Source organism: Halichoeres trimaculatus, unplaced genomic scaffold, assembly GCF_033239565.1.
Source record: "Halichoeres trimaculatus isolate MK-OKI-2021-1 unplaced genomic scaffold, fHalTri1.1 fHalTri1_scaffold_20, whole genome shotgun sequence".
In the NCBI taxonomy this organism is placed as follows: Eukaryota; Metazoa; Chordata; class Actinopteri; order Labriformes; family Labridae; genus Halichoeres; species Halichoeres trimaculatus.
In genome coordinates, this window is record NW_027437198.1 from 26875852 (window position 1) to 26933685 (window position 57834).

Below are 57834 nucleotides of genomic sequence, written 5' to 3' on the forward strand. Positions count from 1 at the left end.
ATGAGGTTTGAATTGCTTGTCAAAACTAAAAAAAATCTGCCAAAGAACAACAAAAATGTGCGTCAAGTTTCCTGAAACTGGAATCTGTCACTAAGACAGAGAGGTTGTAGAAAAAGTAAGAAGAAGTCTCAAAGTCAGGAACAAATCACAGGTTTTCACAAAGCTTTGCTTTCTTCAACAGTTTTTGGGGTTTTATATACAGTGGGGGAAATAAGTATTGAGCGCGTCAACTTTTTTTCTCATTACATTTATTTCCAAAGATACAATTCAAACTAAATTTCTCCCAGACATTGGTATTAACTCAAATAAACCACACATGAAAAGAAATCACAACGTTCAGCTCCATAAATACTGATTATGGTGAATTCAGTACGATAACACAGGAAAAAAGTATTAAACACACCATGGAAAGGCTGAATACTTTGGACAGGAAATGCACCATACCACCTGAAATCTGTCAGTAATTATTACTTGAACTTCCAATTAGTGCAAACCAACATCAGCTGGGCTAGAGCAAATTGATGGTCCTATAAAAAAGGTGTTTTTTCACCAAGCAGTTAAATAGCACACACCTCATGATGGGTAAAGGAAAAGAGCTCTCTGAAGACATTCACAACCTGATTGTTGCTCAGCATCAGAATGGAACTGGTTACAGACTTATATCAAAGCACCTGAATATTCCAGTCAGCACCGTTGGGGCCATTTTTCACAAGTGGAAGAAGCACCACCTTACCATCAACAGGCCACGCACAGGAGCTCCTTGAAGATTTCTGACCAGGGAGTCAGAAAGATAGTCAGAAGAGGACTCAACCAGCCAAGGACCACCCTGAAAGTGCTCCAGAAAGACTTGGAGGCAGCAGGTATAATTGTTACAGAGAAAACAACAGGCAATGCACTCCACCGCCATGGCCTCTATGGACGCTCAGCCCACAAGACTCCATTCCTCAAGAAAAGGCATGTTGAAGCTGGTTTAAAGTTTGCTAAACAGCATCTTGACAAGCCTGTAGAATACTGGGAGAATGTTGTCTGGTCAGATGAGACCAAAACTGAACTTTTGGGCTGTCATACTACAGACCATGTTTGGAGGAGAAATGGCTCTGCACATCAGCCAAAAAACACTACACCAACAGTGAAGTTTGGAGGTGAAGCATCATGGCATGGGGTTGTTTCTCATCTCATGGTGTTGGCAAACTTCATCTAACTGACGGAGCAATGAATGGAGCCATGTATGGGGAAACTCTTGATCTGAATCTGCTGCCATCCACCAGGATGATGAAGATGAGACGTGGCTGGACCTTCCAGCAGGACAACCATCCAAAGCACACAGCAAAGTTGACTCTCAGATTAGTTCAAACATACAAGAAGCTTCTGGAAGCTGTCATTGCAAACAAAGGCTTCTCCACTAAGTATTAGATGAGTCTCAGTTAGCGTGTTCAACACTTTTTTTCCCCACTGTAAATCTGTTTTCTCCACAGTTTGACTTTTTTCTCTTTCTGTAAAACTTCACAGCTCTGGAGTCAGGATTTGAGTTGTTACAGCTCGAGCCGACAGGAAACACCTCTGAACCTCTCTACAGCCTCTGCTCTGCTGATCCAAACACAAACACGTGGGTGAGCTTTCCTCCACCTCCCATCAGTGCTCTGAGTGGAAGACGTGAAATTTCACAGCTCTGTTAAACTGTCCTCGTCACGTTCGAGCGCCTTAACCATGAAAGTTCATCTGTCAGTGAAGAGGAAGAGGAGGAGGAGGAGGGAGGTGAGCGCTGACGCTGGATGCCGCTCAGGGACATTCTTCAGAGGGCAGAGGATTACAGAGCAGCCGCCACATGCACATTGTCTTCATGACTCTGCCGTATACGCCAGCCTCCAATTAACAGCCTGCTTTGTCTGCAGGATTAGGAGCGGCGGGACCCGTCCCATTGGCCGGCGCTGAGGTCTCGCAGCAACTGGCACAGGCCTTAATCCTGCTCAACATGTGCTCCAGAGGCCGGCTGAGCGAGACTTCGCTCTAATCCAGGTATCACATATCAGGACTAAAGGAGGACTTGGACTTAAGAGGCTCTTGAGTGAAGGACTAGGGGAATTTGGAGGAAGACCAGCGGGCTTGGCCCGGGATCAGCAGGAACTCTTTCTCTGTCGTTCATCAGACGTTTGGCAGGAAAAACATCCTGGGCACAAATCTTTGATTCGACCGTCAGTCTGTGAGGCGTAAAAATGCAACGAATGCAGCGAGAGGAGCAGATTTTTAGTGTCGATCCAACTTTAATGTTTGCAGAGATGAGGGCAGGCTGCAGGATTTTCATGGACCAGTCAGAGCAAGTTCAACTGATATGAACTTCGTACGTTGTTTTGTTTTTATCAGGGGAGTCCTGACGTTTTTTTTTAAAGAGGGCCACACTGCAAATAACTGAAATCTTATCCAGGTTTTTGTCTTATTTTAGTAAAATGTGTGTTATTATACTTGATATAAGCCAGATTCAACTGATCAGACCAGAAAAATGTCTTATTTCAAGTTATTTAAAGACAAAATTAGGTCTGAGTTGCTGTAACAAGTAAAAAAAAATCTGCCAATGGAACAAGAAAAAAGTTTCTTGTATTCAGACATTATTTGTAAATTTCTCTTGTTTCATTGGCAGAATTTTTTACGTGTTTCAAACAACTCAGACCTCATTTTTGTCTTTAAATAACTTGAAATAAGACATTTTTCTGGACTGCTCAGGTGAACATGGCGGAAAATAAGACAAAAACATTTGATAAGGTTTCAGTTTTTTGCAGTGAGTGGTAAAATCAGTCTTAGGGGCCGTTTACACGACAACGTTTTAGGGTCAAACGCAAAAGTTTTGTTGCGTTTCAGCCTCGGCTTTACACAGAAACGGCCTTTCAGCCAACCTTAAACCCAAATTTTGAAAACAGCCTCAGAGCGGGATTTTTCTGAAATGCTGCCGACAGCGTTGCCGTGTAAACGGTAAGCTGACGTTCTTTTTCTAACTTTGCTATGCGTTTCACTTTAGCGTGACCTTTCTGGAAGCTGCAATGACATTACGTCTGTCAGTGACGGTGTGATAGGGGCACGCACCCCATGACGCGGGGCATTGGCGGGATACAGCCCCTTTAGAGTCCGGTTCAGATCCTATGGCGGGGGTAGCAACCGAAGACTAAGGCTGTATTCAGAGCAGAAAAGTCCTTTGGTCCACTTGTTTGGTCCGGACCAAAAGCGGACTTTATTTTTTTTTCGTTTGGTGCGGTTTGTATTCAGATTGTACTTTTTGCAAGTGGACTATTTTCTGTAAACACATCCAGGTGTGTGAGGATCAGTGCTCTCATTGGACAGCACTGACAAAGGGCGGCACACAGAGTACAGACCTGGAAATGGAGGTAAACATGTGTGTTTGTGCTCTTATTAGAGCTGCTAAATCATTTTCAGTTTCAAGAGCAGCTCCTTCAAAGCAGCTTAACAACACCGTTTACAATTTAGGAACAGGAAGACCAATGATCGCAGCAAGGAGGCGCTATGCTCTGCGTGTCCTGACCCACAACATGCTAGCTACAGCGTGGCTAAACAGAAGACGGAGGATCAGGTATGAACCAAAGACGGTTAGGTTACGGTGGCTCTATAGGCCCAAAAGGAGCATGTATCCTGTAGTTAGTTCGGATGGACCTTGGTTTGTATTCAGACCTGCACTGGAGAACCATGAACCGCACCAGAGTTCATTTGTGTCCATTCACACCTGCATGGAAAGTCCGCACCAGCGTGGGAAATGAACCCTGGTCCGTTTAAAGTGGACCAGACAGTCCAGGTCTGAATACGCCCTAAGTGATCAGAAAGGGAGAACTGAGGATGAAGTCCGGTTAAGCTCACCGTAACGTGTTAGCTCACCGACAAGGAGCGTGAGCTATCAGGGTTTATCTCAGGTTAGCGCCAACGATAAGCGGGGGAGAATGCTCGTCACAACACTTTAGCAAACTCGATACCCAAATTAGCCGAGGACAAAAGGCTAATTTGAGTAAATACAGGCTCGTCGTGACACTTTAGCCTCTAACTAGCCTTTACAGCAACCGAATACTGTTTAGCCTTGACGGAGAGCGTTCCAAGAAAGCAGTACGAAAAATATTTTATAGACTTGCTCAAAAATCCGAGCTGAAACCGGGAACTGCGTTCGGCGACGTAAACCCTAACGCAATTACACAGCGCCTGGCTGGCTTGGAAAACTGAGGAACTTCCGTTTTTCTCACGGGAAGAAAGCAAGAATGACTTGGGGTGGGTGGGTGGACTGCCCCGAGCATTCACCAACACACCACATGATCGGCCCAACTCTACTTCAGGTAAGATCTACCAAAAGCTGCTTCCGGACGAGACAGTTATAGTGCCACCTACAGGCCTGGCATGCTTACTACAGCGTTTTCAGTCTCTCAGCGTTTCCACGTAAACAAAGATTTTTGTCACTTTGTTTTAGTGTTTTCAGATGAAACGTTGTCGTGTAAAAGGGGCCACAGACTGATGACATCACAACTCACCTGTCTCCCAGGTGTCTCTGATCCTGGACGATTCATCTGCTTAGTCTAAAGGAACAAGTTCTCCATTAGGGGGCGATATGGGAAAGATGTGTCAGGATGTTTTTATGACAGGATCAGGATCTGGATTTGATCAGGATTGTTTTTACATATTCAGACTTTTTTTGCCCCAAATATTCTTGATCCGGCTTCTGGGCTTTTGTCCTTTCCACTTCTTTTCCTAACTTTTGTCTGGTCTTGTTTCCATTTCCATCTTCACATCAGGATAAATCCATTCATTAAAAAACGTCAGATGGAGGAGTTGTTGAGTTTCTGCAGAATGTGCAGAGCTTTCACTTTGTACAAGATGATGAGAAGTGAGACAGACTTTGGTTTTGTTTGTGCAACTGACAGAAAATGATTCATTTCAGTGACATGAGTGCCGCTGACAGACAAACGTCAGACTCTTCTACTTCCTGTTTCATTGGAGGAGGATTTGCATCAGGAGTGACTGAGTCAGACTTGCAAATCAGGATGCAAATATTGTCCCCCAGGCGGTGATTACTCGCCCAGATGTTACAAATATGAAACCTCAGTGACTTTATGAGGTCGAGATTTTGTGCTTGTGCTCAAACTTTGATGTTGAGATAATTTAAAAGAAGGGTGTTGAGTCGCTGTAGTTTCCCTGGTATCCACAGAAACAGAAAGCCCCCTGCTGTGAGCTGAGGTAATGTGGTTAAATCTCTCTGGGTTTGTTTTCCTGGTGGTGAACCGCTGGATCATGACAAATCCAGACTCCAGGAGGAGCAGGGAGGAAAGAGAAACGCTCTGACAGAGAAAGTCCTGAAGCATCGTCCTGCGTTGGAGGATACGAGCTCCCTCTGACTGCTCCAGGTCTCAGCGCACAAAGGAGGAGGTGAGGTGTGAATAACGGGAGCACAGACTCCCAGGACACAGAGGCCTCCCTCTGAGCCGCTCCACAAAGGAGACAAACCAGGACACCCTGTCTCCTCCACGCCCTCTGCCTCGTAAGCAGGAGGGCGACAAAGCAGCAGGGATCCCACCGCGGGTAAGACACAGAGGAGCTCACTGAGTGGGGTTGGATTCAGGGTTCATCATACGCAAGGGTCTTCAACCTGTGGCTCTTTGACTCCTCTGCAGTGGCTCCTTGTGGCTTTACAAAATATCACTGAAATAAAGAATAGTTATTTTTCTTCCAGAGGATATTGATGATTAAAGACACTGACACTAAATAAAATCCTGTGTTAACATTTAGTTGAACTAAATCTTCATCACATCTGTCAATAAAGCCTTAAAAATTATGCTTGATATGTTGCAAGACATGAGCAAAAAAAAAAAGAAATGACAAGTGATATTATCAGTATATGTTATCAAATTCAAAATTTTGAATTTTTGAATTTTTTTTTTTTTTAATTTATAATTTTTTTTCCTTTAAAATTATTTGATTGCATATACTTTTTTCTTTTTTATATATATATTTTCTAAATTTTGTAAGGTTAGAAATTTCAAAAATATTGAAATCTTTGCAAATTTGCTGAATTTAATTTTTTTTTTTAAACTTTTTAAAAACTTATTTCTTTAATTTTGCAAAAAAATTCAATTTTTTCTTTTTGCATTTTTTTTATTTTAAAATTGTTTTAAATTGTTTATCTTAAACATATATTTTTTTTCATTTTAAAGACAAAAAAAATGGCAAATTCAACTACATTTTGGTCAAGAAATTGGATTTTTTAAAATCTTTCTTTTAATTTTGCAAATTATTTCAATTTCTTTATTATTTATTTATTTTTTTGCATTTTTAAATTCTAAAATTGTTTGAATTTGTATATCTTTAAGATATTTTTTCATTTTTGCAAAGTTTTGAAATTTTGAAGAAACAAATGCAAATTTTTACTAAATTTGGGGGAAAAATTGCACTTTTTGACTTTTTTTAAAAAAATTTTTGCAAATTATTTTTACTTCGATCTCTGTTTTAAAAAATTGCAAACTTTTTTGCATTTAAAAATCTTTACAATATTTGCAAATTTAATATAAATAAATGACTTAGACATCACATGTTCAATCTAATAATTTCAAAAAACTTAATTTTTCACTAGATTTTAACTATGTATAGAATTTTACACTTTCTTGTCTTTATTGTGAAGATAAAGTAGATTTTGTGGCTCCTGAATGACTTTAATCCAGGTGAGATGAGACTCAACAGCTCCTATGAAGGTTGCAGACCCCTGATCACGGTCTCCTCTCTCTTTGAGGTTTGACGTGCTGAGGAATGAGTTTCTGCAGCAGTATTTAAAAATTACCGATCTAACTGATGACATTTGGAGGTGATCCCAGGATGAGCTTGGTTAGAAACTTCAGGATGTTTCCTCTGATTCCAGCTGCATCCACAGAGCTCAGCTCCCTCCTCCAGCAGCTGCCTGGCATCCTGAAAAAAGAGGAAAGAGAGCGCAAGCTGTAGTCCAACCACCTGACGGAGAGCTGAGCCAGACCCAGGAAGTGTCTGAGAGGAGGAGGAGGGGGGAGTTTAAGGGATGCTGGAACCTCCTTCCTCCCCGTTTTCCTCCCTCTCTATTCAGCTCCTCACCTCAAAGCATTAGTGATGCATTCCTCCGCTCCAGCAACAAGCAGGGTAATTCAATTTCCTCGACAGTGAGGCCGTGTGAAATTTCATTTGCATCTGCAGGTTTGTGTGTGAGGCGGGTTGTAAAAGGGCTCGGTGCCTGCATCACGCTCAGTTTACAGCTTTGTTTAGCTCCACAGCTAGAGTAAACAGCAGGGGGGGGCAGGGAGGTGATGTAATCTCTGGACTTGTCTTCTGCGACTGAAGAAACCTCGACAGATAAAAGACGAAAAGAAAGAGATTTTCAGATGGAATGGTGAAATCTCAGAGTAACTTTCTGAGATTCTGAAGATGAAGCCTCTTTAAGTCTCTGTCAGGCCACAGATTTCCACATGAACTCGGAGACAGCAGCAGCTGGCTGGCGAGAGGAAGTCAACAAAACCAGACCAGTGTCCCGGTGCTGACACTGACCTCGGCCTGCTGTCCGAGCAGAAAGGTCACAAACACAAAACTCCCTTTCTACTCCGCTCGGAGTCATCTGCGTGCTGGTCTCCAGTCTGTCGCTGCCAGAGGATGAAAAAGAGCTTTATGGACGCAGAGAGACGTTTATTACGCACATGATTTCTCATCACTGTAGGGCACACAAAGAAAAACCATCAGTGGTTGTTGTTAGATAAGAAAAAACACTTTCATAAAAACCCTTGTGACTAAAATGATTCGTCATCTTCTGACAGAAGAAATAAACTCTCAGCTGATAAGAGTTCAAATTATCTGATGTTATATCCTGTGATCTCTACAAACTACAAGTTCTCACACTGCTTCATCTCAGACCAAGGGTCCTCAACCTGTGGCCCTTTGACTCCTCTGCAGTGTCTCCTTGTAGCTTAAAATAATATTATTGGATAAAGAATTCTATTTTTTTATTGATGATTAAAGACACTGTCACTTAATAAAATCCTGCGTTAACATTTAGTTGAACTAAATCTTCATCCCATCTGTCAATAAAGCCTGCCACCGCTCTACTTCACCTCCTACAACATCAACAGCCCACCAACTTTCCATGCACCTGTGGCTAACCTCAAGTTTTACAGCCCTGGGAAGATAAAGACATCTACAAAAAGACTCATCTGGAAGAAAATACAGATTTTAATTCTGTGTGGATGGATTCATTTAACTGACAATGTGGCAGATTAATATACATTATTTACATGTGGCAAGACATCAGGAAACAACAGAGAGTTTTGAGTGAAGTGATATCGATATATACTATCAATACAAGTGTTCTTTCACAAATTTTAAACTTGTTGTGTTTTTTTTTTAATTTTTTAATTTTGCAAATTCTTAAAATTTCCAAATTGTTTGACGTTGTTGCAATATTCAAAGTTTTTTGCAAGGTAAGAAAGTTAAAAATAAAAAAGCTGATTTTTTTTTTTTTATTGAAGAACTTTTTTTTTTAACTCTAATTATTTTCTAACTCTACAAAAAAATCACATTTCTTTCTTTTATACTATTTTATTTAATTTTTTTAATTCGAAATTGTTAATTGTTTTATATTTTAAAATTTTGGCAAAGTTCAGAAATAAAAAAAAATGATTTTTTTGCACTTAATAAAATTTCTTGTTTTTTTTATTTGAAATATTTTTGAATTTCAAAATTTTATGAATTATTTGCAAATTTATTAAAAACAACAAAAAAAAGACTTGCAAGGTAAGAAAGTAAAAAAACCTTTTTTTTATTGGAGATCTTTTTTTTCTATAATTTTTTAAATCTAATTATTTCTTAACTTTGCCAAAAAAAATCTTATTTCTTTCTTCAATACTTTTTTCATTTTTTTAATGAAACTGTATATTTTTTTACATTTTTAAATTTTGGCAAAGTTCAGAAATTTCAAAAAATTGAAATTTGCACCTTATAATTTTTTTTTTTTTTTTTTTGCAAATGTATTGATTTCTTTTTTATTTGAAATATTTTCAAATTTCAAAATTTTATGAAATATTTGCAAATTTATTAAAGATAAAAAAAGACATGGCATGTATGATTTCATAATTTAAAAAAATTAAAAAAACTTTTTGATTAGATAATTATTTACCAACTTTAACTATGTATAGAGTTTTTACACTTTCTTGTCTTTCTTGTGAAGATAAAGTATTGTGTGGCTCCTGAATGACTTTAATCCAGGTGAGCTGAGGAAAAACAGCTCCTATGAAAGTAAAGGTTGCAGACCTCTGACTCTCAGAGGAATAAAGCATCCGTTCCTCAGTCAGAGCAGAGATGGTGCAGACAGTGCAGACGGTGGAGCTGTGCTGCTACCTAGTGTCTGTTTGTGGTCAGGCTGTCAGGATTCATCCTCCCTCAGAGGAAGCCCTTCGCTCCAACGACCAAAATAAAACCTCAGGGAGCAGATGATCAACAGTTAAGTTTGTTTAATTTTAAAACACGGCATTCAAGCTCAATATAACCACAGGTTTTACATGTACACATGTTTAGAGATTGCAAAAAGGATGTAAAAAAAAGAGAAATAAAATTACACCTACATTTTTTTTTTCCAGAATAAAACTCGATGAGAAATTAAAAACCTATTTACCGTATTCACATTACTGGAGCAACACACTGTGCCTCTACAGTGTCTAAAATCAAATAAAAAACTACAAAAGAATCAAACAAGAAAATAAAAAAAGTGAAATGAGCTTTTTAAGAAATTAAAAACAGATTTTTTTTCTTCATTTTGTCATTTTAGAGAATCTGTACAACGAGAATGACAAACGACGAAAAGATCATGACTACTTCCAAAAATTCACCAGATTGCATCAGTGTAATCCTGTTCACAGAGCCAAACCAATCAGAAGAAGTCTCCTCCTTTTTCTTTTTCACCAACTGGCCCGAAGTGAAGACGTCGTAAAGACTGTCAGGAGGTTGTGCTTTAAGCGTTTGCACAGTTTTTAAAATCAGGGCAAAATCTTTGAGAAGCTACTCGAACCGCAGGAGTTTGAACATCCCGCTCCTCGTTTCAGAGATCAGCGATCGGAGGAAATCAGCAGATCTCTGAGCGCAGAGCGAGCAGAGTCCCTTCACAGCATCACTCAACTCGTATCCAAGTCGTTTAAATGCTAAAACACATTTTTTAGACACTGCAACGCACAAAAGTTTCACTGTAAAGTCTCTTTGAAGCTGCACTTTTTAGATTTTTACATGAACCTGCATTAAGAGGATTTTCAAAGAGGAGACGATCGTTTCCGGGCAGAGTGGAGGATAAGTGTGTGTGTGTGTGTGTGAGTGGACAATCCCTGCTCTGTTGAGAGAGATGAGGCTCTTCAGCTCAACGAGCACATGGAGGGAATAACAAGTAGTTGAAGTGAGGAGGCGAATTATTGGAAACGCAGCAGAAGAAGACGTCCTGCACAACTTCCAGCGTCGTCTTCAAAAGGCTGTAAAAAAGTTTTTGCTCCCAGTGGTAAAAAAAACAAAACTCCTCCTGACGACTGTTCATACCCAAAGAAATTTGCATCATCATCATCATCATCACTATCCTGCAGAGACTCTTCTTTTCAAAGAGCTGCACTTCGATCACACAGTTCGTCTTTGTCCTTTATCGAATCCTCCGAGGGAATGTGCCAGAATCGAGTTCACAGCTTCACAAGACACAGACGCTGCTGTGGGAGAGCGGCTCATCAGTGGGTTTGGAAAAATGCCACGAGGAGAGAGAAAAAGAAGCTGTCCTCGAGGAAAAAAAGTCAGATTTGGGGGTGTAAGACTGCAGGTGGACTGGTCCCAGACGCCAGATTCAGAGAAATGCAAAAACAAGCTCATGTAATTTACAGTATGGCAACATTACACTGCAAAAACTGAAATCTTATCGAAAAAATTTGTTTTGTTTTTAGCAGAAAATGTCTTGTTCCATTGGCTGATTTTTGTCTTTTAATTGTCAAAAGCAAGTCATTTTTTTCTTAAAATAACTTGAAATAAGACTTTTTCCCGGACTGATCAGTTGAATGTGGCTCTGATCGAGTATAACGAGACAATTTATACTTAAAATAAGACAAAAACACTTGATAAGATTTCAGTTTTTTGCAGTTAAAGTGTTTGCTTTTCAAGTTTCATGCACAGAAATAAAGTAAGTTCTGAAAAGGAGTGATTGCTCTGCAAAAAACTGGAATCTTATCGAGTGTTTTTGTCTTATTTTAAGTTAAAATTGTCTCAACAGACTTGATATGAGCCACATTACACTGACCACCCCATAAAAATGTCTTGTTACAAGTTATTTAAAGACTAAAATGACGTCTAAATTGCTTCTAAAAAGTAAAAAAAATCTGTAAAAAACAAAATTTTCTGGAAAAATTTTCTTGAAACCAGAATAATGTCTTAATACAAGAATATTTTTCCTAATTTCAGCAATTCAGACCTCAATTTTTGTCTTTACATAACTTGAAATCGTACATTTTTCTGCACTAATCAGTTGAATGTGGCTCTGATTGAGTATAACAAAGACTTTTCTCTACGGAAAATAAGACAAAAACTCTTGATAAGATTTCATTTTTTCCCAGAAGAAGTGTTTGCTTTTCAAGTTTCATGCACAAAAAGAAAGTAAGTTCTGATAAGGAGTGAGTGCTCTGCAAAAAACTGAAATCTTATCAAGTGTTTTTGTCTTATTTTAAGTAAAAATTGTCTTAATATACTCTATAAGATCCACATTCAACTTATCAGTCCAGAAAAAGTCTTATTTCTTTATTTAAAGACTAAAATGAGGTCTTAATTGCTTTTAAAAAGTAAAAAAAATCTGGAAAAATCAACATTTTCTGCTTGAAACCAGAATAATGTCTTAATACAAGAAACTTTCCTCTTGTTTCAGCAATTCAGACTTCATTTTTGTCTTTAAACAGCTTAAAAAAAGACATTGTCCTGGACTGATCAGTTGAATGTGGCTCTTATTGTGTAAAAGGAGACATTTTTTACTGAAAATATGACAAAAACACTTGATAAGATTTCAGTTTTTTGCAGTGAAAAAGTTTGCTTTTCAAGTTTCATGCACAGAAAGAAAGAACTGAAATCTCATCAAGTGTTTTTTTATCTTATTTTAGGTTAAAATTGTCCTAATATACTCTATAAGATCCACATTAAACTGACCAGTCCAGAAAAAGTCTTATTTTTTATTTTAGGACAAAAAGAGGTCTGAATTGCTTGTAAAAAGTAAAAAATATCTGTGAAAACCAACATTTTCTGGAAAAATTTTCTTGAAACCAGAATAATGTCATTATACAATTTTTTTTCCTGTTTTAGCACTTCAGACTTCATTTTTGTCTTTAAATAACTTGAAACAAGACTTTTTTTTCTGCACTAATCAGTTGAATGTGGCTCTTATGGAGTATAACGAGACATTTTTCTACGGAAAATAAGACAAAAACACTTGATATGATTTCAATTTTTTTGCAGAGGAAGTGTTTGCTTTTCAAGTTTCATGCACAGAAAGAAAGAACTGAAATCTTATCAAGTGTTTTTGTCTTATTTTAGGTAAAAATTGTCTTAACATACTCAATAAGAGCCACTTTTAACTGATCAGTCCAGAAAAAATCTTATTTCAACTTATTTGAGGACAAAACTGAGGTCTAAATTGCTGTAACAAGCTAAAAAAAATCTGGAAAAGCAACATTTTCTGCTTGGAACCAGAATAATGGAATAACTTGAATTCGGACATTTTTCTGGACTGCTCTAAAAAGACATTTTTTAACCTAAAATAAAACAAAAACACTTGATAAGATTTCAGTTTCTTCAGTGTGAATGAATCTACTCTACATGTTTGATCCGTCAAAGTGTCTGGAGGACAGAAAACAGTTTGTTCCCCTCTTTAAGTGTGTGTAAGGCATTTTCTGTTCCTTCCCAGAGCGATCAGAGTGCAGTACAGTACTTTACAAAATAAAACAACCAGTAGTCTCAGCACTCCCAGAGTCCTCAGCGCTGCGGTGCTGCTCGTTAAGAGTCAGTCGGAGTGTAAACTTCAGCTCAGGCGGCGAATCTTACAGTTTCTAACGTCAGCCGTTTGAAGAGATGAGACTTTTTTTTTTTGCTTTAACCAAGAGCACGTTTGGTTTTCTGTGAGTCATGTGGTGCAGAGGAAAGCCACTGAAAACCACCAATGAGAGGGAGAGGAGTCGCTGACAGGGTGAGTGATAGTTTGGCTGACAGACCCCAGAGACCGGTCCAGTGCTGGTCTAGTTTGCAGGAGGGTTGCTGGGCTCTGGTCGGCTGTTGGCCAGGTACTTGGCCCGCATGCTGGAGGTGTACTGTGAAGAAACAGACCATGTGGCACAGATTACACATGTGCAAAATCACACGTCAGGTTTAAAAATACAGAATTCAAAGCCTGAAAAATGAAAACTCAGAGACGCTTCGTTTCTACTGAAGATAAAGACTGAACATGCACGACTGATCCTACGCTCAGTACCTCCAAACTAGAAACTCCTGAGAGTCTAAAGGGATCATAAATCATTCAGTTACAGAGAGAAAACATCACACAGATGGCCACAGAGGACAGGGAGATCAGAGACAAAGAGTCTGATGCTGATTTGATTCTGCAGTGCTTCACTTTTCCTCTTTTTTCTCATATTCAGGATGCAACCATGCAGTTTGGTTCAAGCAGAAAAGGCTGCATCTCAAACTGAAACAGGAACACGTGAAGTCTTTGAGCACTGAAGAAGAAACCCTTAAAGACTTACCGTGGGTTTAACCAACAAGATGCATCGTTTCTAGTCTCTACCTGCCACCACAAGCAGCGCGTTAACCTCTAACCTGTGTTTCAGTCCCAATCATGAATCCTCCAACCCCAGAGGGAAACAGAGTTAGACTCCTCCTGGTTTAATGTTGGACTCACAGGTCACAGCAAGGCCCAGGGAGGGGGAGGGGGACTGGTTTACTGCACAGACTCACAACGTCCACCCAGTATATCAGTGGTGCAGGGTGGGGGTCGGGGGGAGCATGCAGCCCGGGGCCACAGGAAACAAACATCAGGTGAGACACCAGGTGGGACACGCAGCAAAGAGTCAGGACAGACCAGGGGTGGACCAGGTGGAGGGAGGGGGTCCAGCAGCCCTGGTGGGACCTGAGCACAGGGTTTGGGAGGTGGCACAGAGGAGGGACAGGCCAGCAGGTGGAGGGGGGAGGCGGGCGTGTTTAGTACCTGGTAGCTTAGCAGACGAGGTTACCAAAACGACCTGGAACTCTCCGAAGGCTTTAACTGCCAGCTGACGCCGCTGTTACTGTCCGCGGCAGTCAAATACAACTGTGTGGATGCGCAGAAGAAACAAAAACGACAAGAAGAGAGTAGAGAAGATACACAAAGCAGCGTCTAGGTCCAGGGGGGCACACAGACACCAGGGAGGGGGGGTCTGGAGGATTAGGCCACGTGAGGGAGGGGCATGTAGGATCGACTGTGGCTTGGCCCTAACACACACTCAAACACCTGAATCTACCTCTGCACACCTCAACAGCTCAGCTCTAACTGAGCGTCTGTCACATGAAGGAGGGTCAAGAAAAACCACATGAGCTGGATCAGACTGACTCAGACTGTGAATCTCCAGCTCAAACCCTGTGTTTGTGGTCCTGATGAAGGTCTGAGGACTCGCTTGTTGTTAGTGAATAAACCTTATCATGACTCAGTGAACTGTGATGGAAGTCAGCGCAGAAAAATCTGCCCAAACCTCTGAGAAACACAGGAACTAAACCATTTTTACACTTTTTGTCAATATCGATTCCCTTATCGATTCCTGTTGTGAGTTTTCTTGGTATAAAAAGCAGCTTTACAGGTTTTCTGTGTCAACAACATTTAACTGAGTTTATACTGTAAGTGGATAAAATGTAATTGGTCCCTGAGTCTGGATATTTCTGGGCATAATTAAACAGAAACAGGTCAAAATTTCACACAATGTGACGTTGATGAACTGTGTTGTAATATATTAATAATTCAAGTAGGCCATCTAGTGTCTCAAAGTGGTTACAGCAATAGTTTAAGTTGTTTGGAACCTTTCCGCCAGCCATGAGCCTTTCATTAGCCTGTTAGCTTTTAACATTTGAAATTCTCAGTATTTTTTACAAAGAGTTGATGTGATATGTTTCTGAGATCCTGAAGCTGAAGTTATACTGATGTATGCTAACTGCTAGCATATCAATGCAGTTTCCCATATACGTTAGCATCAAGCTTGAACTATTTTGGTATTTTGGTAAATAAGGTGATTTATACCATTTTGAATGTACTGAACTGAAACTTCAAGCTGAAAATCCTGAATCAGAGTTTTCTTGGGAAACGTTAGCTAACTGCTAAGCTAAGCTAGCTGCAGCAGACTAGTCGACGTAAGGCCCGACGGCTCCTGCACAAAGTAAAGAACTGATAAGGGAATCGTTAAGCACAAAGGCTAACGATATCGACGGATTGAAACATTTCTTATCGATTTTCAACAGGAACTGATTTTCGATTCCCATCCCTATTTTACACTGGAAGAAACTGAACTTTTAACAACTGTTTTTGTCTTTATTTAAATAAAAAATGTCTCATTAGACTCAAAATCTGCCAAAAAATTTGTTTGAAACTAGAATAATGTCTTAATACAAGTAACTTTTCTCTTCTTTTCTTCTTCTTACTTGTTACAAACAATTCAGACCTCATTTTTGTCTTAAATAACTTAAAAAAAAAAAAAAATTTTCTGGACTTATCAGGTGAATCTGGCCCATATCTAAAAAAAACATGAAATTTTTTTACTTAAAATAAGACAAAAACACTTGATCAGATTTCCGTTTTTTGCAGCGTACCACAAGAACCAGGAACTAAATTTGAGTTCAGGTGAAGTTTCTCTGCGGGTGACACATTTCTGATGATTCTGGAGATTTTCAGCGGACCATCTTAACCCATTTGTTGCCCCTGACGTCTACAGTCATCAATCTAATTTCAACCGTTTGCTGCGTCTATAAAAGTGAATTATGTTTTTCAGCTGGGGAGGCGGGGTCAATCATTATCATGCTCGACTGTGGGTGAGAGTGGTGTACGCTTTGGATGAGAGCTCAGGATGGATATGAGGAGAAGATGTGAGATGAGCCGTAATGAGCGCAATCTAAAAAAGTATCTTTTCTTTTTTTTTGATCAAAAACAGGAAGAGAGACATAAAAGAAGAGAGTCCACTCTTCTTGGGTATTTTTGGTGTTTACATAGTCATAGGAAACAATGTTATTTGGGTCTTGGAAGATCTTCAAGATGTGCCGAGTTATTACAGTTTACAGTTTTAGAGGTGGTAGAAAAAAATGATGTATCTAAGAACCAGGATTTTTTGTTAAGCAGTTTTAAATCATGGTTTTTTTATTTTTTATTTAATTCCTTTATTTTAGTCCTTGTTTAGAAGTTGGGTTGGGAAAAAGTTGAGATGTCAGACCCCCTGAATAAATCCTAAAAACTGACTCACGTGACGTGCATTTTTTTGGAAAATATGGCTCCTGATACAGTCTGTAAACATCATCATCATCATTTAACTTTTTCACATGGTCTAGTGTTAAAAAACAAACCAAAAATCGCAGGAATCAGAAAAATCAAAGAATCCTAAAAGAATTGAATCAGGAGAAAAACATATCCCAGCCGTACTGTTTACATCGAGGTAGTAGAGCATTATAGCATCATGTTATCTTTAATCGTTTCACTGATCAATTCTCCTGATGAGGGTGAAGACCCCCCCTGATAAAGGTCTTGGTTTAGTTCCTCTGGTTCTCCAGTTTTCAGTTAATCCTGGTCTTAAAGGCCTGAAAACATCCCCCTCACAAACAAACTGTCCAACAACCCACAGAGCAGTGAACACTTACAGAAGGAGGAGGAGACTCTCGTCCTATCAGAGGCGTGTTTTCACAGCGGGAGTTCTGGAAGTTGGCGTTCTGCGCCCTGTTGAATGAACACACAGCGTCAGGGATGTTACTCTACATCCTGTGGACATGAAACGGTCTGAGCTCAAAATTACAGATGAAGGGGAGTGGGCTCCCCTCCCCGCTCTTAGAGCAGGGGGCTTTGGGTTTCTCAGGCGTCACAGCTGGACAGCAACAGCTGCACGAGGAACTTAGCGCCTCTCTGAAGACATAAAACGGCTCCTGAGAACATGAGGAAACTTAGAGTTAAAGCTCTTCAGTTACAGGCTGCTGTGGTGGATCTTACATGTACTCGGTGACGGGGGCGTTGCTGACGGTGTGGGCCGCCGCGGGGATGGAGGTCTCGCTGCCGTAGCTGCTGCCACAGCTGTACAGGCTGGGCATGTGGACCCGGTACAGGTTATCGTGGTTTTGCCTCCCCCCGTGGCTCAGGGACTCGTCCTCACTGTCATCGTCGCTCCTGCAAACAGCACAGAACAGAGTGAAACCACCACCAGAGGGCGCCCATGTGCTGTGTGAGGGATGACAAAAGGAGCGCCACGTGGTCACGTTTTGTGTTTTCACTCATTTTGATTCACTCCCATGCTGCACGCTGAGGAAGACAACAAAAACAGTCGTCTGACAGCTGTAATTAGGCGTAAAAATAGGCTCAGATGATGAGTTTCTTGCAGCAGGAAGCTCAAAGCCTTATCTTTCATCAGAACAATAAATGCATTTGTTCCAGCCGTGCAGAGAGACTGTGGGTTAACTTGATTCAACTCAAACAAAGACGCTCTTTAGTGCATGAGAGAGGAATAATGAACAGACCGCGGCCCATCAAAACAGCCCCACACAGATATGATGGAGCCTGTCTCCCTCTAGTGTTTTCCTTCGCGGCCTTTTCCTGCGTTCTTCACCCCTGAGGTCATCCCAGCGTTCAGAAACACATCGATTTACAACAGACGCACATCAGAGCACAACCATAACTTATAAATGACTCACAGCTCTCATCCTGAAGCTGACAAAAGAAATGACTGACGCCTTTATGAAATATTAAAACGGAGCGTGCTTGGCAGGGGCTACCAATCAGCAGCCTGGTAGCATGTAAGCCCCTGCTTTCCAACAGGAAGCTCCAGCTGAGATCAAAATGATAAACATGCCCCCCTCGCTGGGTTTGGAGGGATCAGCTAATTATTTTCTGCAGCTAAGCGGAGCCGGGGGAGCGGCTTTCCCTGTAGCTACCCTGCAAACCTTATCTGCAGCAGATAGGACAAAGACATCAGAGTGATTTCACCCTGAAGCTGCAGAAGAAGACGCCTGCTCGGGTGGTGGTTATGATGGATTTAGGCCATCTCGGCACAATTAGCGGGGATAAGGGGAAGTAATCTATTCGTGGAAGCAGCTGCAGCCTTCTGGTAAACACAGCCGCTCTTTGACGGGCAAAGAAATAAGACAAAACAATCATTCCTCCAGATCTGTGAGGACTTCTTTCAGCTTTCTTCAGTCGGTCCGTGCAGGGAACAAACAAGTGCTAAGCAGGGTTAAAGAAAAGCTACAAAACCATCATTAATAGATAAGGTTGTCCTCTTGAATTATTTCTCACAGCGTACAAACTGGGCCTAAAAGCTTCTGTTCTGGCTGCACAGGGTTGTGAGCTGGTGGGTGTGTGCAGCGGCTGTTTTACCTCTTGGCGTGCCAGGTGTGCGGCACGCTGCAGACGATGGAGCTGAACATGAGAGCGGTGACGAAGGAGAAGAGCACGAGGTAGATGAGGCCTTCCAGGCCGTCGTAACACAGTCCTGTCATGGCCTGGACGTAGTCCTGCAAGGAGGGGAGACGGTCATGGTCATTTATCATGTTCGTTTCACAATCAGTCAGAAGTAGAGTCTCATGAGGGATTATCAGCCTATGTTTTCATAAAGATGAGCGCAGAAGCAGCGTTTAGCTACATTTATTCAGACTAGTTAGCATTTTTTAATCATTTAATTCAACCTGTTAGCAGCATCAAAATGTCTGGGTGTTTTGTGGTCAGCTGTCAGAAATGATACTATACAGCGACCATGCTAACTGGTGACTCTCAACTGAATATGTCAGTGATAAACCAAGGGGAAACATCCAGTTTAGATAAAAGAAGCCGATGTAGAAGTGCTAAAAGTTGCTGTTCAGCGAGAATCCGCTTGAGTCGCGTACACACCAAGCCACAAAAACAGACTTTCACAGCATTAAAAACATGTTTACAGCCTGGTTCAAAAAACAGCTTGGGTCTGAAAGCATAGACTGTATAAAACGTGAATGTAGTCTCCCTGACGCCACGTCTGTTACTGAAATGAAAAATGAAGCAGATCGGCTATCGCGGCCATGTTGGTAGTGGCAAGGGCTTTACGTACAGCTACAGGGCGCAGAGTTAGTACAGTGTGTGCCAATAGTGAAATCAGTGATCCAGACAGGAGGCATTTTTTTGAACCAGGCTGTAAAAAGGTTAATTTCTGCTCTGCGCTTTTTTTTGGCTTGGTGTGTTTGTGACTTCCTGTTCCGGAGCCAGCCTCAAGCAGACGCTAGAGAAACAGCAGATTTTAGCACTTCAGCATTGTCTCATATTCTTAGACCGGAGGTTGCTGCTTGGACCTGACGCACATTTGTTGCGGTGTCAAACATAGATTGGACGTCTGCTTTCTCGACTCAAAGTGAGTTCTCCACAAAAACTGCTCCCCCTGGTGGCTGGCTGCAGTATAGGTCAAAAAAATCCATCTCCCCAGTCATTCCAGATGAGCTGTGGTCAAACTTTAAAAATTAATACACCTGGTAGAAATGTTTCTCACGTCTGATTGTTGTGGTGATTTGAAGATATCATTTGGCTGTCTTGTATTCAGGTCCTCTTTTTCTGAAAAGTTTCGTTTTCATTATTTATTAGAGGTTAAAAACAAGGTTTTAAGTCACGTTGAACGATGATTAACAGCTGACGTTCTCGTGTATTTTTTTCGGGGACTGTAAAATATGTCGGGAGCCACGCTGTCCACTCTATATACAGTAGTGTGGCACCAACTACTGGCGAGGAGGACTAACTCGAAGTACGATGTTTTTTTTTGTCTGAAAGGCTAATTTCACTATCAGCACAGAGGATGTGAATGAATCCTTTTCTAACTCTGTGGTTTTTAAGTTATTAGGATTTTTCATTGTCCAATCAGAGGCACAGTTCAGCTCGCGCGACTGACGGGCGCCTTGTAGCTGAAGCTCAAAGCTAGCATCATAACCGATGTGGCTGCATCCGCAGATGGCTTCATTTCACAGTATCAGATAAAGATAGGTGGCGTCACAGAGTCTCCACTTAACAGGGTCACACTTTACACTGAAACACCAACAACGCCTGTGGGTGTGTAATTAAATATGACGTCTTTATCCAACCTCAGTTAACCAGGTTTGACCACAAACAAGCAACATTAACTGCTGATATTCAAAAATTTAGATTTGACTCTGCTTATTTACTGAAAAAAGTTGGTTTTGGGCCAAGGTTATGACCAAATATGGACTCAATATGGAGAGGAAATGAGAAGTGAAGCTATAAATTATGATGAGCAGAAACAGATCTTAGGATCAAAGTCAAATTAAGGAATATTATAAAGTTATTAATCGACTTATCAGGTTTCTGATTTATTGACACGTGTTTACGTCTTGGTCTGTCTCTGCTGTTGATAGAGAAAAAATCTGTTTATAATTTTGTTTGTTAAGCCTTTGAGGATTGCAGCTCCAGGCGTGGCTACATCAGAGTTTAAAAAGCACTTTAATAAACTTTGGACACACAAAACAAAAACGGCTAAATGAGAGAAATGATGCAGAGTGTGTTTTGGATTCTGGCGCGTGGACTTTGGCCTGTGGGGGCCTTTGAAATGCATCCGCAGTGATTTCTCTTTGCAAATAGGTCAAACTGGTAAATTGTGTTTGGCAAACTAAAAGGAAGTCAGTGAATATGTTAACCTTCAAAATATTATGACTGAGAATCCTCATTCTGCATGCGCTGCACAGCTGAGGCTCATTACTTATGCTGGTTGAGATATTCCAGGTTTTCAGGAAAAAGAGTCAGCTCTGGCTCCGAATGAAAAGATACTTCAGGGAGATAACAGACGAAGAAGAAAAAGAGCTTCAGTTGCACGTGTGCTCTCAGTATTTGGAACAATCCTCCGAAGCACGGAGGCAGCCAGCTTCGTAAACGCTACACAGCCGGCGTCAAATGGGCCTGAGCTCACACACAGGAAGTTACATGTTATTCATGGTGACAGGTGTACTCAGCTGCACGAGCCGAGGAGAAGATGCAAAACTAAGCTGCACTACAAAACCGTCACAACACATCAATGCCCGGGTCACTTTTTATAATCAGACGCAGAGGAAAACTGCACGGGGAGACTGTCTGTGTTCATGAGTCTGATCCTCTGAGCTCACCATGTGAAGGCTGCGACAGTCCACCAGCGCTGTGAGCTGATGCAGACTGATCTCTGTGGTATTCAGGATCCCCTGGATCTCCTCCAAGCTTCCCTGGAAATTAAGAGAGAAATAAATGCAGTTTTGAAACAAGTTTGACTTTAAATCAAAATACATTTGTTACAACACACAAAATCTAGCATCTGGGGCTCTTAGTCTCTGCAGATTAAAGCAATGGTCTACGATTTGGAAGCAATATAAAAACCAAAAAGAAGGAAAAAAATCCATTCAGTTTATCCTCTGCGAAGCTGCATACTAGTTGACCAATCCAAACCGCACATGGCATGCGCAGTTTGGATTGGTACGTGAGTCCATCCAATCCATCTCCCTCGCTTCGCACCGTCATGCCCATGGTCCCACCTCGTCCTTCCCCACTACCCCTCTCACGTCAGCTAGCTGCTCAGCTACCGAAGCGTCATGGAGCCAAAGAAGACCGACTGACGCCGAGTTTCGCTGAGTTTCTGTTGAACAGTGAAACACTCAGTTTGACCTTTCAGGCAGAAAAATGATCATTTTCTCTAATTTCCTCACTAGCGGCCATGGATCCAACACAATCACATACATTTCTCCCCCACGCCACAGTGCCTCGCCACTACAACAAGTGCCTTGCTGTATCCACAAAAGAAATAAGTGTGATCTTACCGGCTGTCCATGCAGCTCTTGGATTTTGGTACACACACAGCTCAGTAGATAGCTTGATGAGAAACCCGAACTGATCTGACCTGCTCACATTTACCATCTCCTTTCCTCCTGCTTGATTCGACACAGCTGAGCAATTAACGTGCACACGCACCAGCTGACAGGACGGGCGCGCTCGACGCAACAGTTACACACAGGGCTAAACACAAACGAATTAACTTTAACAGTGGATACTACCACTCCCAGTGTAGCCGAACTCATGCCGAACTACTTAAAAACCCACCGCAACCACTCCAGGGTGGATACAGGTGCCTACCTGCTCTGGTGAGTGCTTCCTTAAAAACCACAGAAATCTTAGACGGAGTATGGTTGTGTGTTGTGCGTGTCACAGGGAAACCAGTGGGAGATGTCAGCTAAATAACTCTGGTTAGTCTGTGCCTGTACTGGCTACACTGCAAAAAACTGAAATCTTATCAAGTGTTTGTGTCTTTTTTTAAGTAAAAATGGTCTTATTATACTCGATATGAGCCACTTTCAACTTATCAATCCAGAAAAATGTCTTGTTTCAAGTTATCAGAGTACAAAAATGAGGTTTGAATCGCTTGTAACCAGTGAAAAAATCGGCAAATTTGTAATGTGATAGATTTAATAAATATGCAAATTTTATGAAAATTCAATTAGTTAAATTTAAAAAAAAAATGGAAAATAAAAAATTAAAATAAAAATGTGCAAAATTTTCCTATTTCAAAAAATGTGCTGAAATGTCCTAAATTCCCCCCCTCCAAAAAATACCCTGAATAATGCCATTTTAAAATTTTGCTCGGTTTCAAAAAATTGTAAAACTTTCTAAATTGCAAAAAGGGTATTCACATAAAAAAAAAATTCAAAAATTTGTTAAATCTCCCCCAAAAATGGGGAATTATTTTTCTTAATCTGCAAAAATCTCAAAAAATCTCCCAAAAAAAAAAAAAAATCTCTTTTTGAAAAAATGAAAAAAAAAAATCCCCACAAAAAATTAAAAGCTTTATTTCAAGGGGTGATGCATTATTAGTACAAAATGTTAAATTATGATTTTACTTAGTGTCTCTGTTGTTTATATTAACACCCTCTGTAAGAAAAAAAAAAACAAAAAACTGTATTTTTATGATATTTCAAAGCTACAAGGAGCCACTGCAAAGGAGTCAAAGAGCCGCATGTGGCTCCAGAGCCACAGGTTGCAGACCCCTGTCGTAGACCATAGCTTTAAGTCGCTTCCTGCAGATAAAAAAAGTCAAGAATATGGAAACACAGATTGATTTGATGATTATCCATTTTAAGACAGATTTATCAGGAGTGTCTCATCCATACGCAGCAGTTTACAGTCGCACATTTCCACGATGATAAATTTTAGTAGACCACTTCTCTCCTCTTCTCACTCCAGCTCCAGCACAAAGTACATCTGATTAGCTGATAGAAACATTTCCACCAGCTCAGCACATTTGCCTGTGTGGGTATGTGAAGTGAAATATGCCTCTCTCTATTCCCAATGTCAGCTTTCATTTGTGCCTCTGTCAACACAGTGTAAGGACCAGCGCCAGACAAAAGCCCGGCGTTGTATTGACAAGGGCCAGTGAAAGCCTAATGCAGCTAAATGGACATAATGCAGGTCCCAGGTGGGACATCAGCAGGTCTTTATGTGGACAGGTGCACTTCACTTCTCTGCAGGTCAGTTGTTTGGTCCCTCTGAATGGGATATTCATCACAAACAGCACAATCCAGCAGAGGAGCCTGCAGAGGGAGGGAGGGTCGGCTGCACACATACCTCGGTTTGTTTATACTCTCTGGTGGCAGAGCGCAGCAGCTCAGAGACGTCATCCTGCATCTCCACTAAAGCTTTGTGGCTCCCGGAAAGCTTCTGAAATAAAGTGTAAAAACATATACGCCATGAAAGCATTTCCATTAACAACCCCGGCTTCATCAGAGGGATGGCCTTCAGGTTCCTGCAGGAAAGTGGCAGAGCATGCTGACAGCTCAGGCTCTAAATATAGCTTCCTGTTCTGTGCAGGCAAACTAACAATAGGCGCCTGAGCCTCAAAAGTTTTGATTTATTATTAATGCATGCGATATAAAATGTGCGTAAAAGCAAAGCCATATATTCTTCACTTCTGGAGCCTCTCATGCTCGCTCCCTGTCATGCAGACGTTTGTTATCTGTGCAGGAAGAATGGACAGTATTGTGCTAATGCATGGAAAATAGAGTCCAGCTTTGCAGCAGTGACTCACTGTGCCCACTGAATTCTCACCAATTACAAGATCATAAACAATGCATGCACTGACAACGTCTATAACACAGAGATGAATGCTGTGGTAATGGTCAGACAGCTTATGGATTCGTTATAAGGGTTATAAACAGGGGCGTCACAAGGATTTAGGGACAGGGGGGGGCTTCAGCCCCAGGCGCTGCAAATGATCAAATGTGTAACAAACGAAACACAACAAATAGAGTTAATAACTGCTCAACATGGAGGCTAATGCCATGACTTTCGCAGACAACACAATAATAGTTTTGTATTTTGAAGTCAGATTGATAAAATTTTGGCACATAAGTAACTAGAAAAGATTTAGAATAGAATTTAAGGTTCTTTTATTAGTCTAAAAATCTCTTAATGGTCTTGCTCCTTTATATTTATCAGATTTGCTTTTATCATTTGAGCCAAGTAGGGCTCTCAGGTCGTCTTTAATGGTACCTAAAGATAGAACTAAACATGTGGAAGCCTCTTTATATTATTATGTCCCCCATCTGTGGAACAGCCTACCTTAAGACCTGAGAGTAGCTTCTACTGTTCATATTTTTAAAAGTAAACTCAAGACCTACCTTTTTAGTCTGGCTTTTAGCTGATTGTATTTTGTATAATTTATTTTATCATTTTATTTATTTAAATCCTCTTAACCTGTTTCATTTCTCCTTTTTAGACCAGATCTATTACTTCTAATTTTATGACCTGCTCTGCTTTAGCTGTTTTTATTTCCCATTGAGTTTTAGGCTTTCTCATTTTACCATATTTCTTATTTATACCTTATTCTATTTATTTTCCGTGTCCTATAGACAAATTACTCTATCTTTAGACTCACCTTTCCAGTGGAGGTCTCTCCCCTCTCATTCCCTGAGCTCCTCTACCCTGACTCCTACAGATCAATAGGGATGGCGGAGTCTATTATTATCGCTATATTAATGATAATAATAAGACAATAATAATAATCAATAATCATAAACTACTGTTAGCGGGGGGCTGGAGTCAATTGTTAACTACCATCAGTGATAAATACTTACTTTTTGGAAAAACTTCCTGATATCCATTCTATATTGATGGCTTAAATAAAGACTTCTTGTGTCTTGCTTTACTCCTGAGTCCATGACAAGAAGATAGCCTCCATCCTTTTGACTGTCCGTCCAGTAACAAGGAAGAAGAGACGGATAAAGCCTGCCCACTGCTCCTAGCTTAGCTCAAACGCTGGGAGTCAATATGAAAGTTTAGCCTGTCTCTGCCTCATCAGATAAACTCTTCAGCCCTCAAAACGGTCTTGTGTGTCCTTTGTGAGTTGTTTTTACCTCATCAGTTAAGCTAGCTTCTACTATCAAAGTATTATCTCCTTCCACTACTAAACAGAGGCTTTGTTTTGTAACTTTCGGTGTCCTAGTACCGCAATGTTTTTCGTGAGAGATGGGACGTTCTCAAACGAGTTGACTCTTTTGAACAGCGCTTTTCAGTGAACAAAAAGAAACGATTCTGTGTCTTTGTTTGTAAGCCATTACTGAATACAAATTGCCTTTGCATTTCAGAACAAAAAGCTCACTCATAACTGTGGATCGGTTCTCACTGTTCATTTGAAAAAGCTATTTAAAAGACTCAACTCGTTTGCAATTTCACATCTCCAGCAAAAACCAAAGCGGTTGTAAGTAGTGCGTTGAAATTACCTCAAATCATTTATAGGGGCTTAATGATGTTTTAGGGGGGACTTCAGCCCCTCAAATTAGGCCTATGACGCCACTGGTTATAAACAATATTAATAGCACTAAAAATGAATCAAGTCAGACAGGTATTGAGTTATAAATGCAACAAACCTGCTGGAAGGGGTTGGTCTGCTCCAGACTGCAGCTCAGGTAGTACTTCAGGATATCTGTAGGGAGACAGGATAGTTTTAAGAAGTGTCTGTGTTGAACATTGAGTGTGCTGAGTGTTTTCTGTTTTGGTTTCTCTTCCTCCATCTTGTGAGTCACTGCTTCAGCCACAGTTTTGTTCTGGGAAAAACGCCCAACGCCAACCGACAAAGCAGAGCCAGTTTATTCTGTTTCCAGCTTTGTCTTTTTCACATCGCCTCTGATCGTGTTCGGACTCGACTGCTTCTGTAACGTCTCACCCGCAGAGCTAATCCTGAATGTTCCAACGGGATAATGAACAAAACGCTTATATAATATTAAAACCTGTGAAGCTGCGACTCTCCAGGAACAACAGAAGCAGCCAATTAGTGGTTTAAGCGTGATCCTCTTTCACTGTGTTTACTCTGAGTTATTGTTGAATTAGAGCCTGAACTCTGTTCGCAGCACACAGTGCAGCAGTGCAGCGTTCAATCACGGCGCTGTGCTTTCACATTACTACAGCCCACTCCAGTTTCTTCCTCTTACTCACTCCAGCAGTGAGGAGGAGGAGGAGTGGATGAGAAATCCTGAGTGAGTCTGAAGCTGTGAGAACACAACCGCCGACACAACAGGGAGGAAGTGAAGTGACTCACCGAACTCTTGCTGTGTCAGGAGCTCCTTACCCACTCAGCTGTGAAGACTCATCAGGTGTGGAGAGGGGCATCGTAAGAACACACACTTTACTGTGAGTGTGATTTTTTTTGTAATGGGTGTTAGTGGTGATGCCTCATTTCAGTCACTTTTTGATTCTGTATCAAAATGACTCAGACCTGAGTTAAAACAGTCACAAAGTCAACCTGCTGTCCCTTAACAGCAGGTTTAAAGGTCTCCCTAAAAAATCAGACAGCTGCAGCTGGTTCACAACGCTGCTGATCGAGACCTAATTAAGACCGAGAATGTGGATCACATCAGTCCAGTTCTGAGGTCTTTACACTAGAGATGTCCCTGTACACATTTTTTGACTTCCAATCTGTTCATGTTTCATGTTATGTTTTGCTGATCCCTTTCTCTGATAAATCCTGTTCTCTGTTGGGTGATTCTGCTGTAAATGACAAGTCATATTTGTCATATTGAAGAGAACACTCACTTTACAAAAGTTGCCAGACACCGTTTTCCTATCGTTGCTTTCCACAAAGAAGTAGTCTCACAGAGCGGACATGTTTGCAACATGGTTTGATTTACAGCAGCCGTAAAGCGTGACGGTGCTGAAAACATGTGATAAATGAAAAGGTCCCGATCACTCAGGATGAGTACCTTCACATTTGAAACGATACGGTACGGATTACCGGTACCTGGCAATCGGTTTTGGTACTCAATGGTTTCAATTTTTGGTCCTTTTTTGTGTTTATGTATTAAAAATATCAGTTTGTTTAATAATGAGGTATATACTTTTTTTCAATTTGAGATACTCAGTCTTCAATGTATAACCTTGCAATGCTGTGTTCATGTCCAGCATGGAAAATTTCCTACTCTCCCACTCCCTCACAGTCACAAGGATGCATTTAGGAACCTAAACATGGTACCTCTTGATTTTACATGAATTGATACCTGGCACTTTTGACAGGATTTGGTCGGTAGCTATAAAAGTACCTAATTCAGTACCCATCCCTACCGATCACGTGGCAAAATCAGATGCTATCCTCCAAAAATAGCCATATCAGACGCCCATACCGATCACTGCATCGGATCGGGACATCTCTACTTTACACTGAGGATAGACTTTAAAATACTCCTGCTGGTTTAAAAAGCTCTGAAAATGGATTAGAGCCAAAATATATCAGTGATCTTCTAATCCATCAAGACCACGCCTACCTGGGGTCCCTCATCCAGGTCTACACTCCCTCTCGCCCACTACACTCTGCTTGTGAAAAGACGCCTGGTGCTCCCAGCTCAGCACGGCTCCAAATCACTAGCCAGACTCTTCTCCTCTGTTGTTCCCAAATGGTGAATGAATTCCCTAACTCTATACGATCCACAGAGTCCCTTTCTACTTTTAAAAGAAGTCTGAAAACTTATCTGTTCAGGGAACACTTGTGCACTTAAGCTGACCCTTCTCCTCTTTGCCCTCAGGGACAGAAGGAGTCAGTAGGTCTAAGACTTAGCTCTTATGATTTTTTAGCACTATTGCTGAATTTTGTTGAAGATTGAGGTATACTGTTGCAGCAATGCACGCAGTTGGCTTGTTGATTATTGTTGCTGATTGCCAGGTATCGGCATCGGTACAGACAAAACAAAACATGGAGAAGCAGCATTCAGCTTCAATGCAACAAATATTTGGAACAAGATGACAGAGAAAAACAGGTCTGCTGAAACTCTTAGGTCATTTCACTCCAGGTTAAAGACTCCCCTTTATATGAGAGTATTTTAACAAATCATTTCAATAATCTATTTTAACTGTACAACTCTGCACTGTGACATTTATACTTATATCTTAAAATCTGTTTTAACCTTCTTTTGTTGCCATTTTGTTGTATTTTTTTTCTCCCTTTTAAATGTTTTCTTTACTATGTTTTGCTGATTTGTATCCCTGTAAAACACTTTGAATTGCTTTTCTGAAATGATCCATATAAATAAACTTCCTTTGCCTTGTATCAGAACCAACACCAGTCACCAGGACTGGATCGTTACATCTCTACCTGTCAGGATCAGACTGTTCGAGCTGTAAATAAGAAACCTGAATCATCAGCCAGAGATCTGGCTGCACTTTTTCCACCTGGCCAGAGAATTTGGTGAAAAGGTCAAAACAAATCTGGTTCCAGTTCCTTCAGCTTCAGCCCAACTTCCTGTTTGAGTATTACGTTTTTATTAAGAAGCTTCACGAATTCAAAGCACGATCCTGAACGAGCAAAACAAACTTGGAGAGAATAAATACAGAAGGATCCTGGCTGCTTGTGTAAACTCTCTAACGAAGAGAAATGCTGCTTCTCTTCTCTGTAACAGCTGCTCTTATTTATAACAGGAAACCGTCTGAGAAAAACTGTTGCGACATGACAAATGTCACAGATGAACTCCCGCTGTCTGTTTGGATTAGGACCATGTGTCTGGGGTAATTGTGAGACGGACGGAAAGCAGAGGAACGAAAAAACAACAAGGGTTGTTGAAATGATGCACGATGGAGGAAAAATAACAGCTTTCAGGAGAGGAGAGGAGTAAATCCACAGAGATAAAAACACCCAGTCTTCCAAGGCTGACGTTTTTAGTTGAGTATTTTTATATTAATGACCATGTAGCGCTAAATGAATCAGAACAAAGGGTCTCTTCTTCAAACAGCTGATAGTGAACATCTGTTAGAGAAAAAAAAAAACAGAACTGGACCCTCTTCCTGCATGAATCAGCCTCCTGGCAAAACAGCCCTACAGCTGCAGCACCAAACCGTGCAGCGCTTCAACAGCGTCGATGACGGTTCAGCAGCCAATGCTCTGCTCAAATCACAAAAAGCTGGGTTTTTACACTCAGGCATGACCGTCTTAAAGAGAGCAGAGCAGAAAAACATCATTTCTGAGGCGGACGCTGGGAAAGAAAGCACATCAAGTAGGAGGGGAGTCTTCTCTGCTTGTATTTTTAAAGCACCCTCTTCTTTTTTTTTCCATCTAGAGCTGAAGAGGGATGAAGGAAAAGCGCTGAGTCCTTGATCCTCCTCTCCACTGCTCTTATCTCCCTCACACACGCTGCCCAACCACACGGCACTCACACACATAAAAATAAGAAAGCAAGAGCAGTCCCTCCCATCATGGGGCAGATAAGGCAATTACTAAAACGAGACATGTTGGAGCGGTGTCTAAAAAAGCAGCTCGTTGGCTTCTTGACCCCGCTACAGATGTGGGAGTCATTTCTCTGTGCTTTATGAGTCTGAACAAAGCTGTCAGAGCTCAGAGGGGACCAACATGTCCACACAGCCGGAGAAGACTGATAATCACCGTTTTCATGCTACAAACTTCAGGAAGATGACCATACCTGGGTTGATAACCGCGTACTGGTTGACCACTTTGGTGACGTACATGTCAGGGGCAACACAGAAGTCACTGGAAGTCTAGAAAAAACATAAACAAAGAGTAAAAACATGGAAGTGGCACATCAGAAACTTAACACTGGCTAAAAAAGGAGTCAAACCCCACAACAACAATCTGCACCACTCATGGTTCAGGCTGAACCGTGTTATCCAATTACACACAACGAAGTGTGCAGCTCTACCTGGAGAACAGCATCACGCTCTGATAGAGACACTTACTGCAGAGACGGCCAACTCCAGCCCCAGGGAGACCCAGCTGACGACCAGAGCCACCACACCGAACAGGCACACTCTGGGGGGAGCAGGAGGAGGAGGAGGAGGAGGAGGAGGAGGAGGAGAGACGTGTGATATGTTTATTACAGGAAGTAAACATTTGCTGTAAAGATCCTGTTTTAGTGCAGACTTACCGACTCTATTACATTCATCTCATTATTTTTACAGCCTATAAACTGAGGGAAGTGTTTTTATAGCTGCTCTCTTTAATATAAAACAGACTCTGGATAAAGAAACAGACCCGTGGGTTTAAGTGAGCTATAAACTGTATCAGTAATCACTGCAAAACTGTAGGTTTTGAGCTCACGCCCCATGAATTTTCATTGTTTTTAGAGCTTTAAATATTCTGAGTAATGGGCATAAATTCCCGATGCACACACAGTTTCCCTGGAGTAACTCTGTGGCTATGACGATGAGGCCAGACTCACCCGACGAGCGTTCCCTTGGAGTTGCGAATGAGGCCGAACAGCACGAGGAGGCAGATGAGGACGTCGAACAGAAGCAGGCCTATGTAGCCCAGCCACCTGTGGAGACAAATGTCTTTATGACACATGGCTGGGAGCGGCACGCCACGCCACTGAGCCGAGCTCCATCTGAGGATGGAGCTCATGAAGGCTAAATAACTAATAACTAAATAACTTTTAAATCTGTTTCTTTTAAACGTTTTGTTTTTACTCTTGTTAAAATGCTTTTAAACTTTGTTTTGTGGGACCTCCTTCGGTGCCTTGAAAGGCACCTTAAAATAAAATGTATTTTAATTATTATTTTAAGATAAAAATGAGGTCTGAATTGTTGTGACAAGAAAAAAAAGAAAAAGGTTTCTTGTTTTGAGATGTAACTCTGGTTTCAAGCAAATTTTCCTGATTTTTTACTTGTTATGGCAATTCAGACCGCATTTTTGTCCTCAAATAAATTGAAACAAGACATTTTTCTGGACTGACCACTTGAATGTGGCTCATATCCAGTGTAATAACAGTTTTTACTGATTAAACCAATCAAACGATGCAATTTTGGGCAACATCTTCAACTCTACAGCTGCATGAAGGCTCTGCACTGCAAAACACTGAGATCTTATCAAGTGTTTTTGGCCTATTTTAAGTAAAAACTGTTTTATAACACCAGATATAGGGCCATGTGCAACTTAACGGGCCAGAAAAATGTCTTGTTTAAAGTTATCTAGGACAAAAAAAAATATTTTTTTGCTTGTTACATCAATTCAGACCTCATTTTGTCTTTAAGTAACTTGAAATCAGACATTTTTCTGGATTGGTCAGGTGAATGTGGCTCATATTAATCTAAAAAGAAATTTTCTCCTGAAAATAAGACAAAAACACTTGATAAGATTTCAGTTTTTTCCAGTGTGAGTACACTCCATCAAACCCTCATAAATCAGTGAAATCTGAAGGAGTGCGTCCACATTAAAGTTTAATGAAGAGCTGAAGGACATATGCTCCATTGTCTGTGTGCCCATGTGTTTTTCTGCACTTCTGCTCCCTCCACACTCGGCTGAAGTGATGCGTTTTGTACGCGGCGGCGTGGTTAGAGTCCTACCTGTACCAGTCGAACAGTTCAATCTTGACAGCCAGCTCCTCCAGGGAGATGTTAGTGTTTTCCCAGAAGGGAATCTCCACCATCTGCCTGACCAGCTCGTCCAGCTGGCCCTGCAGCTTTTGGATGATGGACAGGTAGTCGGCGTGCTGTGCGTACTGGCCCTCAAGCTGCTGCAGATTGTCATCTACAGTCTGGTTCAGGGAGGAGGTACTGTCATAAACCTGGACGCAGCACAGCACAAAGAGGGGCGTTATGGAGGAGCGTGTGTGTCTGTGAGAGGAAAGCATGGCAGAAGGGCCATGATTTATTTAACATGCTGGCAGAAACGGCGCCCTCAGTCTTACCAGCTTCTGCACCCCAGTGATGGTGCGGTTCGCATGGCGCAGGGAATACGTCACCCGATTCACTCCATCACAAGTCTCACCGTTCCCATAGAAACCGACAGCAATGCCAGCGCTGAGGGGAAACAAAAGAAAGGGAGGGGAGACAGGGTGGTGAGGAGGAGGGATTAGCCAAAAGAGACACAGAGAGGAGACACAGAGGAGAGCTGGGCAGGGAGGGAGGCGTGTGAACTCTCCGTTAACCCTGTCGGTTCAGGGCCCAGTCAACGGGCTCCTTTCAGCTCCGGCAGAAAGACTCCATACAGAACCATGGAAACACTGAGGAATGGACCAGCTATGCCCCAAACCCTACAGCTCACAAAGGCTGTACTGAGGCAGGAGATCAGCTGTCATCTGCACAGACAGGCCTCAGGTTGCAGATAAATAGTTCCTGGAACTACATGGGAAACACTTCTAAAGATTCATCAAAGAAAGAAAAAACAAGTCAAAACTACGGAAGCATATTTCATTCACTTGAAGGAAAAAAAAATAAAACAACTCAGGTATTTCAGAGTAATTTATTCTTTGGTTTGTTTTTTGTGGTAAATAATTTTGTTTTTCTGATTAATATTTTTTATTGGTTTGTTTTTTGTTATAATTATTTCTGTTTATATGAGTAATTTTTTTTCTATTTTCAGATTACTTTTTTCCTGTTTTTAGGAGTTTTTTTTTTTTCCTGAAGTATCGAGATACTTCGAAATCCCGTGAGAACCTCCAACCTGCAGACGACTCCCGTGGATGTGTGGTGGCTCCTGTGTCCAGCACGGATCAGAGATCCGGTTTGGCACATATATGCCTTATCCTTAACTTTCAATAAAGGTAAGGTATTAGCCACACACAGGGTATAAAACCCTTGCTATGTTTTCGACTTTATCCTTATATTTTATATAAGCCTATTGTTCAATGTAATACTTAAGGAATAGACGAAGATGTGGCATTAAAAAAATGCATTGCTTCTACATTGGAAAGCTGGTACAAAGTTAAGGAGAAGGCATGTATGTGCCAAAAAACAGCAGGCTGAAGTTCTCGCGGGATTTCCAAGTATCTCGATACTTAAGGAAAAACTTACTCCGAAAAACAGGAAATAAGTAATCTGAAAACAGAAAAAAAAATACTTATAAAAACAGAAATAATTATAACAAAAAACAAACCAATAAAAAAATTAATCAGAAAAACAAAATTAATTACCACAAAAAATTACTCATAAAAAAAGAAATAATTATAACAAAAAACAAACCAATAAAAAAAATATTAATCAGAAAAACAAAATTAATTACCACAAAAAATTACTCATAAAAAAAGAAATAATTATAACAAAAAACAAACCAATAAAAAATATTAATCAGAAAAAATAAATTAATTACCACAAAAAATTACTCATAAAAAAAGAAATAATTATAACAAAAAACAAACCAATAAAAAAAATATTAATCAGAAAAACAAAATTAATTACCACATAAATTACTCATAAAAAAAGAAATAATTATAACAAAAAACAAACCAATAAAAAATATTAATCAGAAAAAATAAATTAATTACCACAAAAAATTACTCATAAAAAAAGAAATAATTATAACAAAAAACAAACCAATAAAAAATATTAATCAGAAAAACAAAATTAATTACCAAATATTATTAACAAACTGAAGAATAAATTACTCTGAAAAACCTGAGTTGTTTTTTTTTCTTCAAGTGAATGCAATACGCTTCTGTACAAAACTCCTTTTTTCAAACAACATAACGATGATAATGCTTCCTACTGTGGGTACAACAATAAACTTCCTCTGCGTGCTCTGAATGGAGGCTGCTATCTCTTCCTGTGCTGCAGCTGTCGGCCCTCTTCATACTCCGTCCCAGCCCAGAGCGGATTTCATCAAATAGGATCATGATAAGTGCATCACTCCCAGCTAAGTCAGACCAAGTCTAACGGTGTTCAGCCGACAGCCCTCAGCGAATAAATGGGTTTTTCCGTCGTCTGAGAGGGCGGCTAATCTCTTCCGCTCGAGCTCTGCGGTGTGAAAAAGGTGAAGAGGGCCAGAGTCGGGGCAGAAACAAAACCCACCTCCCTGCTGTGATCTGAACCTGTGGAAACTCTGCACTGTTCTCTCTCTGATGTTGAAAACCTCTAACAGGAAGTGCGGAAACAGAAAAAAAATATTGGGATGATCCCAGCGTTTTCAGCAGTGGCACTGTGCTTTGATAACGTCTGTGCTTTGGCATCATTTCCCCAAGAACAAAAGCAAAACTAAACAAAGCGCAGACGTGTTTGATCTCAAAACAAACACACACACAGATGCAGTGATTGAAATGCAGTTCTTGTTCTCATCAGGTCCCCCTGCCTTTTTGTGCCACTCTGAATAAACTGTGATGGCTCTCCAGTGGCCCATCAACACACGGAAGAAAACAGGAAACAAACTCAGCGTTCAAGGCGACGAAGAGGGTCCAGATGGTTTAGCTGTCACAGTTTACATCACAATTAAAAGAACAAAACGCAGAAATGAGGCCGGTGTGTGCAGCTTTATCATGCTTTAACAAATAACACCTATAGTTTTACACAGAGAGATGCTCCACTCAACTTTTCATCTAACACGGAGCATCTGTTGTTAGATTTGTGATCTGTCACTTCTGAGAGAAAATGTCTAAATCCAACCTGAACCTTTCAGTGTTTTTATTTTAATTTTAAACTCTTAGGAGAACCGTTTCTTTCTGAAAGCATCCTGTTGTGTTTGTGCCCAACCTACCGAAACAAACCGCATTTCCTGTCAGACTCTGAGCCTATGTTTGTATGTGTTTTGCACAAATTATTTGACCAAAGTAACCCTGTTTTTTCAGCATATCTGCATGATGCTCAGCAGCCTCCGTCTTGTAGCTGTCGATTTGGGTGTAACTCTTACTTTTGATGGTTTGAGCTGAGAACTTGTTTCCTGGGTGTGTTCTGCTTTGCTAACCACAAGGAACTTCGTGTTTATCATTTTCAGCATTATTTGAAATAATTCACTTTGTGTGTGTCTGATAAATCTGCATCAACTGTGTTACCCATTAAAAAAAACACCTATAAATCAGCAATGGTTTGCTCCAAAGTCACATGACCCAAATCAGCTGAGGTCCCATCCTTTTTGGTGTGAACCTTGAAGAAAGTGTGTCATGTTTCAGCTCCTCCTCATCAATGTTTCCTCAGAATGATTGTCTGTACATGGGGCGCATTAACTGTTCATCAACTGTGTTACCAACATTTTCTGCTCTTCTTACTATAGATGTTAGAAAGACCAAACTGTGAAGAAAAGGAGCAGAAATATGAGCTGATGGAGGTCAGGTGTTGTCATGTTTGTTATCTAGAGCAGGGGTCTGCAACCTTTACTTAAATAGAGCCATTTTTCCTCAGCTCACCTGGATTAAAGTCATTCAGAAGCCACAAAACCTACTTTATCTACACAATAAAGACTTAAAGTGTATAAAATTCTGTGCAAAGTGTAAGTCAAGTGGACAACTCTCAAAAAACAATAATCTTCTTTTAATTTACAAAATTATACATGATTTCAAAAAAAATAAAATTTAAAATCTTAAAAAAATTGCAAAAGATAAAAAAAAAATGGAAATTACAAAAATATGCAAAAATAAAAATAAATGAATTTCAAAAATTTGCAAAATTATAAAAGAAAAAAAATCAAAATTTAGCAAAATTTTTTAAAACAATATGAGTCTTCAATATGCTGCAAAAAAAATCAAGATTTTTTATAATTCAGAAAATTTTACAATTTTTAAAAAAAAAATATTTGTGATCTCAAAAAATTTAAAATGAATAAATAAATAAATAAATAAATAAATAAATATCTGCAGTTAGCACAAGGGCCAAAAAATGGAGGAAATGTCGACAGTGTTAGCATCACTTAATTTAGTTGTTACTGGGATTTTGAGCCATAATTCTTCACATTTTGGCTAAACTGTGATATAAATGATGAGGGACATTTCTTGGAAGCGTAATCTGACAGAGAAATGTTGAATATCTCTAAATTCAGGATAAAATGGATTTATGGTGAAAAAATAGTCACAACTTTTGTCCAAAACACAGTCCACAAAATAGTGCATCAAAGTTTTATCACTTAAATATTTTAAAAAATCCTTCAAACTAAGAGAATGATGCAAAAAAAACACATTTTTTCCACTTTTTTGTAATCCTGAAATGCTCCCCTGATTATAAACAGGTGTAAATCACCTGGACAGCTGACTCTGCTTGAGGATCAGGGATTGTATCGCCACCAACATCCTCCTGAGTTTGTACTCACCTGCAGACGAGCGTCGCGATGATGACGCACCACGCCGTGCAGCAGCAGTCGGCGTTGGGCTGATCTTCATTTTTGTTCCTCCGGCAGCACAGACAGATGGAATAAATGAACAAAAACAGGAGGTCCAGGGCCAGACAGGCGAGAGCCAACCCTCCCAGCAACAGGATGGACTGGTGGACAGAAGGACAGAGTTATGGAAACTTCATGGCTTACATATTAATGACTGTGGAGATAATGGGGCTATAAATGTCCCATAAAAACACATTAAACTGTAAGATTTCCTTCTCTTCTACAAGATATGACACAATAATAAGCAGCTTGAATACACATTTTATACTTTTTTGCAATCACAGATCCTAAAAGTGAGTGTTCAGCCCAAGTTAGTTGAAACTGCACTGTAGCTAGGAGACGACATCTCTAAAAAAAGAAGTCTTGGCTTTCTCTTTGAACACTTTGATAAAGAACAGAGGTTCATGTGTCCAAATATGGCATCAAGTGAGAAATAACTTTAAGGAAACAGAAAAATAAACCCTGTAAGATGGTGTGATAGCTGCTACCACGTATGTAAGCAGAATTTAAAGGCTCATATTTAAGCAGTTTACAACCGAAGAGAAACCTCTCAGCCAACAGCAGCGTTTCTTATGTAGGTCAAACACTGTACACTCCTGAGGATTCACGGCCGGGCCAGCATTTCTACCCCACCACATTTGTTTTGCAAAAAAAAAAACCCTGCAGGGTTCCTCTATCGTCTACTTTCTCCACTGCATCAGACACGCCCTGATGCTGAGGTCGTCAAACACGTCTGCTGCTCATGAACTCAACCTCTTAACAATTGAAGCCCAGACAACAGAGCGTTACGTGCGACTACTCCTGTGTGCAAATCCTTTTAAGTGTCCACTGTGATACGAACAAAAGGACAGAATGGATAATCAGACGCTAATACCACAGAATGACATGTCCTGAATGTTGGTCTGATGCATCAACGCGACTTGGTCCCAGCATCAGCGAGCCGCACTCAGAGCTCAGCCATCTGCACGAGTAAAGACTTCCCCTCAAGGCAGAGTGAGAGCGTTGGATATTAGCAGCCGGTCATCACAGTAGGCAATCAGTTATGGTTTAGTAAGCTGATGACCTCTTTTTCTGTGTTGTTCAAGTGAGGAAATGTACTCTAACAGCTGAGCATTTTCATGTGTTTCACTCCAACCAGTCAGAACAATCCTCTAAAAATCCAAATGTTGGGAAAAAACTCACAATAAGTCAAGTTAGCAAAGGCAAAACAAGAATGTGAAGTTTGACTCCTTCAAGTTCTAGACACGTTTCCTCCTCAGGAGCAGCGACGCCTGTAACAAGTCTTCCTCTTTTCCCCACCAAGCGACCATGATTCCCCAGGCACTTCTGCTTTTTCTGAATCCCACTTCTGCAGCAATTAAGGGAAGTACTGTCGTCTTATGACTTTCAAGGACGTCTGCCTTTTTTTTTCCATTAAAGGGGACATATCATGCTGATCCCTGATTTAATACTTAAATATAATATAATAAATTTGAAAACAAGACCTTTTACCCCTTGAATTTTCAAAAAATGAGATATTGTATTTTTTCTGATATCCTAGAACGAGATTTGATGCCTCTGAAAATAGGTCATTGCCATTTGACCACGAGATTTCGACCGTTGTGATGACACGAGGATCCTTTCTTTTTATTGGAGTAATCTGATGAAGCAGCTCCTCCTCTGTGATGTCAGTTAGTCACACAACCGCCACCGAGGGATACACCCACCAAGAGCCAACTGACTGAGTGCTGGATGCAGGGACACTGCTCTGCTGAGCAGCTCGGCTTTACATGGTGAATTAGCAGTTAAAACACTGTAGTTTTAGCAGACGTCGTAATACTTGTGAGACTGTGATATTTGCATGCTTGTTCTGACATGCACTGTGAACCTGGACCACAATAATGCTGCGGTAATAACATAGTGAGGAACTGACGGTAGAGGCGATACGACACTTTCAGCATGATGGATAAAACAGACAGAGAAAAGTGAAGGAGCAGGATGGAGCCCTGTTATAGAAATAGTTTATTGGTGAAGTCTGCCTATATTTCCACGTATAAACTATACATGTTACAGTACTGGTTTGACTCACTACACAGAAGTGTCCTGAGATGATCTGTGTCCAGGTGGATTTTCTTCCTCCTGAGCTGCAGAACCGTCCGGGTCTGACTCGGGGTCCAATACAAAAGGACGTATCCTACACTCTGCCATTTTATTAGTGCTATCAATGCCTTACGGTGAAGTTTTGGCAAACAGCAAACTCGCTCGGTCTGCTCCATTCAATGTGGCGATTTTGTAAATACTGCCATGCTGCAAAAACCGCCCCCTGGCTTTACCCCCTCCGCCCCTCTGATAGAACTGACCAATCAGAGCACAAAGGGCTGTGACGTTGCGAGGTTACTGGAGGTCATTCTCCAAACGAAACGAGATCTTCAGAATGGCCTAAAATGAGGATATTGAGAACGCTATTGTGGGGAAATGAAGGAACTAAATGACTTGTACTGAGGGCAGAAATGCTTTACAGGCATCCTAGTCTGGCATAGTGAAAAGGAGAAACAAGCATGATATGTCCACTTTAAAGGTTCACTTTCAATCTCTCGTGACGCCCTTTGCCATCAATTGTCTCAATTTGAACCCTATCAACAACAAACCCCTCTGAGCCTTTATAAAAACCACATTGGTGTTAGTGGTGTCTATACCATTAACTGCACTGAGACACTAGATCACCAACAAAAGCCTGATCAATAAAAACACCAGCTAAAGGAACCACAAAGAGCAACAGCAGTGCCTTATTCCTAAATCACTACTGCATCTTAGTACAAATTGACCTTTAATTAGAGATTCGCTTTAAAATGAGCTACACTGGCAAATGTGGAAAGGTCAACTTAGGTGTCTTGGATCACACAGCTTCTCGCCATCTGTCCGGTGTCTGGCCGTACACAGATGGTGACATGGATCGAAGGGTGACGAGACTGACCAGGTGCAAACAAGTCATCTGTCACTGAAGAAATCTGGTATTGATCTCAGTGTAAGGCCGATTTGCAAGACAAACTGAAACAGCCGGATTTATGTAAACAAATCTAATACTATGTTTGGTGATTAATACACACAGATGTAAGACAGGTACATGTTTACCTGTTGATATGTCCAGTCCTCTGGTTGGAAATCACTGCTTGTTTGCTCAAACTTCAGGTTGAAGTGGGGGAGTCTGTGGAGGAGGTTCACCCACCAGGGTGGGGTGTAGCTAACCACTGCTGCCATGGCGAGGAAATGTCACAGATTCACAAGACAGCAAAGATGTCTCAGACTGTAAACACAGAGAGGAGAGCACTTAAGAAACTCAATCTGAAAACAGATGTAAGGAGACAAAAACAAAGAGCAGAGAGACTCATTAAGGTGGAGCAACAGATTTAGCAGGTTAGCTCGAGTTTAAACATAAAAACAGATAGAAAAGTTAAATATTAAACTCTAATTCGGAGTCAAATAATTTATTATTCACTTTAATAATAGTTAATTAAACCTTTTAAACCTATTTTGTCTACATTTCGTCAGAAAAACAGCTCTGTAACCTCATAAACACTGATGCTGCTAGTTACTAACACTTACCAGTAGCTTCAACCAACCGGAAACTAGCCAAGCTGGTTAGCTCGTTAACCTGTCACCTGAACTAAACGATTTGTTTTGAAAAGAAAAAAGTAAAATAATTTATAAACGCCTCTCTGGTGAATTTAACTGTTGTTAAAACCAGTCTAAACCAGTATTTAAAGGTCAGCTCACCCGTAATGTTAGCTGGAGTTAACTCGGCTAGCGTTAGCCGGTTAGCTGCTGGTTAGTTCAGGTCGTTGTTGGAGAGTCGGATAAAAAGAAGTCTCTATTGTTCCTCTTTAACATTCTGCTCTGCGGTTTGTTACATCCTGTTTTCAGCAGTTATCAATCCCTCAGCTCGTCTCTCTCAGCCTTCATCCGGTGCAGCAGCACGAACAAGCTTCTCTAAGCACAACCCCCATCCAACCGTGAGCAGGGCGCAGGGAGACTGGGGCCAACACGGCGACTGTTCGCCACATCCACCGAGAGGAGCTCACCCGGCCCGGCCCGCACACACAGCCCACTGCTGACAACGCTAAAGTTACCCAGTAGCGCCATCCAGAGGAATGAGGTTGGTAAGACAGTGAGGGGTTCAAGTAATACCGGAAAATGTAGACACATTTAATAGAATGGTATATTCTTTCATTGACCCTCATTTAGGGAAACATGTTCAGTTGCAGAAAAAAACAAAAAAAACAAAACAAAAAACAGACAAACAAAAAATAACAACAACCAAAAACCCGCACAAACAACAAAAACAAACAAACAAACAACAAAAACAGTAAAAACAAAAACAAAAACCATAAACAAAAACAAAACATACAAAAAAAAGAAATACAAATACAAAAACAAACAAACAAACAAAAAACACACTCGGAAGAAAAAGAAAAACAAAAATTGCAGAAGTTCAATAAATGATAATATTAACTGACAATAAAAAATTCAAGATATGTAAAATTCGCAAAAACAAAGAAACAAACAAACAAAAAAACAATAAAAACAGCAAAAACAAAACTAACAAAACCCCAAAAGAAATACAAATATGAAGACAAACAACAAAAAACACACTTGGAAGAAAAAGAAAAAGAAAAATCGCAGAAGTTCAATAAGTGATAATATTAACTGACAATAAAAATTTTAAGATACGTTAAATTTGCAGAAAAAACAAAACTAACAAAAATTAACAACAAAAACAGTAAAAAAAACCCACAAACAAAACAAACACAAAATTTAAAAGAAATACAAATACGAAACCAAACCATCAAACACAAAACAACAAAAAACACACTCGGAAGAAAAAGAAAAACAAAAATTGCAGAAGTTTGCAAAAAAAACAAAACAAACAAACAAACAAAAAAAAAACAAAAACAAAGATAATTAAAAACAAAACAAAACAATGACTATAAAAAACATGAAATAGTGTTGTGAATGAAAAATTCTATTTTTTTTAATTGATTTAAAATGTACCCGAAATCACAGAATTCAATGAAATGACCAAAACCACAAAAATAAATAATTGCTTTAAATAATTCTGTTTTTGTCTCCTTTTTTTTATATATTGAACTTGTTATGCCCCTAAGAAAATGTATTTGTATAATTATAACTAAAATGTCAAGATGTTAAACGTAGACGGTTTTTTTTAAGTCACCAAAAAAATCAATAATAATAATAATAATAATAATAATAATAATAATAATAATAATAATAATAATAATAATAATAATAATAATAATAATGCCAACAACGATGGGGAAAGTGAAATTTACGATTGGTACCTGAAGGCATCATTACTGGTTTCGCACCATTGCCTGGAGCTGTGTAGCTGTTCAGTCTGTGGCTCGCTTAAAGAATGGGGAACCTATCGTCAAATAAAAATGAAACTTGCACAAGTGAAACCAGGAAATAAACCGGTCCAGAAAGCAATCACACCCAAGACTAATTTATTCAAAGTGGAATCCATTTTAGGAGACGCGCAGTTTTCTTAAGTTAGAGAGGAAAGGACTTCATATAAACAGGCTCAGTCGCCTCTTCTCTCGTTATAACTTCAAGTTGCAGTTTACTGCTGGGTATGACACACTCATAAACTCAGGTATGAACATGTCAGTGTCGGAAATCCCGGCTCAACTCTCCTCTTGGACTTTAACCAACGCTCACTACAACTTTAAGAAATAAATGACTTGTTTTTTCTTTTCTGCAGGAAATCACATGGAGGTGCTCTTGTGCTCACATGACAGACTGCACCATGGCAGGAGAGATCAATGAAGGTACAGTACGAAAACTTCATTTCACATTGTTGCCATCTAGTTTCCTGTCACTTCTCTGATTTAAGGATAGTGTCGTCGTGTCAGCGCAGGCAGAGAGATGTTTGCCAGTTGTGTTTTAGTGAGGATAAATCTGTTTGGTGAAGTCGCGATGAGTACTGACCAATGAGAACTTTTGGGTACATGAAGATCTCGGACTGAAGTCAGCCCATCCGAAAACCAGCCAAAGAGATGAATCACTGTACAATCCTCTTATTGATGTTTCCTCACACCCGATGAGCTGTAGTAAGTTTATAATGTTGGGAAAGTGAAGCCAGGAGCTCAAAAAGCTACTGATGTTTTTTTTTCCTGCCACGTGAAAAAAATGCCACTTGTGCATTCTGCTGTGGTCCCACAGCGGAACATGAACACAGATATGAACCATGTCTTCATTACAGCTATCAGTCAATCAGTCACTGCTCTGAAGCTAAGATTACTTTGATAATGTGCTGAAACACTTTTCTTTCCCTGCCTGTTTATCTGTGCTGCCATAACACTCAGTCATGTGATGGGAAATAAAGAGTAGTCCTATAAAAGCTGACAGGTCACCACCTGGTGTGCACCTGAAGATCCCATAGTGAGGTGATGAATGATCAGGAACATGCTGCTGCTGATCACATATTTCATTCCTTGGGTGGATGTGATGCTACATAGGTGTTGTTCCTCTTTTAGGCTCAGTTCCTGCCTATTACAGGGAAGTATATGAGGCCATCTGCTGTAGGACAGATGACAGAGTGCAGGTTGAAGTTTTTCAGCGGTTGCTTCAAAGGACCGATCTCTCCAAGGCGGTTTTAGGCCAGGTGAGGGTCTCACACTCTGCTGGACTTTGGGGGGCAAATATATGTAAAGAAGCAGCATCCAACAGTTATAACAGTGAACAACAGTTCTGTCATGTTTCAGCTTAATTTTACCTTTCACACTGCACAAAAGTGGAATATTATCAAGTGTTTTAGTTTAGTTGATATTTATTTCATTCATGTTGACGTAAAAATTTAAGTACAATATAAAACGAAAAAATCTCAAACCAATGAAAAGGAGCAGAAAGAAGAAAAAAGTCTTATTGTATCTGCCCCTTCTCTTAAATTTTTTTTTAATACTGTGGGCCAGCATGCCTTTAACTTTCCATTAATTCTTTCTTGCAAAATGTTAAACACATTATGAAAAAATAGATAATATAATAAATAGATATAAAAAGATAGATAAATAAATAGATAAATAAAAAATAAGAAATGACAACAAGCAAAATGATCCACAAACGTAAGCGCAGATTTCCATCAAACAAACAAACATAAAAAAGAAAAAAAAATGTGGGCCAGCATGCCTTTAACTTTCCATTAGCTTTTTCAAACAAAATGTTAAATAAACACGCTATCACAAAATAAATAAATGAATAAATAAATAAATAAATAAAATAAAAAATAAAAAATGACAACAAGCAAAATGATCCACAAACTTAAGTGCACATTTCCATCAAACAAAAAAAAAAAAAAATAAATAAAAATAATAATAATAATAATGTGGGCCAGCATGCCTTTAACTTTTCATTAATTCTTTCTTACAAAATGTTAAAAAAAACACATGATCACAAAATAAATAAATTAATAAATAAATAAATAAATAAATAAAAAATGACAACAAGCAAAATGATCCACAAGCTTAAGCGTAAATTTCCATTTAACAAACATAACAAAAAAAAAAAAAAAAAAAAAAAAAAAAAAAACTGTGGGCCAGCATGCCTTTAACTTTCCATTAATTCTTTTTTACAAAATGTGAAATTAACACATTTTTACCAAATAAATAAAATAAAAAATAAAAATTAAACAAGCAAAATGATCCAAAAACTTAAGCGCAAATTCCCATCAAACAAAAAAAATCTAATTTTAATTTTAAATATTTTATTTATTTATTTACTCTTATTACTTGTCTTCGCAAGGTTGAAATATCCTTTATGATACATTTTCATCCCTGAATTATTAAAAAAAAAGTCTTGTTTTAATTTTATAAGAACAAAATTGAGGTCTTAATTGCTTGCAACAAGTAAAAAAGAAAAAAAAATCTGACAACTGACAAGAAAAGTTACTCAAAAAATAGCTTAAAATTAGAATAATGTATTAACACAAGTAACTTTTTTCTTGTTCTATTGGCAGATATTTATTTATTTTGTTACAAATAATTCAGACGTCATTTATGTCTTTGAATAACTTGAAATCCAACATTTTTTCTGGACTAAAAAGTTGAGTTTTCTGCTGAAAATAAGACAAAAACACGTGATTAGATTTAGGTTTTTGCAGTGCAGAGGTTTTTGTCCTATAACCATCCATCTTGAAATATAAAAAAAGAAAGTGATTTAAATTGATACATTACTAAGCTTAAGACTCAGATTTCGAAAAGTTTCAATATAAGTCTTATTTTTGTAAACTTAATAATAACATGTTTGGGTAAATGTAGTCATAGTGGTTAAAAAAAAGCTGTGTAAACATATTCACAGTGAAGTATATTTAATATGAAACACTTTTCATGCTGCAGTAACGTTTAATGTGCCATAAAATTCACGTGAGAAGTAATCGTATCCCAAAGGTCAGATAACACTTCAGCCTGCTCTTTAAGTACTTCCTCTGCTTTATATCTGCTTTAAGATGAGCCTGTTCGGCTCTCAGCGTGTTGGATGGTATGTGATGAATGTTTTTCTTGAACACTGTAAAAACAATGAGAGCTCTGCCGTTGGTGAAGCAGTTTGTCAGACTGTGAAAGGTGAGATGATTCAGATTGGGTTAATGCTGACTTATAGGTTAATGGTACAAAAACGTCAGCGTTGTGAAATTTCTCTGAGTGTCATTTCCCAGACATATTTCAGAGCCGGCTCACAGGAGCTGTAGTTTCCTTTTTCCTGACCTTTGTGCCCACTGAGCACTTTCTGAAACCACAGATGAATTTAGACTTTTACCAAGAAAACAACCAAACGCCGCTGACCTTCATGTCAGGTTGTCTTTGTCCTCCTCAGATTGCTGAGCATGTAGACTCCACAGACGGATTCCTCAGCAAGTTGTCTTTCTACAAAGCTCTGGCTTTGATTGCTTTTGCTCAAAAAGGAAAGCAACCGAGCCCCAAACTCCTGGAGAACTGCATACAAGGTAGGTGACGGTGACGCCACGAGGGCGGAGCAGTAAGGAGGTTTCTCTTAATGAGTAGCTCAACGGTGTGTGTCCCTGTCAGCCCTCTGCTGCTCAGGTGCTGAGGATCATTCAGAAAGGGCAAATGTCACTTTTTATGGGCTCACACACACTCAGGGTTCATTCATGAAAGGCTTCCTCTGACACTTTATCACTGAGATACACACACACTGCAAAAAAAACCTTAAGTCTGACCAAATGTTTTTGTCTTATTTTTAGTAAATATTGTCTTGTTATACTCAGTTTGAGCCACATTTACCTGAGCAGTCCAGAAAATGTCTTATTTCAAGTTATTTAAAGACAAGATGAAAAAAAAAAACTGCCAATGGAACAAGAGAAAAGTTACTTGTATTTGGACATTATTCTCATATCGAGTATAAAAAGACAATTTTTACTAAAAATAAGAAAAAAACAGCTCCCAGGCTCAGCAGCATGTTTTATAAAGTTAAATAAGTACATAAAAAATGAATAGCTAAAGTTTTCTACAGTAAAGAAAGTTTTTCAAAATTTCAATGTAAGTGCAATAACTGTAAAAACTGCACTGCTGATTGGCTGTTTCCCAAGCCATGGCTCTGCTTGTAACCAATCAGATGGTGCTGTGGGTGGGACAGTACTGAGTAGTGACTGCAGACAGCGGAGCGGCAACAACACAGTTTTAAATTTGTTTCTTATCGGCCGTCGGATTAAAAAAAAGGGGGATGCCGATATGCTTCAAAATGCCAAATATCGGCCCCAATAATCGGTCTATCCCTTTTTAGACTTAATCTGAGCCACATTCACAGGACCTGTCCAGAAAATGTCTTATTTCAAGTTCTTTAAAGACAAAATGAGGCCTGAATTGTTGTAACAAGTAAGAATTTAAAGAAATCTTCCAATAGAAGAAGCGAAAAGTTTCTTGTATCAAGACATTAGTCTAGTTTCATACTATTTCGACAAAATGTTTCAAAATTATTTAAAAATATCTAGAAAAAAGACATTTTTCTGGACTGATCAGTTGAATATGGCTTATATTGAGCATAATGAGACAATTTTTACTTAAAATAAGAAAAAAAAAACTTGATAAGATTTTATTTTTTGCAGTGTGAAAGGTATATTTAAGCTTTACACTGCAAAAAACTGGAATCGTATTAAACATTTTTTTTGCCATATTTTAAGTAAAAAAATATTGTTGTACTTGATATGAGCCAGATTTAACTTATGAGTTTAAAAAATGTATTGCTTCAAGTTATTCAAAGACAAAAATGAGGTCTAAATTTCTTGGAAAAGGTCCAAAAAAATAAAATCTGCCAATGGAAAAAGAGAACATTATAGAAAATTTGCTTAAAACTAGATTAATGTCTGAAAACAAGCAAATGATCTCTTGTTCCACTGGCAGATTTTTCCACTTGTTACAGCAATTCAGACCTCATTTTGTCTTTAAATAACTTGAAATCAGACATTTTTCTGGACTGTTCAGGTGAATGTGGCTCAAACTGAGTATAACAAGACAATATTTACTGAAAATAAGACAAAAACACTTCATTCACTGCAAAAAAAATGAACCTTATCAAGTGTTTTTGACTTATTCTATGTAAAAAAAATATTGTTGTACTCGATACGAGCCAGATTTAGCTTATAAGTCCATGAAAATGTCTTGTTTTAAATTATTCAAAGATAAAAAATTAGGTCTGAATTGCTGTAACAAGTAAAAAATCTGCCATTGCAACAAGAGAAATTTCTGGAAATTTTGCTTGAAACTAGAATAATGTCCTAATACAAGAAACTTTTCTCTTCTTCCAAAACTTGAAACAAGACATTTATCTGGACTGGTCAGGTAAATGTGGCTCAGATTAAGTCCAAAAAGACATTTTCTACTGAAAATAAGACAAAAACACTCAATAAGATTTCATTTTTGCAGTGTTAAAGGTAAATTTGAGCCATACACTGCAAAAAACTAAAATTATATCAAGTGTTTTTTCCTTGTTTTAAGTAAAAAATGTCTGTTTGTACTTGATACAAGCCAGATTTAACTTAAGGAGCCAGAAAAATGACTTCTTTCAAGATACTTAAAGACAGAAATGAGGTCTGAATTGCTTCTAACAAGTTTAAAAAACCTGCTGATGGAACAAGAGGAATTTCCAGAAAATTTGCTTGAAACTAGAAACTTTCCTCTTGTTTCAAAACTTGAAATCAGTCATTTCTGGACTGGTCAGGTGAATGTGGCTCAGATTAAGTCTAAAAAGACGTGTTTTACTTAAAAAAGGACAAAAACACTTGATAAGATTTCAGTTTTTGTGGTGTGAGAGTTGCATTCCTCCTCCTGTCCTCAGTCAGAAGATGATAGGGGTGAATTCTCTGGTTTTCTGGAGGTATCCATTATGCTGGCTCTGGCTTCTGTGATGATTTAAGGCTTTCTCTGTTATTTCAGGTGTGGCCAGTGTGGCAGCTAGCTGCATGCCACTTCCTCATCTGAACAACTTTTCTGCGTTTGTCGTAGTGCATTACATTCAATTCATGACCTCCTTGGAATGCAGCAGAATAAAAAGATCACATGGGTGCCATGCACGGCGCGGCGCACGCTCCGAACAAAGAGCGGGACACGCAGTTATCTACATGTGGTTTCAAACACAAGCAGCTACGCAGCTACGCAACTCATTCCTTCCTGAGAATAATGGTGAAAACAAATATGAGCAGCCAGCTCTGGTTGTGTGTTTGACAGAGTTTCCTAAACCCCAGCTCGGGGAGCCCAGGGATTTGAGTGCATTGAGGATGCAGCCGGCTCAGGAGGACGTGCTGACGGTGTCCCAGACGCTGGACAAGCTGCTGGCCAGAGACACGGTGCAGGTGGAGCTCATACCTGAGAAGAAGGGCCTGTTCCTCAAACATGTGGAATACCAAGTCACCAGCCAGGCAAGAGATCCTGTTATAGAGCTGAAGGACACATTTACTTTACTGCAAAATACTTTCTTAATCAAACATTTGCAGTTTGAGAGGAGAAAATAAGTGATTTTTGCTTTTTCTTTGAAGAGAATCAAACTGAAACTTGTGCTTTGTGTGTCTCTCTTTCATTTCAGCGGTATAAGATATCAGTGTACAGACGCTACAGCGACTTTGATGTCTTCCACGAGGTTTTGCTGCAGAGATTTGCCTACAGAGTGGTGCCAGCGCTGCCACCTAAGAGAATGTTAAAGGGAGGTATGTTCCCCCGTCTGAGCTGCGGCCTAACCCCGTTCCCTCGTGATTCTTTCTTTCAGTCATGTCTCAGACTTTTCTTTTGGTGTTTGCGAGCAGGGGAGTTATTATAATCTTTACTCAGAGGTTGGGGTTGTGTTTGCTGAGCGGGCTCTGGATGATGAAGTTTCTGAAGAATAATGAAAACAAGTTCAGTTTGATCCAAACGGGTTTTCCTGCAGGTTGTGTTCCTTCAAACGCCGTGGTTACCGTTTATCAAAGCGATTGCCTGACAGGAACAAGAAGCTGGTGATGCGTAAAATGAGCCTGTTTCAGCGCTCAATGACTGATTGTAGCTTTGGAATGATAATCATGTCAGTACACACACACACACATAAACACACACACTCTCACACACATGCTGAGGAATCTGTATTGAACTCAATTAGAGATCTGCATCAAGTACAGAATGTGTCAGAGAGTATCAGAGAAATCCAAACATCGTGTTGATTTCTCTGAACGTGTTGAAATATGTAGCTGCTTCACTTTGTATTAAGGGTGTTTGGATACGGACTTTTCACTTCTGATACGATACGGATGTTGCAGACTTGAGTATTAGCCGATACTGACATGGATCTGACACAATATCAGCACGAATGATGTGACATTCAGCTTCATTAACGGGTCTTTAAGGCCCTGACTCTGTGCGACCACAGGAAACCTGTGCATGACAAGCTTTGCCAGGATACCAAGGCCCTTCTCAATCCCTCCTGTAAAATTTTCTCTGCACAAAAAGTCGCTTTTACAAGTTTTCTTTGTCAACAACGTTTAATTAAGTTTATAAGTAATTAAATATGAAATTGGTCACTGGATCTGGATATCTCTTGATGTAAATTAAAAAAAAAAAAACAAGTAAAAATGTTATTGACTGAAGTAGGCCATCTAGTGTCTCATAGTGGTCATAGCAATAGTTTGAGTTGTTTGGAACCTTGCTGTTGTTATCAAGCCAACCATGAGCCTGTACGCAACTTTTCTTTGGTATTTCTGATTTTGAACTTTTGTGGTTTGTTTTTAATGCCATTCACGGCATTCAGAGATTTTAACTTTACGCAGCCTTTTGAGGGTCCGATGTTCTTCTAGCCGGTTCCTCTTGGACGTTCCAAGGTCCAGATATAAAAAGTGGGGGGACCGTTCTTTTTCTATTGCTGCACCTTCATTATGGAACAAGTTGCCCCCAGACATCTGCACCACCACAGACTTTGGTCTTTTTAAATCTAAACTCAAAACTCATTTTTTTAGAATGGCTTTTAACCCCGACTAAGGCTTTTAGGTATCATACTCTTATTAGTTTTTAACTTGTTTTATCTCTTCTGAATGGCTTTTATGCACCCTTATGCACACCTTCCCTTGCATGTATCTATGTATCTTTTCTTTTTTATGTATCGTTCCTACTTCATTGTTTTATGTCGCTTTTATCTATAGTGTTCTTATCTATCCTTAGGCACTACTGTAAAGCACTTTGGTGGCCTTTTGGGTTCTGTAAAGGGCTCTATAAATAAACATTGATTGATTGATTGATTTCTCAGTATCGTTTACTAAGAGTAATTGTGATATTTTTCTGTGAAACCTTATATACGTTAGCATCAAGCTAGCACTATTTTGTTTCTATTGTTTTTTGTAAATAAGGAGATTCATAAAATGCTGAATGTATTGAATAGGAATCAGATAATCCTGAATCAGCGTTTTCTTGGGGAACCTTTATCATCCACTAAGCTAAGCTAGCTAAGAGATATAAGGTCCAGCAGCTCCAGCATTATGTAAAGAATCAATAAGAGAATCGTTAAGCATAAAGGCTAACGATATCAATGGATTTGAACATTTCTCATTGATTCTTAACAGAAACAGGTTTTTGATACCCATCCCTAGCTGCAACCTCTTTTTTGAACGTTAACGACAAATGCTGCCACCTTGCTGACATCACTCCTTTTTCCTGCTTTGTTGGGACCTAAACACGCAGTTGTTATGATAACAGGTGCTCTGCATGCTGGATGCGGGCGCTGCTGGATAGAAGTGCTGGAACAGAGTCTGCAATAGGCAGCTTATATCCCAGTGTTAATTTTTTAGCTGATATGGGACCAATATCCAATATCAATATTTATTTCTTTATTTAAAGATGTTGGTGAGAATCTGAAAACAGAAACCAAATCAGAAACACTGACTGTAACTTATTTTAGTCAGAGTTAAGGCCAAAGCTTCCTGTTAAACATCTACAGTGTTCCCACCTGTCAGTCAAATAAGCCACGCCCATAATTTTGCACAGTTAGGTAGAACTCTCAGTCTGTATATAAAGAAAATATATCTCCAACGCTCAGGCTCACGTGTCAACACTTGATGTTGTTTGCACTCTTTTCTGTTTCTGTCTCATACCCGGGCAAACCGCGTGTTTACTCACGTATTTCTGTCATCTCCCCTCAGTCCTGACCTCCGTCTCTGAGCGTGAGTTCATCGAGGGACGGAGACGTGCTCTGGGCAGATTCATCAACCTGGTGGCGCGGCATCCGTTCTTCTCCGAGGACGAGCTGGTGAAGACCTTCCTCACCTTCAGCGGCTCCGTATGTTGTCGTTCTGTCCCTCGCTGCTTCGTTCTGCTCTGTTTCACTGCGAGCGTTATCACCGTGATGACTGAGAGCCAAACGCATCCTGTGTCTCTTTCCTCACCCCTCTTCCCACACAGGATGTTCAGACCAAGCTGCGTGACATCTACAAGAAAACAGGCGATGAGTTCATGACCAACAGGATCGCAACCCTCGCCAAGGTTTGTCCCCGTGTCTGTAAGGGGAAAAGGAGTTAAACTTCTCATTAAGATCACTCATTAACAACTGTGTTTGATGTGTTTGTAGGAATATCTTCCTGCTGACATACAAGCCCAGTTCTCAGCAAGCAGAGAGCTGATCAGAAACATCCACAACAGCTTCAACAAACTGCGCGACAGAGCCGAGAAAATGGCCGAGCGCTCGAAGGAGAACGCCACTGATCTCCTCATGTTTGGCAAAGAGCTCAGGTATTTTATCATAAAGTCTGTTTCTCCTCCCCAGAGGTTTGGGTCTCAGGGAGGCAAATGTTAATAACATTCCAGTGTTTTGTTTTTCTCTTTTCTAAAGTTTGAAATGAGTTTGGCAGCGGAGACAAACCCTCTAAAGTCTCATTCTGTCTGTAATAATGTGTTTCTCTGCAGCGCTCTGGGCTCAGACCCTTCATCCCTCCCCTCCTTGGCCTCCTCGCAGAGCACCTGGGGGACCCTGCGTCAGTCTCTGAAGAGTCTGTCTGTGGAGTTTGCTGTGCTGTCTGACAAAGCTGCTCAGCAGGTACAGAACCTCAGTCCTCCACCTGCACCGCCCGCCAGCCGCCGCCTCACCAACACTGCTCATAAATTCTGTTTGTCTAACGTCCTCAGGGCAGACGGGAGGAGGACGACGTTGTGGAAAAACTGAATGTTTTTCTGGATTTACTCCAATCATACAAAGTGAGTACATCCATTCAGGTGACTGCTTTTGATTTTGTGGGGAAAAGGCACCCCTGTCCTGTTCCCACTTCCCCAAAAACAGTGTCATCAACAAACATTCAACCAGACAGTCAATAAACAAATAAATGAAAAATAAATAATAGTAAAAGAATATATATAATATAGACACATACATATACCGAAATGCACACATGCGTATATATACAAAAATGAACACAAAAATGAATCAGAAAATAAACATATCTCTGTAAAAACAATATATTTTTGTAGTAAATTTTGTCAAGAATCCATCCATGTCATTTTTAAAGCTGTACCACTTTTACTTTTTTTGTTTGTGTGGAGCTGGATCCTCCTCTCCCATTCATTCTAATAGGGGGAGCTGAAACGGCTTGTTTGGGGTTCACGGACTTTGAGGGCTCGCTATTCAAAAACCGTTATAGAAACAACAATTTCCTGCATAGATTTTATAAAGCAGTGCCCACTCTGTCATCTGAGCAAATTTCAAGCTGATACCATTTACGGCCGAGGAGAAGATAACTTTTTGTTTCAGGCCAAAAGATTGGCTTAATTTTATTTTGAAGGGCAAATTGCCGGCTTCCTGTTTGAGATAGGTCAGGGGTGTTACTATATGATTTGTGCGTCTCAATGAGGCGAACATTTTGATGTCGGTTTGATCTCTCTACGACATTCCTACTTCAATTGAGAGCCGTTTTAGTGTGCCTAGGTGGCGCTAAAGAGCACATTTTGGTATGTTGGGGGCCAGTTTTTGTATTATGTCCAATTTTTGAATCTGTGGTGTTCTATCCTTTTAGTGCAAGGATCCTAATTAACCAAAAGAGACATAAAAAATGGGGTTACAGAGTCATGTTGGTAGCTGCCATGTTTTCAGCATAGGAAGAAATGGCTGCATTGCACAAATCACATGTTGGGTCAATATCAGTCTTTTTCCTGTTTATCTCTGAAGCTATCTAAGCTAGAGGTGTTGTGTAAATTGAGTATGTTCTAAATTTAACTTGCTTGTTTTATTAGGCATTGCAGCTTTTTCAAAACCATGTGTAACACAGACCTCGTGTCTCAACCAGAGACACGCATCTGCAGTTCGAGCTGGAATAAAGGCATTACATTGTGACTAATTAAAACAAAGTTTCTCCTTCTGTCTCCTGACCACAACCAGTGTTTTTCACTGAGAAATGCTGTTTTCACTGATGCATGTGTTTTGGATAATAACCAAGGGAACTCATTATAAGATAAAGCAGCATTTCCACTGCCTCGTCTAAATCTTTTAACTCATATATATGCTAATTTCATCATTTGTACACAAACAGTTTTCCCTGCATCATCGCTGACTGTGGTTTACAGCAGTTCTGCATATTACCATTCAGAAACAAATGAATGTGTGTGTTTTTTTCTTCTTCTAGGATCTGTGTGAGCGTCACGAGAAGGGCGTGCTGCACGAGCACCAGAGAGCTCTGCACAAATATGGCATGATGAAGAGGCAGATGATGACCGCCTCGGTGCAGCCCAAAGAGCAGGCGTCTGTGGAGCAGCTGGAGTCACGGATAGTTCAGGTGGTCCTCGTTTTTTATTCCATGCTACCACATTTATAACAGTAAATTTATTCATTTAATCTAGTTTGTACAGATTGCTAAAACACTCCACTTTAAATACACAACTCTACCACTGGAATTATTTTAATTCATGTACTGAGGAGGTCTGGTACAGTAATATAACTTCATTAGTAACAGAGTTCAGTCCAAATGAGCCTTATCCCCATGTCAAACAAGGCTACAGAGCTAAGGGCCATTAAGTTGTCCGGCATACCAATTACAGCCAGCGTCGTCTGGCTGCGTCTCTGCTGGTTTCCATCTTGTGACCGTGGTTCCTCATATTCAGTATCGCTTGTCTGTGTTTGGCATGTGGTTAGAAATTTGAGACTATTTTTTGAAAGTTGGAAAGAGTTTGACATTTATCTGCCCGGTGTACTTTCAGTCAGATAACAGCCGTGTCACTGCAGGTCACTGTGATTCAGTTACTGGAGATTTTCAGTTCCTTTTCTCATGTAGTGTTTAGATTAGTGCGTCAACAGATCCGTAAAGGCCATTCCACAGAATCATTGCTGTTTACTTCTTGTTTCTCTCTGAAAATAAACTTAAATTTCTCTTTTTCAACTCTAAATCTGATAATACACATTAGAGATAGACTGATTTGAGAGTCAACTTTGCTGTGTGCTTTGGATCGTTGTCCTGCTGGAAGGTCCAGCCACGTCTCATCTTCATCATCCTGGTGGATGGCAGCAGATTCAGATCAAGAATTTCCCCATACATGGCTCCATTCATTGCTCCGTCAGTTATATGAAGTTTGCCAACACCATGAGATGAAAAACAACCCCATGCCATGATGCTTCACCTCCAAACTTCACAGTTGGTGTAGTGTTTTTTGGCTGATGTGCAGTGCCATTTCTCCTCCAAACATGGTCTGTAGTATGACAGCCCAAAAGTTCAGTTTTGGTCTCATCTGACCAGACAACATTCTCCCAGTATTCTACAGGCTTGTCAAGATGCTGTTTAGCAAACTTTAAACCAGCTTCAACATGCCTTTTCTTGAGGAATGGAGTCTTGCGGACTGAGTGTCCATAGAGGCCATGGTGGTGGAGTGCATTGTCTATTGTTTTCTCTGTAACAATTATACCTGCTGCCTCCAAGTCTTTCTGGAGCACTTTCAGGGTGGTCCTTGGCTCGTTGAGTCCTCTTCTGACTATCTTTCTGACTCCCTGGTCAGAAATCTTCAAGGAGCTCCTGTGCGTGGCCTGTTGATGGTAAGGTGGTGCTTCTTCCACTTGTGAATAATGGCCCCAACGGTGCTGACTGGAATATTCAGGAGCTTTGATATAAGTCTGTAACCAGTTCCATTCTGATGCTGAGCAACAATCAGGTTGTGAATGTCTTCAGAGAGCTCTTTGCCTTTACCCATCATGAGGTGTGTGGTATTTAACTGCTTGGTGAAAAAACAACCTTTTTTATAGGACCATCAATTTGCTCTAGCCCAGCTGATGTTGGTTTGCACTAATTGGAAGTTCAAGTAATAATTACTGACAGATTTCAGGTGGTATGGTCATTTCCTTGCCAAGGTATACAGCCTTTCCATGGTGTGTTCAATCCTTTTTTCCTGTGTTATCGTACTTAATTCACCATAATCATTATTTATGGACCTGAACGTTGTGATTTCTTTTCATGTGTGGATTATTTGAGTTAATACCAATGTCTGGGAGAAATTTCGTTCGAATTGCAGCCTTGGAAATAAATGTGATAAGAAAAAAGTTAACGCATTCAATAGTTATTTTCCCCACTGTATTAGTCAACGGGTTATTATCAGAGAATAAAAACACCTTGGTGTTATTCAACAGTAAATTCCCTCTACCTTGATTATCTTATTCATTTGTATGGTGACAGTTTTTCTTTATTTTTCTGTCCACAGCAAGAAAACGCCATCCAGACCATGGAGCTGAGGAACTACTTCTCCCTGTTCTGCCTCCACCAGGAGACGCAGCTCATCTTCATCTACCTTCCAATCACATCCCACATCCTGGGCGCTTTTGTTAACTCCCAGGTCCAAGGACACAGAGAGGTGAAGCTGCCTGTCAGGGAATCATTTTCTAACAGATGCTCCTCCACGTCTGCGTGGTGCTGCTCCTGAGGGTCAAACCTGTTTTAAAGAGCCGTTTAAAATCCAGCCCAGGAACTAATAATGATGGATGATAACACTGAGGATAATATCCTCGTCTTGGGCACGAAGCAGCGAGTCTCCCACATGCCTTTGAATGTATTTTTAGATCAATAAGCAACGTTTCTGTGGTTAGCTGCCTCTGGCTCATTCTCACTGCATTTCCAATATGAAAACATTGAGAGGAGATTTATCTAGCTCTAAAGGATGTTTAGATGTAAGTGTATTTTGAGGCTTTGAAAGTGTCTCAAACTGACCTGCCTGTCTCTTTCCAGATGGGAGCGGTTTGGAACGAGCTCCAGCCGAAGCTTGGGTGTCTCTTTGGGGGTAATAACGGGTTGAAGCCTCCGGCATAAACCTGAAGTATCGGAGGGGAAAGGAGAGAAACACTGCTCGTAACATGGAGCGCTACAGAAAAATGAAGAATGCACAACGTAATCCTGACACCATCTTATACTCACCACACACTCCACTCAGTTAGAGGAATCATTTGGATATGATCACCAACATGTGACTTTATGAGAGAGTGGGCTGAAAATCCTCTAAATGTAATCTCACAAGGGACCAGCCGACGTGTCAGTGTGAAGGAGGATGTTTGTGGATTCTAGCTCATCTCACCTGTTTATAACTTTACCTTTAATACTAGAGATAGACTGATATGGTATTTTCAAAGCAGATACCAATACCGATTATCAGCGGCCGATATCCAATATTTGAGGCCGATGTTAATTTGCAGAAAAAGTGAAAATTTTAAAGTCAACTGGAAGCATATGTTAAGGCTCAGCGGCTCTCTTATAAATTAACTTAAAAAATAGATAGCTCCCTAAAGTTTTTTATAGTAAGTCAAGATTTCAAAAAACTGGCTCTACGTGACACCAATCAGATGGGACAATGCTAGAGACGGAGTACACTGCAAAAAAATGAAATCTTATCAAGTGTTTTTGTCTCATTTTCAGTAGAAAATGTCTTTTCAGACTTAATATGAGCCACATCCCTACCTGACCAGTACAGAAAGATATCTTATTTCAAATATTTAAAGACAAAAATGAGGTCTGAATTGCTTGTAAGTTAAAAAATTCTACCTATGGAACAAGAGAAAAGTTACTTGTATTAAGTCATTATTCTAGTTTTAAGCACATTTTGGAGCAATTTTTTCTTGTTAAATTGGAAGATTTTTATATACTTTTTACAAACAATTCAGACCTCATTTAGTGTTTAGATAACTTGAAACAAGACATTTTTCTGAGCTGGTAAGTTGAGGCTCATATCGAGTATGATAAGACAAATTTTTACTTAAATTAAGACAAAAACACTTGATAAGATTTTAATTTTTTTGCAGTGAAGTGCCTGTATACAGTGCTGCTGTTTTGGAGCCCAAATAACACAGTCTTAAATATAACTTCTTATCAGCTGCTGGATTAAAAAGAAAGACAGATGCCGATATGCTTCAAAATGCCGATATGCTTCAAAATGCTGATATGCTTCAAAATGTTGGATATCGGTGCTGATAATCTGTCTATCCCTATTCAATCCATTCTGTTCACCTTGATAACTGAGACATATCGTGAGGGATCGTTTAAGGATGAGATTATTTTGAATCTCCACTCCTGAAGGTTTCTGTT

The 57834-nt window shown here is 39.8% G+C and overlaps 2 protein-coding genes across 3 annotated transcripts; one reads left to right on the top strand and one right to left on the bottom strand.

Moving 5' to 3' along the window:
* Positions 1-9520: 9520 nt before the first annotated feature.
* ttyh3a (tweety family member 3a) lies at positions 9521-40851 on the bottom strand. Of its 2 annotated transcripts, XM_074696216.1 has the most exons (16): positions 40542-40851; positions 39900-40071; positions 36720-36889; positions 32401-32512; positions 32057-32277; positions 30934-31029; positions 30452-30524; positions 30178-30253; positions 26149-26204; positions 23849-23941; positions 21370-21462; positions 18620-18756; positions 17243-17416; positions 16900-16975; positions 14240-14341; positions 9521-13346 (listed from the first exon to the last, which is right to left on the bottom strand). In XM_074696216.1, exons 2-15 carry the CDS (start codon positions 40023-40025, stop codon positions 14261-14263), a joined length of 1584 nt encoding a protein of 527 aa, XP_074552317.1. In that variant the 5' UTR covers positions 40026-40071; positions 40542-40851; the 3' UTR covers positions 9521-13346; positions 14240-14260. The 2 variants fall into 2 exon arrangements, with proteins under 2 accessions (XP_074552317.1, XP_074552318.1); XM_074696217.1 differs by lacking the exon at positions 14240-14341 and having other exon boundaries at positions 9523-13346; positions 40542-40847.
* A 1323-nt stretch (positions 40852-42174) lies between these two features.
* snx8a (sorting nexin 8a) lies at positions 42175-56625 on the top strand. The gene is made up of 14 exons (XM_074696218.1): positions 42175-42438; positions 42547-42613; positions 43322-43449; positions 45651-45780; positions 48518-48708; positions 48873-48993; positions 51445-51581; positions 51704-51784; positions 51870-52030; positions 52205-52334; positions 52424-52492; positions 53911-54060; positions 55967-56116; positions 56488-56625. The coding sequence occupies exons 2-14, from the start codon at positions 42577-42579 to the stop codon at positions 56566-56568; spliced, it is 1566 nt and encodes a 521-aa protein (XP_074552319.1). The 5' UTR covers positions 42175-42438; positions 42547-42576; the 3' UTR covers positions 56569-56625.
* Positions 56626-57834: the final 1209 nt, after the last annotated feature.

Excerpts from the sequence above, each read along its gene's own strand:
- ttyh3a (XM_074696216.1), bottom strand. The coding sequence starts at position 40,025 with ATGGCAGCAGTGGTTAGCTACACCCCACCCTGGTGGGTGAACCTCCTC. Across the intron at positions 30,254-30,451 it reads TGGAGTTGGCCGTCTCTGCA|ACTTCCAGTGACTTCTGTGT; the intron begins GTAAGTGTCTCT and ends TGTTTTTTCTAG. Across the intron at positions 17,417-18,619 it reads CACACCTGGCACGCCAAGAG|GAGCGACGATGACAGTGAGG; the intron begins GTAAAACAGCCG and ends TGCTGTTTGCAG.
- snx8a (XM_074696218.1), top strand. The coding sequence starts at position 42,577 with ATGACAGACTGCACCATGGCAGGAGAGATCAATGAAG. Across the intron at positions 51,582-51,703 it reads TCCTCACCTTCAGCGGCTCC|GATGTTCAGACCAAGCTGCG; the intron begins GTATGTTGTCGT and ends CTTCCCACACAG. Across the intron at positions 52,335-52,423 it reads CTGACAAAGCTGCTCAGCAG|GGCAGACGGGAGGAGGACGA; the intron begins GTACAGAACCTC and ends TAACGTCCTCAG.